We start from the raw sequence: 60,136 nt of genomic DNA, 5'->3' as shown, positions 1-60,136 counted from the left end.
TCAGGAAATACTCCTGAAGTGAGTGACAAATTACAAATATATGTGAAAGGCTCAATAATGACATCTATAATTTGTTTTACTAATAACATATTAATATCTGTATAATCATTTGATTTTTTGCTTGAGAATTTATGTACAATTGTCAAAATTTCATTAGTTTGAACATTCTCGAGAAAAATACTATTTATGTTAACAGGGATGAATCCATAATCATTGTTTTCATTAGGAATATTTTGTGATAAATTCAGACCAATATTCACAAAGTAATCATTAAATTCATCAGCAATTGCATCTTTTCCAAAAATATCCACATTATTCTTCGTAAAAAGTTTGGAAAATCAGGTGTAACCTTGCCTTTTTGCATGATTTTATTAATTATACTCCATGTATTTTTGTACTATTTTTTATTGTCATCTAATAATTTGGTATTATAATCCTTCTGTTGTCTTATGATTGATACAAGTTTATTTTTATATTTTTTTATATCTACTTTCAGCGTCTTTTGTTCTCAATTTAAGAAACATTCTGTAAAGATAATTTTTCTTCTTACAAGCACTCCTCAGTCATTTGTCATCCATGGGTTTTAAAAGCATTTTTCTCACACTGAGCATAAATTTGAACTATTTTGCAATTTTTGTCATACAAGCTAATGAATATTGACATAAATTTATTATAAGCATCATTTACATCATTCGTATATACCTGATCCCAGTTTTGTCTTTTCAAATCTTCTCTGAAGGCCTCCAAAGCTTTACTGGATTTATCCCTTATAAAAATCAAAGTTTCCTCTTTCACAATATTAAGACGCAATTTTTCATATATAATAAAAACTGGGAGATGATCACTCACATCTGTCATTAAGATATTACTGATTATTTCACCCTGTATATTTGTATATATATTGTCAATGATAGTAGTACTATAAGTAGTGATCCTGGTTGGTTTGGTTATCATAGGGCATAAACCTGCAGTTTCCATATTCTTCCTGAACTCGTTTGTAGCTGCAGTGTGCCCCAGGTCTATGTTAAAATCACCACATAAAATTAGTGATTTATTTGTATACTCAAACATTTCAATAATTTTATCAGTACACATGTCAACACCTGACCCAGGCGGTCTATATACACAGCTAATTAATATGTTTTTTCCTATATCGTTAATAACCTCTCTAGTAAGCATTTCCATCAAGTCAGGCAGAGTTACAGTTTTCTGTTCAACAACTTTACATTTTAGATTTTTATCTACATAGAGAGCTACGCCCTCTCCTTTTTTTTCTATCCTGTTTATATTAAACATATTGTAGCCTTCAATCTGTACTTTATTAATATCAGTGTTCTTTAGCCAAGTTTCTGTTAGAAATCAATTTAAAATGTTGTTTTAGATCAATGAATAGCTCTTTAATTTTTCCTAATTTGCATTTTATACTTTGACTATTAAAGTGTATATTGGATAGAGCTTTATCAGATACCTTGTCAGTTTTAGCGTTAAACTGTTGTACTGTAAAATAATTACATTCACCAGGTGTTAGTAAATTACATACAAAATCAGTTTCCATATCATAAATTTTATCATTCTCTATGTCAACACAAGTGTCCATAATTCAGTGTGAGTCTGTAAAGATGTGTATCCAACCTGTTGTCCTTTAATCTCTGTTGTCAGCCCTTCACAGCTGTAGACTTCCTCCATCAATGACCAGTCTTATACTTCTCAAGTTCTTTCAAGTCCTTAATCATCCTGGCTGCTCCATTTTGGTCTCTGATCCATACATTTCCATTCCTTGTCCATGTTCCAGTAATGATCCTCTGTTTTCTCAACAGTCTTGCTTCCCTTGCAATGTCCCCCTTCTTCTTTGTGAGATGTTCTTTTATAAACACATTTGTGCCCTTCAGATTCTTGGCATGCATTAGGACATTGCTCCTTGTGTTCCTGCTGATGAAATGCATTACAATAGCAGGTCTCATTTTCTCTGACTTTCTGGGTAAAGTGTGGCAAATGGATAAGTCCTCCTTATGAATGTTTATGTTTTTACTGTTCAAAAAGTCCACCACCTGTTGTTCCAGCGACAGTAGCTCCTCCCGTGGAGCATCCTCTGTTGTCTCCGCATTTGCTGTCACCCTGGCGTAGGTTCGGTGTTGAGTCTCGAGCCCAGTAATCACCAGGTCCTCCCTCCTAGTGTACTGCTCTAGTTCGTATTGTCTATTGTGTCTGTAGCGTGGCCCAAGCAGAGGGTCGCCCCTTTGAGACTGGTCTGCTTGAGGTGTCTTCCTCAAATCATCAGAGGGTGTTTTTCCTTACCACTGTTGCCTGTGTGCTTGCTCTCGGGGTTGGTAAGGTTCGACCTTACTTGTGTGAAGCGCCTTGAGGCAACTTTGTTGTGATTTAGTGCTATATAAATGAAAAAAAATTGAAAAATAAATTGAAACTGAAATATTTCTGGCAATGGGCAGCACGGTGGCTTAGTGGTTAGCACTGTTGCCTCACAACGAGAAGGTCATGGGTTCAGTTCCCTTGGCCTTTCTGTGTGGAGTTTGCATGTTCTCCCCGTGTTTGCGTGGGTTTCCTCCGGGTGCTCCGGTTTCCTCCCACGTCCAAAGACATGCGGGTTAGGTGGATTGGAATCTTTAAAATTGTCCGTAGGGGTGTGTGTGTGGGTGTGTCTGTGTTTGTTTGTCTATTTGTGGCCCTGCGACAGACTGGCATCCTGTCCTGGGTGTATCCCGCCTCGCGCTCTATAACTGCTGGGATAGGCTCCAGCCCCCCGCGACCCTTATTGGACTAAGCGGTAGAAGATGAATGAATGAATGAATATTTCTGGCAATGAGCCTTTGAACGTGTTAGCTTATATGTTCTATGTATGGGGTGAGACCATCATAACTGACCGTACTGACCACTTGTGGGAATTCAGTACAGTTATACCGCCAGTATAGCTGCCGCTCTTCCACACACATCACACAGTCTTCACAACTAAAATACAGCCAGACAGAATTCCATTTACTTTCACCCATCGTCAAAGTTCGTTTGCGAGACCGGGCATCACCAATGTAAAGATCATGGGTGTCACGTACAAAGGTTGCGTATGCACAAAAATGTGGTGTACGTTCTTCTCTATGCTAATGTTCAGATGTATCAAAAGTAAAATGGCCATGGAAATGTGCAGTGCCCCATGCCAAGTTCATGTCGGCTGTATGCATGTTTCTACAGTTATTGTTCCTCTGGCAACACTTAGAGGTGATGGTGGGAAACTGTTAATAGTGTGAAAACAAGAAGTCATTAGAGTGATGTGCACAGCAGAGGCACAATAAACCTTTACTATCAGGCATGGCACAAACCAGGTGGACACAAATGCAAGCTCACACGACTGATAAAGTTCAAAAGGTTTAATAAGAGAAACAGGCAGGTGGTCGGTACACGGGGAGTCCAGCAGCGAAGCAAAGGTATCAGAATGGCGAGAGGCTGAGACGTAGTTCAAAAACAGGCACAGGTCAAAAAACACAGTGTATAGGCTATCAGAGGCAAAGCTGCAACAAGGTCAACAAACAAGGCAGAGTCAGAATACAGATAGGCAAAAACTGAGCAAGGAACCGGCCTGGAGAGTGCACAGAGACAACAATCTGGCAGTGAGCTGTGAGACTGTGGAGGCTTAAATAACAGATGGTGTAAACGAAGTGCATGTGCAGACTGATTTGGTAACAAGGTGCATGTGTGGAGGGAAGATTCTAGAAAGGGGGTGTGGCTAGTGGACAAAGATTAAACTGTGCAAGATAGTGAAGGAAGGGAAACACAGAGTGGAGTGATGTAATAGACAAAGACACATGAGCTGGTGGCAAGAGTGTGAGTGAAAGATACGAGGCAGGTACAGTGATGTGAAGTGAACCAAAACAGATGGGCGTGAGGGCAAACAGAACAGAGATCAAACAGAAACAGAGGACTAAGAATAGAGCGTGAACAGCAACTAAGAACAGAATAAAATACCATAATGAACAAGACCAGAACTAAGCATGAACATGAGAACAAAAAGCGAACCAGTAGATAACATAGAATATAAATTACATAAGAACTGAATCGGACAATAAACAAACACTAAGACAAAACTGAACTGTAGCTGACTATGATTGAAGAATACAAGCAGATGACAAAACAAATAAAGACTAATAATTAACAGAAAACAAAACCTGACACTACTGCATAACTGATAACACAAATGAGATGATAAACAGAGAATAAACAAACCTAGAGACTACAGAATAAATGATAACCAAAGAATGAATCAGTGATGAAAGTGTAACACAAGGAAAAAGCAATAAATAACTGAATGACTAACTAAATGATAAGATAAAGAATGAAACCAGTAACTAATAGTAAACAAAGCAAAGCAATAAACACAACCAAACAGACTAACATGATAAAGTACAAACTAATGAAAGGAAAAACCAGAACACCCACGCAAAGAGTGAAGCCCTAACCCCTGAGCTGGGGCTACACATGACATTTACAAAATTACAATGCTCCACTTTTATGAAATAATGTGAGACACAATGGATGCCGAACACCCACATGTTAGCAGTTATATGGTTGGATATAAAACATTGATTTCTATTTACTCACTAGATGGAAGACCGGCCGATCTGCTCATTCGCTTCCTGTTACCAGAGTGCCGCCATCTTGGTTAGTGTATGACAACCAGACATAAATTAAATCAATGGACATGATCAATGTTTTCAGACTCAGACTCACTTTTATTGTCACTCGACCCTTACAGGCAGAATGAAATGCAGTTTCTCCAGGTCTTGGTGTAGTTAACTGGGACAAATTTTTTTAACCTAACCTATTGTATAAACTTTTGCAATATAAACTTTTGCAATGTGCAATATGCGCACCCTTCTGGCCATAGAATATATATACAAGGCACAGGGTCGGCAGCAGCAGCAGCGTTAGAGTATTAAGAAGGTGACTGTGCATGTGGTGCAATGTTCACAGTTTGATGGTGGATACTGAACTGTTCAACAGTCTGACAGCATTCGGGTAGAAGCTGTTTTTCAGTCTGGACGTTTTTGCCTGGATGCTGCACAGCCTCCTTCCAGAGGGAAGGGGTGTGAACAGACTGTGCGCAGGGTGGGTGGAGTCTCTGAGGATGCAGGTGGCTTTGTCTCTACATCTGGAGATGTAGCTGTCCCCAGTGGGTGGTAAGCTGCATCCGATGGTCCTCTGTGCAGACTTCACCACCTGCTGCAGCGCTTTCTTCTCCGTCACTGTGCAGCCACCATACCACACAGGGAGGCAGCAGGATAGGACACTCTCCACTGCACAAATGTAGAAGGCCCTGAGGACCTCGGTGTTCAGTCCGGCCCTTCCCAATTTCCTCACAAAATAGAGGCGTTGGTGGGCTTTCTTGATGACAGCCGTGGTGTTGGGGTGCCAGGTGAGAGTGTTGGAGAGGTGGACTCCAAGATACCTGATGGAGTAGACGATCTCCACCGCTACTCGGTTGATGTAGAGGGGGGAGGGGATGGTGGGGGCTGAACTGCGGAAGTCAACAACTATCTCCTTGGTCTTCTGGGTGTTGAGGATAAGGTTGTTGTCTCCGCACCACCGTGTCAGGTTCTCCACTTCTCGCCTGTATGCTGCCTCACCCCCTTGGCTAATGAGCCCAATTACTGCTGTATCGTCTGCAAACTTAACAAAGTTTCCAGACGATACAACAGTGAATAATCTTGTTGTTACAAGATTATTGCTGTGCTGGGCTCTGCAGTCGAAGGTCATCAATGTGTACAGCAGTGGACTGAGCACACAACCCTGGGGTGAGCCAGTGTTCAGGATGATGGTGGAGGATGAGGTGGTGTTGATCCTGACACTCTGTGGCCTCCCAGTCAGGAAGTCCAGGATCCAGTTGCACAGTGCTGAGGGGGCTCCTAGTTCAGCCAGCTTTGAAACCAGTTTCTGCAGGATGATGATGTTGAACGCAGAAGTGAAGTCCAGGAACAGCAACCTCACATAGGAGTCCTTGTTCTCTGTGTGGGAGGGGGGCCTGATGCACCACGGTGGAGATGGCATCAGCTGTGGACCGGTTTTGCCTGTACACGTACTGGTACTCATCTATAGTCACATCGATGGTCTGCTTCAGGCGCCTCATCACCAGCCTCTCAAAGCACTTTGTGGTGATGGGGGTGAGTGGAACTGGCCTGTAATCATTGAGGCAGGATGGTGCAGAGGTCTTTGGCACAGGGATTATCCTTGATGTCTTGAGGCACGGCGAAACTCTGGCTTGAATATATCCACCAGAACCTCAGACAGCTGGTGTGCACAGTCTTTAAGGACCCTCCCAGGTATTCCGTCAGGGCCCGGGGCCTTTTGGGGGGTTTTTCAAGAGAGTTTCAGGATAAATCTGCATTTTCCTTGCTGTTACATTTATTCAAACTCAGTCTCACATTTGTACAGCCACTATTTGTCAAAAGAAATACAGAAGAGGATCAGACTATTTATATAATGGACTTGAATGAATTTGTTTGTTACTCCCAGTCCAGATAAAAAATAATACCATCAGTTTGTCAAACACTATGTCTGCCGCAACACGAGATACTTGTCTGATCCTTAATTAATTTTGTTATGACGGTAAGTTAAAGATGGGACGTAATCAGGGGTGAAAATAAGAGTTTCACACTCTCGCATCATATTAAATATATTAATATCAAAGACTACTTTTAAGCCACCTGCAGCACCGCTTTTACGAGCGCTCTTCTGTGAAAATATCAAATAACATAAATAAAATGAAATAGCCACACTGGGTGCAGCACATGAACGCTCACAAAACAGCATTTTCAGATCACTTTAAGACAAGTTTAAGTCAGCATCATAGATTTCTATTTAATCTAATGCCTGGCAACACGGAATAACGCTAAGCAAGATGGCGGCTGCTGGCAACAGCTCACATGCTGCATCCGCCTTCTAGTGGATTAAATAGAAATCAATGATACAAAAGCATGCACAAAGTGATGAAGAAAATGGTATTAAGCATGGCTCCATCAGCACTGTTAGAAGACCTTGAAAATGGTGTAATTCAAGGAATGCGAGGATTTATTAGCAAATGATGTTATTTGGCTCATAAGCGTATTTCGTTTACCAAGGCCATTGTTACTGGAGTTGTGCACAGAACTGTGGCTGTCCCTAGAGTGCAATATGGCAAGGAGCCAGGGGTTGTCCATGCCCACACAGTTGCCAACAATGCTGGGGTTCCTGGCAACAGGGGCATTCCAGTGGCAGCTGGCCGATCAGTTAGGAGTGTGCCAGTCAGCCTTGAGCTCAGCCATGCCAGCTGTGTGAGGGAATCATCCAAATGTCATCCAGGTACAGCACATTCCTATACAATGCTGTTGAACAGGCCAATATTAAAGCGCAATTTGCAGCGAGAGCCGGTTAATGTAATCAGCGCTATTGACGGCACACATATTGCTAGGCAATAGCAAACATTTTCATTACATCAATGTTCAAATCATATGTGATGCGCAAATGCATCTAACTAACATCATGGCTAGGTGGCCAGGTTCAATGTATGACTCATTCATCATGACTAACAGAGCCTGGCACAATGCATGATGGGTGGCTGCTTGGTGAGTAAATAGTATGTCTAATTGTTACAAAGGAAAATTAACGTGGGCACATTTGAACATGTGTGTATTAAATCATTACTATTATTATTTTTTTTTTTTCTTGATGGTAAAACTAGAGCCACAGAGCCTCTTAACAAGCCCCCAATTGTCTTCCTGAATCCATACGAGGGCTGTCAATAAAGTATAGGTCCTTTTTATTTTTTTCAAAAACTATATGGATTTCATTCATATGTATGTACGTCAGACATGCTTGAACCCTCTTGCGCATGCGTGAGTTTTTCCACGCCTGTCGGTGACGTCATTCGCCTGTGAGCACGCCTTGTGGGAGGTGTGGTCCAGCCCTCTCGTTGGAATTGCTTTGTCTGAGAAGTTGCTGAGAGACTGGCGCTTTGTTTGATCAAAATTTTTTCAAAACCTGTGAGGCACATCCAAGTGGACACGGTTCGAAAAATTCAGCTGGTTTTCGGTGAAAATTTTAACAGCTGATGAGAGATTTTGATGTGATTCTGTCGCTCACGCAAACTCACGCATGCACACAAGGGTTCAAGCATGTCTGACGTACAGACATATGAATGAAATCCATATAGTTTTTGAAAAAAATAAAAAGGACCTATACTTTATGGACAGACCTCGTATTTGTCAATAAATGCGTGTCTAATATTGTGAATGTCACAAACTATCAGCCTCTTTTTTTCTTTTTTCACCCAGCACACAGCATTTGCTGCCTCACACAATGCTCGCATTCACATCTTTTCCATTTCATGTTTATTCTGGTTGACAGGGTACAAAATAAAATAACCCTGCATATTTCAACTTCATTTACTAGTATATCTGGCTCACATTCTGGAAAAATGTATTTTCTTTGTTCATGTTGATTGGACAGAGAGGAGAATCTCAGGTTCCAGGGTCTATTTAAATAAGTTTACGTATTTAAATGGGGGCATGGACAGGGAGGAGTTTGATACTTCTGCATGTGCACTCAATTCCACGTTGACTGGGATGTACAAACGGAATGTGCTTGGATCCATTCATTTTTCAGTTTCAATTTTTCATTTAAAAAGTACCAAATCACAAGAGAGTTCCCTCATACGCACACTTTGATACATCTGACTTTTTTGTGTGTACAACAGTCTCTGAGTTTTAGCATATGCCATATTTCAGTAGGAAATCCACATAGGTCCTTGTGTATATATATATATATATATATATATATATATATATATATATATCCTGGTCAATATTTACTGGTCAAGGATTGACCAGCAAATATTGTTTTTGTCATGCCGAGAACCTTCGTTGTCTGAATTTTGAGTAGAATTGTGCTCTTTGGTACCCATGATGGTGCTGGTCACGTGTAGACACTATGGGGTGTGGTTTAGTGCAGTACAGGTGATTTACTATTGTCTGGTGACTAGAAGTGTTTGCATCACAGACGAGCCAAAACCTGTTCAAAAGTTGAAGTTGTTGTTGCTGCCTTTCGTCTTTCCGCTGGCCCTGACTGTTCAGAGTCAACAGATCCTTTCCAGATCTGCACTGGGATTGGGCACACATCCCACTGTTTCTCCTAATTAAAATACACACTATTTACATTCGCCTTGCATTGCATGATGTGGTCCTTTATGCTGAGATGTGTTTATTCCAGTTAAAGGTCATAGGTGGTGGCTGGAGTCTATCCCATCAGTCATTGGGTGAGAGGCAGGGTACATCCTTGTCAAGCCATCAGTCCATTGCAGAGCTGACACATATACACAGACAAACACATTCATCCTCTCACTCACACCTACGGTCAATTTAGATTCAGCAGTTCACCAAATAAATCTAATGCACATGTGAATTTTACCTGAGGCCAAAATATGGCCATTGGGTATTGCGAAGACCTTGCGTCCACCCATCTGTCTGTGCTCAGTGTAAGTCCAGTCCTATTGCTGCTTGGGTCTTCAAATTCACAGGAAACATTCTTGGGCCAGAGACGTTGGACAAGTTCAAAGATGGCTAACCCTGACCTATTTTAACCCCTTCTAAGCCTGTATATCCCATCGATGGCAAATTTCACTTTTTATATATGTGAGATACTGACAAGCCAAAATGAGACAGGTGGTAGGGTGTTGAGAGGTCAAAAGGTCACATTCTGTTTCCTATTTTTATGCTCATATGGCCAAGGGTATTTTAGCATTGCATTATATTTGTCATTCTTGTTTGCAAAAGTTCAAGTCTTAAGACTTTTTTCTAATATTCAGCACATTGAAAACATGATGTGACCTGCACACAGATGATCCTGCAGTAGATGGGAATTTAAAGAATTAGCATTTGCACTGCTGTTTGAGCTACATTTAATATGTTTGACAGGACTGCACAGCAGCTGCAAGGCAGGGTAATAAAGAAAAGATGGAATTTCACGAGCCACTTGTCACCCTTTACAAAATTTGTGAGGGTGTGTGTGATCTCGTGGGAAATGTCTCGTCAGACTCACAGCAGACACCCGGCTCCACCAACATGTCTCCAATGAAGGTACAACGAGATCAGTGAGATGAGGGAAGATGGTAGTAAAGTGCTTATGCGTGCAGAGCGCTGCTGTACACACTGTTCAGTTGTGATGAAAAAATTATTGTTGCCACACGTTAATTCAATGCACAGCATGTCAGAATAAATTATTGAAAACCCACAGGTAATCCTGCCTGTACGACATCCTGCCTTTTTTTTAGCTTCTCTTAGATGTGTATTTGTCTGTTATTTTCTGTTTTGTTTGCATGTTTTATGGTATTTCGTAGTTGTCGTGACAATCCTTTGGAGGTGAGGAAGATGGTCTCTTAGTCGATTCTGGGATGGGGACAGTGGAACCAGAAATAACAATACAGGGCCAGTCTTGATGAGCAATGCACATGACTGGTGTGGAAATCTTTCTCCTCTGTGTTGTGCATTTACTTTTTCTGGAAGAATTCTACTGTCGATAAACGCTTTTCACTATACACTGAGACATAACATTGTACCTGCCTGCGTAGGTCCTCCCTTTGTCACTAAAACAGTATATTTTCCTGTATTGTCTTTTGTGTCTGTAGCATGGCCCAAGCAAAGGGTCACCCCATTTGAGTCTGATCTGCTTGAGGTTTCTTCCTCAAATCATCAGGAGTTTTTCCTTACCAGTGTCGCCTGTGTGCTTGCTTTAGGGGTTGGTAAGGTTAGACATTACTTGTGTGAAGCACCTTGAGGCAACTTTGTTGTGATTTGGTGCTATATAAATGAAAATAAATTGAAAATTATCACAGTCAGACAGGCAACTCACATAGGTGCTCTTGAGCAAGTCCTTAATCCCCAAGTTGCTCCTCGTGTACATCACAGCATCTTGGATGGAAGGATGCTAACTGTGTGTGTGTGTGTGTCACATCATTGTAAAGATTCCTTTGAGCATCTGCATGATATGTACATAAAACGTCTGCAGAAAAGTGGTCTGATTTCCAGGCAATGAAGAGCTCTGTGCTGAAGATAGATGACTTCATCACTCACCCTAATGCCATCCTGCTAGGTGAACTGCACCGGGTCCACTCATGATCCTCCAATGCAGTGCATCTCCACTGCCATCATCAGGTGAAATGTTGGTGCAGGATTTACATGATTTACATGATCAACATGTTTATTAGACCCCATTCCTACCAGGCTGCTTAAGGAAGCCCTACCATTATTTAATGCTTCGATCTTAAATATGATCAATCTATCTTTATTAGTTGGCTATGTACCACAGGCTTTTAAGGTGGCAGTAATTAAACCATTACTTAAAAAGCCATCACTTGACCCAGCTATCTTAGCTAATTATAGGCCAATCTCCAACCTTCCTTTTCTCTCAAAAATTCTTGAAAGGGTAGTTGTAAAACAGCTAACTGATCATCTGCAGAGGAATGGTCTATTTGAAGAGTTTCAGTCAGGTTTTAGAATTCATCATAGTACAGAAACAGCATTAGTGAAGGTTACAAATGATCTTCTTATGGCCTCGGACAGTGGACTCATCTCTGTGCTTGTTCTGTTAGACCTCAGTGCTGCTTTTGATACTGTTGACCATAAAATTTTATTACAGAGATTAGAGCATGCCATAGGTATTAAAGGCACTGCGCTGCGGTGGTTTGAATCATATTTGTCTAATAGATTACAATTTGTTCATGTAAATGGGGAATCTTCTTCACAGACTAAAGTTAATTATGGAGTTCCACAAGGTTCTGTGCTAGGACCAATTTTATTCACTTTATACATGCTTCCCTTAGGCAGTATTATTAGACGGTATTGCTTAAATTTTCATTGTTACGCAGATGATACCCAGCTTTATCTATCCATGAAGCCAGAGGACACACACCAATTAGCTAAACTGCAGGATTGTCTTACAGACATAAAGACATGGATGACCTCTAATTTCCTGCTTTTAAACTCAGATAAAACTGAAGTTATTGTACTTGGCCCCACAAATCTTAGAAACATGGTGTCTAACCAGATCTTTACTCTGGATGGCATTACCCTGACCTCTAGTAATACTGTGAGAAATCTTGGAGTCATTTTTGATCAGGATATGTCATTCAAAGCGCATATTAAACAAATATGTAGGACTGCTTTTTTGCATTTATGCAATATCTCTAAAATCAGAAAGGTCTTGTCTCAGAGTGATGCTGAAAAACTAATTCATGCATTTATTTCCTCTAGGCTGGACTATTGTAATTCATTATTAGCAGGTTGTCCTAAAAGTTCCCTAAAAAGCCTTCAGTTAATTCAAAATGCTGCAGCTAGAGTACTGACGGGGACTAGAAGGAGAGAGCATATCTCACCCATATTGGCCTCTCTTCATTGGCTTCCTGTTAATTCTAGAATAGAATTTAAAATTCTTCTTCTTACTTATAAGGTTTTGAATAATCAGGTCCCATCTTATCTTAGGGACCTCGTAGTACCATATCACCCCAATAGAGCGCTTCGCTCTCAGACTGCAGGCTTACTTGTAGTTCCTAGGGTTTGTAAGAGTAGAATGGGAGGCAGAGCCTTCAGCTTTCAGGCTCCTCTCCTGTGGAACCAGCTCCCAATTCAGATCAGGGAGACAGACACCCTCTCTACTTTTAAGATTAGGCTTAAAACTTTCCTTTTTGCTAAAGCTTATAGTTAGGGCTGGATCAGGTGACCCTGAACCATCCCTTAGTTATGCTGCTATAGACGTAGACTGCTGGGGGGTTCCCATGATGCACTGTTTCTTTCTCTTTTTGCTCTGTATGCACCACTCTGCATTTAATCATTAGTGATCGATCTCTGCTCCCCTCCACAGCATGTCTTTTTCCTGGTTCTCTCCCTCAGCCCCAACCAGTCCCAGCAGAAGACTGCCCCTCCCTGAGCCTGGTTCTGCTGGAGGTTTCTTCCTGTTAAAAGGGAGTTTTTCCTTCCCACTGTAGCCAAGTGCTTGCTCACAGGGGGTCATTTTGACCGTTGGGGTTTTACATAATTATTGTATGGCCTTGCCTTACAATATAAAGCGCCTTGGGGCAACTGTTATTGAATGTTCATTTCTCTACCATAAGCCGTCTCCAAAGGCGTTTCAGAGAATTTGGCAGTACATCCAACCAGCCTCACAACCGCAGACCACATGTAACCACACCAGCCCAGGACCTCCACATCCAGCATGTTTACCTCCAAGATTGTCTGAGACCAGCCACTTGGACAGCTGCTGAAACAATCGGTTTGCATAACCAAAGAATTTCTGCACAAACTGTCAGAAACCGTCTCAGGGAAGCTCATCTGCATGCTCGTCGTCCTCATCGGGGTCTCGACCTGACTCCAGTTCATCGTCGTAACCGACTTCAGTGGGCAAATGCTCACATTCGCTGGCGTTTGGCATGCTGGAGAGGTGTTCTCTTCACGGATGAATCCCGGTTCACACTGTCCAGGGCAGATGGCAGACAGCGTGTGTGGCATCATGTGGGTGAGCGGTTTTCTGATGTCAATGTTGTGGATCGAGTGGCCCATGGTGGCGGTGGGGTTATGGTATGGGCAGGCGTCTGTTATGGACAAAGAACACAGGTGCATTTTATTGATGGCATTTTGAATGCACAGAGATACCGTGATGAGATCCTGAGGCCCATTGTTGTGCCATACATCCAAGAACATCACCTCATGTTGCAGCAGGATAATGCACGGCCCCATGTTGCAAGGATCTGTACACAATTCTTGGAAGCTGAAAATGTCCCAGTTCTTGCATGGCCGGCATACTCACCAGACATGTCACCCATTGAGCATGTTTGGGATGCTCTGGACCGGCGTATACGACAGCGTGTACCAGTTCCTGCCAATATCCAGCAACTTCGCACAGCCATTGAAGAGGAGTGGACCAACATTCCACAGGCCACAATTGACAACCTGATCAACTCTATGCGAAGGAGATGTGTTGCACTGCATGAGGCAAATGGTGGTCACACCAGATACTGACTGGTATCCCCCCCCCCCCAATAAAACAAAACTGCACCTTTCAGAGTGGCCTTTTATTGTGGGCAGTCTAAGGCACACTTGTGCACTAATCATGGTGTCTAATCAGCATCTTGATATGGCACACCTGTGAGGTGGGATGGATTATCTCAGCAAAGGAGAAGTGCTCACTATCACAGATTTAGACTGGTTTGTGAACAATATTTGAGGGAAATGGTGATATTGTGTATGTGGAAAAAGTTTTAGATCTTTGAGTTCATCTCATACAAAATGGGAGCAAAACCAAAAGTGTTGCATTTATATTTTTGTTCAGTATAATTGAGAAACATAAAAAAAGACTAGAGCATCGCGCCCCTAGAGCGCAAACCTCTGCCAGCGCTAGTCTCCAATTCCACAAATTTTTAACTTGGAAAAAAAAATTCAAGGTCAAAGTCCTGTTGTAAGTGGCTTTTCAGAAACTAAATTAGATTTGATCAAATATCAGGAGTATGTTTTTAGTTCATGCACTTCAATCTGACTTTTTTGTGGCGTTGTCAGGTTTTTGTTTATTTTTCCACTTTTTTTTGTATTCTGAATTGTTTTTCAGAACATTAGTTATCTCTGCTATGCACAATTTCTCATTACTTTTTGGCACTTGGTTTCTGACTGATAACTGGAAGATAGACAAACAGGCATGTAATTAGAACCTCCATCCAATTTGGGTGGTGTAGATGTGATTTAACCAGGTTAGTCCCATTGACATCGAGATCTGTTTTACAAGGGAGACCTGGATAAAGTTTCCCATTCACCTAATTTGCATGTCTTTCGATGTGGGAGGAAGCTGGAGCACACGAAGGAAACCCACGCAAACACAGGGAGAACATGAGAGTGACTGAAGCACTTTTGATTGAGATATAATGCAAAATGTATACCAAATGGGCTTTTCAATATTAAATTCAAACTAGTGAGAGGTCCTTGGGGATCCACGGGCTCTAGGTTGGGTAGTGCTTATGAAATAGGTAGCTGACATTTTTCAAGGGTGGAAATAAATTAGGCAAAGTGTATAGTATAATAAATGATAAATGGACTGTACTTATATAGCACTTTTCCATCTGCATCAGATGCTCAAAGTGCTTTACAATTATGCCTCACATTCACCCTGATGCCAGGGTGCTTTCATATAAGGTGCTCACTACACACCAGGAGCAATAGGGAATTAAAGACCTTGCCCAAGGGCCCTTAGTGATTTTCCAAGTCAGGCAGAATGTTTTTAGAACCTTAGACTTAAGTAAACCGACTAAACCAATTCAGCTACAAAAACACAATAAATCAATAACAGTAACAATGTTAACTAACACGAACCACAATAACATTTAAAACCCCAAAGTCCCACAACATCCATTGTTTACTGGATAGCTAAAATTGCTCATTTCTCCAAAAAATATTTGTCCTATCAACTTTCAGTTTTCACAACGTTCATTCTTTACCCAAAATACAAACGCATACCAAACAGGAAATGTCAGTTCTCCCCGCTTTTTGCGTCATTGAAGCCTTACACACGCATGCATACACACACGCATGCACACAGAGGCCACTTGGCTATTATAATACTGATGTCCACAAAATCCACAATCCAGATCAGATCCCGATTAAACTTTGTCAGGTTACAGTGAGCAGCAGTCTGCACCGTACTTTCAAATAAGAGGGTGATTGGGGCACGTTTCATTAAGATATAATGAAAATATACAGTAAAGGGGGTTTTCAATGTTAAATTTACATGGCCACAAAATCTCTAATCTGGATCAAAGTTTGTCAGTGGATAAAGGAGACCATCCTACATACCACTCTCAAAGAGTAAATCCCTTTAGCTGCTCCCTTATTTTCACTTGGGGTCACCACAGTAAATCGGTGGATCTGAATGTTAAATTGGCACAGGTTTTATACTGGATGCCCTTTCTGAAACAACGCCACATTACATGGAGGAATGTGGCAGGGGTGGAACCTTCCGCGCTGAAACCAAGTGCACAAACCACTTGGCCACCACCCCTATGCATAACACTCTCAAATATGAAAGAAATTGGATCTTTTTTTTTTTTTTTTTACAGAGTTATGAATTTGTTCAGTGTTAAATGATAGAAATTTTTCCATCATTTTTCCTGACTTTGACCTTTGAGGTATGACCTTGAAAACTGAATAATTTCTTGCCTACCAGGATATGAATTCTGTGTAAAAAAAAAAAAAAAAAAAAAAAAAAAACCAAAATGTCATACCACTCTATGAAAAAGTGTGGGTTCACAAATAAGCAAACAAGCAAACTGGAGAAAATATAACTTTGTTGGCAGTGGTAATTACCAGTGGTGGGCACAGCTAACTAGAAAGTTAGCTTTGATAACCATTAATCCAATAACTGAAAAGTTATCTTTTATGACGCTAAAGCAATAAATTGCAAAAAATATCTTTATTTCAGAAAACCAACAACTGATAACTTTAGTATTGATTTGGTCACGGCCACATCAGATTACGTTTCACTTTCACTTTTCACTGCTGGGTAAATTCAAAGATCAGAAAGATATAAGAACGCATGAACAATGAATGAATAAAAAATGAAAAGCCCAAACACTGTCATCATCTTTCAAAAGTAGTAAAACACAGAATTAGAAGTACGAACTTAGAAGCTGCTGATTTTTTCACAAGCGTTGAACCCTGCAGCTTAAAATTTTGAAATACGAGGTCTGTCCATAAAGTATCGTACCTTTTTATTTTTTTCAAAAACTATATGGATTTCATTCATATGTTTTTACGTCAGACATGCTTGAACCCTCATGCGCATGTGTGAGTTTTTCCACGCCTGTCGGTTATGTCATTCGCCTGTGAGCACGCCTTGTGGAAGGAGTGGTCCCGCCCTCTCGTCGGATTTTCATTGTCTGGAAATGGCGGAATGAAAAGGACTTTTTTTCCATCAGAATTTTTTCAGAAGCTGTTAGAGACTGGCACCTGGAAACCATTCGAAAAATTTATCTGGCTTTCAGTGAAAATTTTACGGGCTTCACAGAGAATAAGGACTTTAACTACAGGTTTAAGGACCCCTTTAAAGGACGGTCGGTGCGCCGCGCTGCGAGCTGCGACGATGCGGCACAAACCACTGGGGATCATTTCTAAGCTGATGGCTCTGTGGATACGAGACCGTCGTGTGCTCTTTCTCTGGTTATCACAAGACCTGGACATCAGCCATTTTCTGGCAGATTTCACTTTTAACAAGAGATTTTGTCATGGAAAGCCGCGCGGAGGCTTCGCGCGTCACGACCGATTCGCTGATGAAGCGAGACAAAGGAACACCTCCGTTTCGGCGTGTTAGAGGACAAGTTGGGACATGTCCAGCTCTCCACACTGAAAGCCGAGATAGACATGTCCCAACTTGTCCTCTAACACGCCGAAACGGAGGTGTTCCTTTGTCTCGCTTCAGAGAAACCAGAGAAAAGAGCACACGACGGTCTCGTATCCACAGAGTCATCAGCTTAGAAATGATCCCCAGTGGTTTGTGCCGCATCGTCGCATCGTCGCAGCTCGCAGCGCGGCGCACCGACCGTCCTTTAAAGGGGTCCTTAAACCTTTTAAAAAGACAAATGGGGGCTCGTCCGAACAGGTTTTTCATGTTTTACTTTCCCTAGACTCATGTGGCGATGTGCGGTAAACGTTTGGGGTTAGTGGCGCATCTTATTGTTACAGCTGGTGCTTGTTTGGCGGTGATCTGCTGTGGAGCGGAACAGGTGCGTCGGTGTGCAACTCGCAGCAGGTGGCAGTGAGGACGCACGGGTGCTTGTTTGTTTAGTTTTGTTTTTTCACCTTTTCTTTGGACTCCATGGTGTGTTTGTTGGACATGACCGAGAAAATATGTGAGTGGAGTGTGTGACTTGTGCACGAGTATTGAGCTCTGTTTTGTAGCTGTGTCTCCTGGTGAGATAAGAGGCTTTGCTGCTTCATGCGTGGCCTGTTTATTTTTTTGATAGTGTCATGGGGGTGCGGTTGGTGTTCACTGTGTAACAGTGTTCTCGGGAGCAGTCCAGGAGAAATTTGTTGTGCGCTTAATCATCCTGCCACCAAACCACGTGAGGAGTTAGGTAATTTAATTAGGTGGAGCTTGTTAGAATAGAGGGGACACGATTGCATTGAGCACCGTGCAGTGCACGTGTGAGCACTTCAATTCGCAGTGTATTAACTCGGTCTGTGTGTGGTTATGTAGCGTGGTGTGTGCGCATAATTTTGGCCAGTTATGGACGCAGAGGTGGAGAGTTTTGTGGCTAATTCCACAAGGGAGAAGCTTGATAATCTGCTGGTAATTGCGACTCATTTTGACATTCTGGTTACAAGCCGGGATAAGAAAAAAGTGATTAAACAGCAAATTGATGATGAAAGGTGTGTTTCTCCTGCTGCATCAGAGGTGGTCCAGGTGGCAGCTGGCCAGTGGTGGGCACAGATAACCAAAAAATTAACTTCGATAACAGATAATCAGATAACTGAAAAGTTATCTTCGATAAAGATAAAACAATAAACCACCCAAAAATGTATCGGAAGTTACAGATAACCGATAAATTCCAATATTATCTCTGGCACATTTACAAGTACTAGTAAAACAAATTTAATAGCTTCTAATAACATTAAAAATAACAACAGACCCAAACAATAAGACCACACTTTTTTCTTTCAACAGTCTGCTCCTGCTGGAAGCTCTTGTTTACTACAGCACTCCAAGCACAGAGGCACCCAAAGACCCAAACAAGAAGACCACACTTTTTTCTTTCAACATTTGGCCCCTGCTGGAAGCTCTTGTTTATTACAGCCCTCCCAACACAGAGGCATCCTGAGAGCAGCCGTAAAGCCAGCTCTGTATCAATGACAAAGCTCCGGTCATGCGGAGGTCTTGAAAAATAAAGTCATATTGAGTTATGATGTTGATTTATAAATAACATTAATACCGATAGAATAACTCCATTAATGTCAATTCTGTCATTTGTACAAAGTTAAAATATAACATATATCTTTTAATGTTGAATAATGCACTAATTCTGACATTTTGTAACAAAGAGACAGATCACAAAGGATTCTGGGTAAATGTGCGTCTGCTAAACACTGATTGGTTCAGTCATTCATTATGTAAACCAACACGTTAATGTGACGTCTGTCGTGTGTTGGTGTTTAAATGTGCTTTTGTAAAATATTCCATTTTTTTATTTGTAAAAACAGGCATTTTTACGGAGCCCTGGAAGTGTCATCGTAAAGTTTTTGCATGTGGAGAGAATGTGCGCATGTTTGCGCACATTCTCTCCACATCCTTTCTTTACAACATTCATTTGATGTAAAACGTGCTTTACAGTGTGCGAGATGATTTTTCATGCAGGAATTGTTTGGACCAAGTTTCAGGTTTATCGTGCATCCTGCATCGTGTAGTGTTCATGGAGTATCAAGCTGCGGTCAACATCTGACGACCACCTCCTGATTGCCGATCGTATGGTCAAATGAGAATCAAACCTGTTTGATATATTATTGTGGTCGGCCGTCGTGAGGTTATCCTGCTGCTGAAAGCTACAAGCAGCATCCAACCGTTCGCACTGTGCCTGTGCAAACACTGCAGAGCTGTCTTGTACACTCAACAAAAATATAAACGCAACACTTTTGGTTTTGCTCCCATTTTGTATGAGATGAACTCAAAGATCTAAAACTTTTTCCACATAAACAATATCACTATTTCCCTCAAATATTGTTCACAAACCAGTCTAAATCTGTGATAGTGAGCACTTCTCCTTTGCTGAGATAATCCATCCCACCTCACAGGTGTGCCATATCAAGATGCTGATTAGACACCATGATTAGTGCACAGGTGTGCCTTAGACTGTCCACAATAAAAGGCCACTCTGAAAGGTGCAGTTTTATCACACAGCTCAATGCCACAGATGTCGCAAGATTTGAGGGAGCGTGCAATTGGCATGCTGACAGCAGGAATGTCAACCAGAGCTGTTGCTCGTGTATTGAATGTTCATTTCTCTACCATAAGCCGTCACCAAAGGCGTTTCAGAGAATTTGGCAGTACATCCAACCAGCCTCACAACCGCAGACCACGTGTAACCACACCAGCCCAGGACCTCCACATCCAGCATGTTCACCTCCAAGATCGTTTGAGACCAGCCACTCGGACAGCTGCTGAAACAATCGGTTTGCATAACCAAAGAATTTCTGCACAAACTGTCAGAAACCGTCTCAGGGAAGCTCATCTGCATGCTCGTCGTCCTCATCAGGGTCTCGACCTGACTCCAGTTCGTCGTCGTAACCGACTTGAGTGGGCAAACGCTCACATTCGCTGGCGTTTGGCACATTGGAGAGGTGTTCTCTTCATGGATGAATCCCGGTTCACACTGTTCAGGGCAGATGGCAGACAGTGTGTGTGGCGTCGTGTGGGTGAGCGGTTTTCTGATGTCAATGTTGTGGATCTAGTGGCCCATGGTGGCGGTGGGGTTATGGTATGGGCAGGCGTCTGTTATGGATGAAGAACACAGGTGCATTTTATTGATGGCATTTTGAATGCACAGAGATACCGTGACGAGATCCTGAGGCCCATTGTTGTGCCATACATCCAAGAACATCACCTCATGTTGAAGCAGGATAATGCACGGCCCCATGTTGCAAGGATCTGTACAAAATTCTTGGAAGCTGAAAATGTCCCACTTCTTGCATGGCCGGCATACTCACGGACATGTCACCCATTGAGCATGTTTGGGATGCTCTGGACCGCCGTATACGACAGCGTGTACCAGTTCCTGCCAATATCCAGCAACTTCGCACAGCCATTGAAGAGGAGTGGACCAACATTCCACAGGCCACAATTGACAACCTGATCAACTCTATGCGAAGGAGATGTGTTGCACTGCATGAGGCAAATGGTGGTCACACCAGATACTGACTGGTATCCCCCCCAATAAAACAAAACTGCACCTTTCAGAGTGGCCTTTTATTGTGGACAGTCTAAGGCACACCTGTGCACTAATCATGGTGTCTAATCAGCATCTTGATATGGCACACCTGTGAGGTGGGATGGATTATCTCAGCAAAGGAGAAGTGCTCACTATCACAGATTTAGACTGGTTTGTGAACAATATTTGAGGGAAATGGTGATATTGTGTATGTGGAGAAAGTTTTAGATCTTTGAGTTCATCTCATACAAAATGGGAGCAAAACCAAAAGTGTTGCGTTTATATTTTTGTTGAGTATGTACTTAGTCAAATGTTTTGTTAGCCCTAACCACATAACCTGGTTGTTTAACAAAATATACAGCTAATTTAACAAAATATACAATTAATTGTATTTTACAGTATATTCTCTTTAATATTTAAACTGAGGTATGTTGGGCTGGTTTACCAAACTAGATTAAGTGAATATAGCAGTGTGAATGTGCCAAATCAAATAATTTGATGTGAGATTTGGGCTCCTTCCGGTCTATGAGCCGTCTGAACATCTCAAATTTAATTTATGTGTTTTTCTTGTTACCTTCCTTATGTATGTGCTCAGAGATCAGATTCAGTTCTGATTTCATTCTGCTTTCTATTTCATCACTGGTGATATGACTGCTGAGAGATCAGATAATGGTCACTTACAAACAGGGAAAAAACAAAACAAAAAAGATTCAGGAACAAATATCACAAGGACTCAGAAATGGGCGGAAACTCATCACAAACTGTAACGATGAAACCAGAGCCAGAAGGAAAGTCAGCACTGCAGAATCACTGGCATCTACAACAGGCATCTCTCTGCATATGTCAGAAATGTCTTAGAGGATGTACAGTAGTGTTCAGAATAATAGTAGTGCTATGTGACTAAAAAGATTAATCCAGGTTTTGAGTATATTTCTTATTGTTACATGGGAAACAAGGTACCAGTAGATTGAGTAGATTCTCACAAATCCAACAAGACCAAGCATTCATGATATGCACACTCTTAAGGCTATGAAATTGAGCTATTAGTAAAAAAGTAGAAAAGGGGGTGTTCACAATAATAGTAGTGTGGCATTCAGTCAGTGAGTTTGTCAATTTTGTGGAACAAACAGGTGTGAATCAGGTGTCCCCTATTTAAGGATGAAGCCAGCACCTGTTGAACATGCTTTTCTCTTTGAAAGCCTGAGGAAAATGGGACGTTCAAGACATTGTTCAGAAGACTTGCACTTAAGAAGAAAATTTCAGACCCCTCCATGATTTGTAAGTGGGAGAACTTGCAAAATCGCAGGGTGTTCAAATACTTATTTTCCTCACTGTATATGAAAGGCTAATCATTTATATCAGGGGTGGGCAACGAGGGCCGAGACACTGCAGGTTTTCCTTGCAACCAATCACCTCAGCAGGTGGGTTGCTGATGAGCTTCTCCCTTGAACATAAACACCTGGTTGTCAATGAAATCACCTGCTGAAACACCTGAACATTAATGAAATCACCTGCTGAGGTGATTGGTAGCAAGGAAAACCTGCAGTGCTTCGGCCTTTCATGGCACATGATTGCCCACCCCTAATTTATATGAATGCATGTTTATCCACACCATGCTGGCAAACACCTGCTATCATTGCCACCACCACCAATCTCCTCGGACTGTTGTTCCACCTCCATCGCAGCGGGAGCCTCACTGTCACTTTCACTGTCCAAGTCCGACATCACCTGCTGCTGCTGAGAGGGACCCGCAGGCGCCTCTGCCAGGCTGGCCCCCACAGCAAACATCTCTGAAATTGTTGTGCTCTTCGCAGCATCAGTAGTGAGTTTTTCTGCACCTCCTTTCTGTTTTTTCTCCATTTTGTGACTTGCTTTGTTTTTCATGTTCTGCTATGTTGTTTCTTTGTCTCTCTTATCACGATTGCTTATCATTAAAGGTGAACGGACGAGGGGGCTGTGGGGTCTAGAACATGCATGGGTGGGACTCCTGGGACTCAAGCCACAGGGTCTATGCTGTGACTGGAGGCTGAAGCTGACCTCTGGGGGCTGGCGCATATCTCTGTCCCTGGGCTGGGAGAGTTACCATGACAAGGTGCATCAAAAAAGAAAACAAAAAAAAAAATGAGCAGCCATCTCTCCTTTTTCCCAGCAGGCCGGGAAAAGTCCCTGCACTGCCAATGGCCAGTCCACCCCTGTCCAGAAGAGTGCAGTCCTAGCAACAGGTATGTAAGATACTGCACTGAACCCTCAAACTCCCAGGCCTCTGGTAGATGACCAGAGATGGTTGTTTGGTCTTCTTACAAAATGACAGAGAACTCATCTAATGGACCATTTTTGTGCCTCTCACACATTACCACAACAATGTAAACCCACAAAACATAATCAGATGTTTTGAAGCCTCAGAGGTGATGATCATATCTGTCTGGATTGTTGTTATAGTAATATTATGTGGGAATTCAGCTGCCTTCCCATGTCAGCCTGCGGCTGCATGTAGAGGGCGTGTTGTGTTTGACTTCCAACAGTTTATTCTGTTAACTGTCACACTTTCTTTTGTGTGTTCTCTATGGGTCACAAAGAGTGCAAACAGATAGTTTTGAACAGAAAAAAATGGCTGCGAGCAACTTTAAGGGCCCCTTCACACATAGTGTGAATTTGGTCGATTTGTTTCTTTCTTTCTTTCTTTATTTGACAGGGAAAGTGCAATCAAACATAGTTACAAAACAAGGCTTGCAGCTGATGTGATGCACACAGAGTATAGTTCCTGCGAATTTTCAACTCCCATCCCTGGTTGAGCTTTTCTTCAGTAACAAGACATCATCTAAATTACAAATTCATTTACATGAGAACATTTCATCTATAAATAACAGTGCAATTGAAAAGCTCATCACTCACCCATGTTTGCGCACATTCTCTCCACATCCTTTCTTTACAACATTCATTTGATGTAAAACGTGCTTTACAGTGTGCGAGATGATTTTTCATGCAGGAATTTTTTGGACCAAGTTTCAGGTTAATCGTGCATCGTGCATCCTGCATCGTGTAGTGTTCATGGAGTATCAAGCTGCGGTCAACATCTGACGACCACCTCCTGATTGCCGATCGTATGGTCAAATGAGAATCAAACCTGTTTGATATATTATTGTGGTCGGCCGTCGTGAGGTTATCCTGCTGCTGAAAGCTACAAGCAGCATCCAACCGTTCGCACTGTGCCTGTGCAAACACTGCAGAGCTGTCTTGTACACTCAACAAAAATATAAACGCGACACTTTTGGTTTTGCTCCCATTTTGTATGAGATGAACTCAAAGATCTAAAACTTTTTCCACATAAACAATATCACTATTTCCCTCAAATATTGTTCACAAACCAGTCTAAATCTGTGATAGTGAGCACTTCTCCTTTGCTGAGATAATCCATCCCACCTCACAGGTGTGCCATATCAAGATGCTGATTAGACACCATGATTAGTGCACAGGTGTGCCTTAGACTGTCCACAATAAAAGGCCACTCTGAAAGGTGCAGTTTTATCACACAGCTCAATGCCACAGATGTCGCAAGATTTGAGGGAGCGTGCAATTGGCATGCTGACAGCAGGAATGTCAACCAGAGCTGTTGCTCGTGTATTGAATGTTCATTTCTCTACCATAAGCCATCACCAAAGGCGTTTCAGAGAATTTGGCAGTACATCCAACCAGCCTCACAACCGCAGACCACGTGTAACCACACCAGCCCAGGACCTCCACATCCAGCGTGTTCACCTCCAAGATCGTTTGAGACCAGCCACTCGGACAGCTGCTGAAACAATCGGTTTGCATAACCAAAGAATTTCTGCACAAACTGTCAGAAACCGTCTCAGGGAAGCTCATCTGCATGCTCGTCGTCCTCATCGGGGTCTCGACCTGACTCCAGTTCGTCGTCGTAACCGACTTGAGTGGGCAAACGCTCACATTCGCTGGCGTTTGGCACATTGGAGAGGTGTTCTCTTCATGGATGAATCCCGGTTCACACTGTCCAGGGCAGATGGCAGACAGTGTGTGTGGCATCGTGTGGGTGAGCGGTTTTCTGATGTCAATGTTGTGGATCTAGTGGCCCATGGTGGCTGTGGGGTTATGGTATGGGCAGGCGTCTGTTATGGATGAAGAACACAGGTGCATTTTATTGATGGCATTTTGAATGCACAGAGATACCGTGACGAGATCCTGAGGCCCATTGTTGTGCCATACATCCAAGAACATCACCTCATGTTGCAGCAGGATAATGCACGGCCCCATGTTGCAAGGATCTGTAAAAAATTCTTGGAAGCTGAAAATGTCCCACTTCTTGCATGGCCGGCATACTCACGGACATGTCACCCATTGAGCATGTTTGGGATGCTCTGGACCGCCGTATACGACAGCGTGTACCAGTTCCTGCCAATATCCAGCAACTTCGCACAGCCATTGAAGAGGAGTGGACCAACATTCCACAGGCCACAATTGACAACCTGATCAACTCTATGCGAAGGAGATGTGTTGCACTGCATGAGGCAAATGGTGGTCACACCAGATACTGACTGGTATCCCCCCCAATAAAACAAAACTGCACCTTTCAGAGTGGCCTTTTATTGTGGACAGTCTAAGGCACACCTGTGCACTAATCATGGTGTCTAATCAGCATCTTGATATGGCACACCTGTGAGGTGGGATGGATTATCTCAGCAAAGGAGAAGTGCTCACTATCACAGATTTAGACTGGTTTGTGAACAATATTTGAGGGAAATGGTGATATTGTGTATGTGGAGAAAGTTTTAGATCTTTGAGTTCATCTCATACAAAATGGGAGCAAAACCAAAAGTGTTGCGTTTATATTTTTGTTGAGTATGTACTTAGTCAAATGTTTTGTTAGCCCTAACCACATAACCTGGTTGTTTAACAAAATATACAGCTAATTTAACAAAATATACAATTAATTGTATTTTACAGTATATTCTCTTTAATATTTAAACTGAGGTATGTTGGGCTGGTTTACCAAACTAGATTAAGTGAATATAGCAGTGTGAATGTGCCAAATCAAATAATTTGATGTGAGATTTGGGCTCCTTCCGGTCTATGAGCCGTCTGAACATCTCAAATTTAATTTATGTGTTTTTCTTGTTACCTTCCTTATGTATGTGCTCAGAGATCAGATTCAGTTCTGATTTCATTCTGCTTTCTATTTCATCACTGGTGATATGACTGCTGAGAGATCAGATAATGGTCACTTACAAACAGGGAAAAAACAAAACAAAAAAGATTCAGGAACAAATATCACAAGGACTCAGAAATGGGCGGAAACTCATCACAAACTGTAACGATGAAACCAGAGCCAGAAGGAAAGTCAGCACTGCAGAATCACTGGCATCTACAACAGGCATCTCTCTGCATATGTCAGAAATGTCTTAGAGGATGTACAGTAGTGTTCAGAATAATAGTAGTGCTATGTGACTAAAAAGATTAATCCAGGTTTTGAGTATATTTCTTATTGTTACATGGGAAACAAGGTACCAGTAGATTGAGTAGATTCTCACAAATCCAACAAGACCAAGCATTCATGATATGCACACTCTTAAGGCTATGAAATTGAGCTATTAGTAAAAAAGTAGAAAAGGGGGTGTTCACAATAATAGTAGTGTGGCATTCAGTCAGTGAGTTTGTCAATTTTGTGGAACAAACAGGTGTGAATCAGGTGTCCCCTATTTAAGGATGAAGCCAGCACCTGTTGAACATGCTTTTCTCTTTGAAAGCCTGAGGAAAATGGGACGTTCAAGACATTGTTCAGAAGACTTGCACTTAAGAAGAAAATTTCAGACCCCTCCATGATTTGTAAGTGGGAGAACTTGCAAAATCGCAGGGTGTTCAAATACTTATTTTCCTCACTGTATATGAAAGGCTAATCATTTATATCAGGGGTGGGCAACGAGGGCCGAGACACTGCAGGTTTTCCTTGCAACCAATCACCTCAGCAGGTGGGTTGCTGATGAGCTTCTCCCTTGAACATAAACACCTGGTTGTCAATGAAATCACCTGCTGAAACACCTGAACATTAATGAAATCACCTGCTGAGGTGATTGGTAGCAAGGAAAACCTGCAGTGCTTCGGCCTTTCATGGCACATGATTGCCCACCCCTAATTTATATGAATGCATGTTTATCCACACCATGCTGGCAAACACCTGCTATCATTGCCACCACCACCAATCTCCTCGGACTGTTGTTCCACCTCCATCGCAGCGGGAGCCTCACTGTCACTTTCACTGTCCAAGTCCGACATCACCTGCTGCTGCTGAGAGGGACCCGCAGGCGCCTCTGCCAGGCTGGCCCCCACAGCAAACATCTCTGAAATTGTTGTGCTCTTCGCAGCATCAGTAGTGAGTTTTTCTGCACCTCCTTTCTGTTTTTTCTCCATTTTGTGACTTGCTTTGTTTTTCATGTTCTGCTATGTTGTTTCTTTGTCTCTCTTATCACGATTGCTTATCATTAAAGGTGAACGGACGAGGGGGCTGTGGGGTCTAGAACATGCATGGGTGGGACTCCTGGGACTCAAGCCACAGGGTCTATGCTGTGACTGGAGGCTGAAGCTGACCTCTGGGGGCTGGCGCATATCTCTGTCCCTGGGCTGGGAGAGTTACCATGACAAGGTGCATCAAAAAAGAAAACAAAAAAAAATGAGCAGCCATCTCTCCTTTTTCCCAGCAGGCCGGGAAAAGTCCCTGCACTGCCAATGGCCAGTCCACCCCTGTCCAGAAGAGTGCAGTCCTAGCAACAGGTATGTAAGATACTGCACTGAACCCTCAAACTCCCAGGCCTCTGGTAGATGACCAGAGATGGTTGTTTGGTCTTCTTACAAAATGACAGAGAACTCATCTAATGGACCATTTTTGTGCCTCTCACACATTACCACAACAATGTAAACCCACAAAACATAATCAGATGTTTTGAAGCCTCAGAGGTGATGATCATATCTGTCTGGATTGTTGTTATAGTAATATTATGTGGGAATTCAGCTGCCTTCCCATGTCAGCCTGCGGCTGCATGTAGAGGGCGTGTTGTGTTTGACTTCCAACAGTTTATTCTGTTAACTGTCACACTTTCTTTTGTGTGTTCTCTATGGGTCACAAAGAGTGCAAACAGATAGTTTTGAACAGAAAAAAATGGCTGCGAGCAACTTTAAGGGCCCCTTCACACATAGTGTGAATTTGGTCGATTTGTTTCTTTCTTTCTTTCTTTATTTGACAGGGAAAGTGCAATCAAACATAGTTACAAAACAAGGCTTGCAGCTGATGTGATGCACACAGAGTATAGTTCCTGCGAATTTTCAACTCGCATCCCTGGTTGAGCTTTTCTTCAGTAACAAGACATCATCTAAATTACAAATTCATTTACATGAGAACATTTCATCTATAAATAACAGTGCAATTGAAAAGCTCATCACTCACCCATCTCATTCATTCACACTCTCAAACATGGGTGCAGTTTTTGGTTTATTTTAAGCCAAGATTTAAGTTTGGATGAGAATAATTTAAACTCACTGATGGACTTAATTTCTGTGGGCAATGAGTTCCAGAGTTTACAGGCTTTATAAGAAAAGGCCGACTGTCCAAATGATGTTCTACACTTGGGAATTGTACAGTTGTGGTTTAAGCTGCCTCGTGTTGTCCTGCTGTTTCTTGGTCTCTGCACAACTTTACTGAGTGATTTCGGAACCAGATTATGGTAACTTTTGAAAATTAATTTGAGAAAGCACAAATTACTGAAACTATCAAAACTTAATAAATTATACTTGTTGAGAATTTGACAGTGGTGAAAATGGATAGGTTTTCTGTTCATAATTTTCATAGCTTGATTATAAAGTGAGCCAATGTACTTCGAAGCTGATGGAACTGCCTGGGCCCATGCTGTCATGCAGTAGGATATATGTGAAAATACCATCTCATGCATGTACAGCAGGGCCGCCTGGTTTGGAATGTAATGTCTGATAAGTCTATAAAACAGTTTAGGTTGCTTTGTATTGTTTTTGATACCTTCTTTATGTGTCCATCAAATTTTAGTTGTGAATCAAGAACTAAACCTAAATATTTAAATTAATTTACCCATTGTATTTTATCATTTTGCAAAAGTATTTGAAAATTCTGTTCTAAATTTTGTGTTCTGATGGAAAAACACATAGCAGCTGTTTAAGTGAGATTAAGAACCAATTTATTTTTGAAAAGCCACAGACTAACCTTAGTCATGCATGCAGATAAAACTTCTGCAGCTTGCTCCGGTGTGTTTGCAGGAGCATACAAAAACAGTATTGTCTGCATAAAGTTGACAGCGGACATGACAACAAATCAAAGGCAGATCATTTATGAAGAGACCAAACAGCAGTGGTCCCAATATGGAGCCCTGGGGTATGCCCATTGAGATGTTTATGATCAGAAGACTTTTCCTGGGCCACTTTCACACACTGCTCCCAATCCTGAAAAAAACACCGCACTGCCTCAGGGGAGATGTTAAATAAAGTCCATTTGCGCATAAAGTGCGCATGAAGCAGGAATCGTGTGCAAAACGTGCAAAATTGCATCTGCCTCCTACACCTGTTGCTACAACTATTTGTGCACACCATTGGCTGAAAGACAAAGTATGCACTGTGCGATCCCATTGAACTGTCTCACGGCAGGTGTTGGCCAAATTCCAGTTGACACACACAAACATTTAACACCACTCACTTGGCACTTACAAAATGTGTGGCCATTCGTACTATCATCATGAAAACAGTCTGTAGGCAATCACTGGCGAGGTGGATGTGAAATTTGTCTAAGTTCCCCACGAGTGTGGCTTTGCAAACACACACACTGACACATAGGTGTGTGCACTGAACCGGCCGCCGAGAGAAGCATCTGTGGAGATCTGTGGATCTGGACATCCCACCTGGACAACACGTACTGTGTTTGGACAGATATGAACTAACAACTACCCACTGTGATGTGCTTGCTGTCCTTACGTGGGCATAAATAAAAACATATATCATTGTGGCCACAGGCTGCAGCGAGTGAGCTCGAACATGGCACGCACATTGACAGGCTGCTCCCATGGTTGAAAAGGACCATCAGAACACGCAGTAGGCAATCTGACTGTCACACCACCCACGTGAGCATGATGCAGGGTCAGTCCTGCGGCACGGCGTCCACAAGACGTGTGTCGGGCAGTACACGCGCACATGGCCAGCTGAATGCACCGGACCAGTAGATGTGGACATGAGAACAGCAAACTGCTTCATCATTCATGTCATTTCATGACTGTACGTCTGTGACCATGGGTCATCTACAGAGGCACAGACGGATCATATTTACATTGCCCGCTTGATAAATGCAAGTGTTTTTATATGGTGTGTGGTTTTATTGCTTTTTTTTTAATATGTCCATGTCCTTCCTGATATGAGGCAGTTTCCTGTAGCTTTCACAGGACAGTGATTGTAGCTCAGTCTAAAGTTTCTGACGCAATCATAGCCTTTGGTGTGGGTTCAGTTCCCGTGGGTGGTATGTAATTTATTTTTTTTTTTTTCATTTTCACAGCACCTGCATGGTGTGTAACCACATTGCGCAGCTGCTGTGAAAAGCTGCTTTGTTCCCACATACACAAAACCGTTGCAGCATGTATTTTTATTTTTTCTTCACAGCAGCTGCATGATGTGTAACCACATCGTTGGTTCACTAATATGAGCTGCTCCAACGGGTGTCACCCTGAGTTGTACATATTTGCACTATGTGTGAAAGGGCCCTAAATGATGGTCTCGGCACTCATACATTGGTGTTGTTTATCCGGCTGGACTGTAGATGATGTAACTCTTGTGTCTATAGTGCAGGAAGGATATCACGGCCGCACAGAATTTGTTCTCAGCCTGGTTCTCATTAATTTTTCTGCTCGTGTAAAGGTTAGCAGTGCACAAGCATTAGTGCTGTTTAATACAAATGCAAAAGGGCGCACATCATCAGCTCAGAAGAGCCTTCCTTTTTTGTCTCCTCCTTCTTAACAGTGTTTTTAAATAACATCATGCCATATTTTTAACACATTTTTAACCAATATGTGATCGTATAGTGGAAATAGTTCAGTACAACGCATTCAAGCATTTTTAGAATTTCCATACATAAAACATAACAGCTAGACAGAACTTAAAATACATTTCTGGCTGTTATACGGCATTTTAACTTCATTTTAATACAAACCAAAATATTAATTCACACAGATAATTTTCAAACATTATAAGAAAACTCATTAAACAGTGTCTACCTGGTGTGAAGATTAACTGTGTCCAAGCAATAGTGCTGTTTAATGCAACTGCAAAAGGGCTCACATCTGACCTTACCCCGTCACACGAGAGCACAAACTGTACAAATGCCGTACAAATTGACATTCAGATAATTCAGATGAATCCTCTGACACGAGATGGACTGTCAATGGATGTGTGATTGCATGCACAATCTGGACGTTCAAACGTGATCACAGATGCTCTGCATCAGTGTGTCTCCTTGACATTTTGACACACACTGCGGCCATGTGGACAGGGTCTAACAGCCATGATGACATCATAATTCAGACAAAACCTCTGACGCATGAGGTGGACTGTCAATGGATGTGTGATTATATGCACAATCTGGACGTTCTAACAAGTTCACAGGCGCTGTGCGTCAGTGCATCTCCCTGACATTTTGTTCACAAAGTATGATCACTGACAAAAAGTTTGTGTCCTGGGTGAGAGGGATCGGCCACTATCTTTCTTGCTCACCTCAGGGCCCTGGAGGTGCACAGGTCCTGTAGGGATGGCACATTGCAGTCAATCACCTTCTCTGATGCATGGATGAGACGCTGCAGTCTGCTCCTGTCCTTAGCAGTGGCAGCAGTGTACCAGACGGTGATGGTACAGCTAACTGATCATCTGCAGAGGAATGGTCTATTTGAAGAGTTTCAGTCAGGTTTTAGAATTCATCATAGTACAGAAACAGCATTAGTGAAGGTTACAAATGATCTTCTTATGGCCTCGGACAGTGGACTCATCTCTGTGCTTGTTCTGTTAGACCTCAGTGCTGCTTTTGATACTGTTGACCATAAAATTTTATTACAGAGATTAGAGCATGCCATAGGTATTAAAGGCACTGCGCTGCGGTGGTTTGAATCATATTTGTCTAATAGATTACAATTTGTTCATGTAAATGGGGAATCTTCTTCACAGACTAAAGTTAATTATGGAGTTCCACAAGGTTCTGTGCTAGGACCAATTTTATTCACTTTATACATGCTTCCCTTAGGCAGTATTATTAGACGGTATTGCTTAAATTTTCATTGTTACGCAGATGATACCCAGCTTTATCTATCCATGAAGCCAGAGGACACACACCAATTAGCTAAACTGCAGGATTGTCTTACAGACATAAAGACATGGATGACCTCTAATTTCCTGCTTTTAAACTCAGATAAAACTGAAGTTATTGTACTTGGCCCCACAAATCTTAGAAACATGGTGTCTAACTAGATCCTTACTGTGGATGGCATTACCCTGACCTCTAGTAATACTGTGAGAAATCTTGGAGTCATTTTTGATCAGGATTTGTCATTCAAAGCGCATATTAAACAAATATGTAGGACTGCTTTTTTGCATTTACGCAATATCTCTAAAATCAGTAAGGTCTTGTCTCAGAGTGATGCTGAAAAACTAATTCATGCATTTATTTCCTCTAGGCTGGACTATTGTAATTCATTATTATCAGGTTGTCCTAAAAGTTCCCTAAAAAGCCTTCAGTTAATTCAAAATGCTGCAGCTAGAGTACTGACGGGCAGTGTTGCCACAGTTACTTTGAAAAAGTAATCCAATTACTGATTACTGATTACTCCTTGAAAAAGTAACTTATTTACTTTACTGATTACTCAATTGTAAAAGTAACTAAGTTAGATTACTAGTTACTTTATTAGTTACTTTCCCCAGCTGCCGACAACAACCCACGTCAACATGACAATGATACCTGTTTTGCCAAAACTCACTTTATAGTCACCCTTTCTTGACTTCAATGAAAATAAATACTTGTTTTATAAAAAGTAAAATAAAGACCTCTTTCTTGACCTCATATTTAACTGTTGACAGCACTGTAACAGTAAAACTTTCAATTTCAAACCTACATTTTTTATAAATGTAACTATTCTAACATTTTTCTAACATTTAAATTCTCTCTAAACATTTTACTTGTCGAAATTATTATTATTTTAAGCAATATTAGTAGTTGTAGTAAAAAACGGCTTCAAAACTGGACCTTTAATCTAGGGGTGTTGTGGGGGGGCACATCCCTGCCCCACGCCCCCATTCCATCTGGATTCGCCCCTGCTTTGGCGTTTGAGCACAAAGAATGGATAACATTTATTTATGCAGAAAACAGGACCAGATTTACAGGTAAGAAAGTTTTATTGCGTTTTCACATCATGTGGTCCTCAGAAAGAGAGTTTAGGTGCATTTGAGTGGAAAATAGTGTTAGTTGTTGACGCGTCGCGGAGGATCAGCTGTTTTTAACGAGACGATACGGAACGGCTCAGCTCAGAATTCTAAATAAAGGAGGGGAAAAAGTATAAAAATGTCTCACCTGCTCAGTGCAGGTGTGCTGATCACCGTGCTTTAAGATGTGAGGACGAGTCGAGCAGCTGCAAAAAACCGTGGATGAAAAGCTCACAACTCGCTTAAAGTGGGCAGTTCAGTCGAACCCCGACCTCCTGCCCACAGACCAAGTTTAATGCTGCTATCAACCCACAATGCAAAATAATAGTAACGCACAGTGACATGGAGAAGTAACTTTAATCTGATTACTGTTTTGGAAAGATTAACGCGTTAGATTACTCGTTACTAAAAAAAAGTGGTCAGATTAGAGTAACGCGTTACAGGCATTACTGCTGACGGGGACTAGAAGGAGAGAGCATATCTCACCCATATTGGCCTCTCTTCATTGGCTTCCTGTTAATTCTAGAATAGAATTTAAAATTCTTCTTCTTACTTATAAGGTTTTGAATAATCAGTTCCCATCTTATCTTAGGGACCTCATAGTACCATATCACCCCAATAGAGCGCTTCGCTCTCAGACTGCAGGCTTACTTGTAGTTCCTAGGGTTTGTAAGAGTAGAATGGGAGGCAGAGCCTTCAGCTTTCAGGCTCCTCTCCTGTGGAACCAGCTCCCAATTCAGATCAGGGAGACAGACACCCTCTCTACTTTTAAGATTAGGCTTAAAACATTCCTTTTTGCTAAAGCTTATAGTTAGGGCTGGATCAGGTGACCCTGAACCATCCCTTAGTTATGCTGCTATAGACGTAGACTGCTGGGGGGTTCCCATGATGCACTGAGTGTTTCTTTCTCTTTTTGCTCTGTATGCACCACTCTGCATTTAATCATTAGTGATCAATCTCTGCTCCCCTCCACAGCATGTCTTTTTCCTGGTTCTCTCCCTCAGCCCCAACCAGTCCCAGCAGAAGACTGCCCCTCCCTGAGCCTGGTTCTGCTGGAGGTTTCTTCCTGTTAAAAGGGAGTTTTTCCTTCCCACTGTAGCCAAGTGCTTGCTCACAGGGGGTCGTTTTGACCGTTGGGGTTTTACATAATTATTGTATGGCCTTGCCTTACAATATAAAGCACCTTGGGGTAACTGTTTGTTGTGATTTGGCGCTATATAAAAAAATTGATTGATTGATTGATGGAGGAGGACTTGATGGACTCAGTGATGACATCATTGTTTTTGACAGGTTGAGCTTCCTTAGCTGCCACAGAAAGTACATCCTCTCTTGTGCCCTCTTGGGGAGCGAGCTAACGTTTAGCTCCCACTTGAGGTCCTGAGTGATGGTGATCCCCAGGTAGCAGAAGGACTCTACAATGGCAACTGTGGAGTCACACAGGATGATGGGGTTGGCTGGGACTGGGTTCTTCCTGAACAACATTAAGCTCCAGTCAAATTCATGGTCAACATGGATGTAACAGAAACTTTCTAGAATAACTTTAAAGTACTTAAAAATTAAACATTGATTTCAGAATTACACAAAAACACACCTACCATCAGCTCAGCTGAGGTAATACAGCACTCAACAAAAATATAAACGCAACACTTTTGGTTTTGCTCCCATTTTGTATGAGATGAACTCAAAGATCTAAAACTTTTTCCACATACACAATATCACCATTTCCCTCAAATATTGTTCACAAACCAGTCTAAATCTGTGATAGTGAGCACTTCTCCTTTGCTGAGATAATCCATCCCACCTCACAGGTGTGCCATATCAAGATGCTGATTAGACACCATGATTAGTGCACAGGTGTGCCTTAGACTGTCCACAATAAAAGGCCACTCTGAAAGGTGCAGTTTTGTTTTATTGGGGGGGATACCAGTCAGTATCTGGTGTGACCACCATTTGCCTCATGCAGTGCAACACATCTCCTTTGCATAGAGTTGATCAGGTTGTCAGTTGTGGCCTGTGGAATGTTGGTCCACTCCTCTTCAATGGCTGTGCGAAGTTGCTGGATATTGGCAGGAACTGGTACACGCTGTCGTATACGCCGGTCCAGAGCATCCCAAACATGCTCAATGGGTGACATGTCCGGTGTATATGCCGGCCATGCAAGAACTGGGACATTTTCAGCTTCCAAGAATTGTGTACAGATCCTTGCAACATGGGGCCGTGCATTATCCCGCTTCAACATGAGGTGATGTTCTTGGATGTATGGCACAACAATGGGCCTCAGGATCTCATCACGGTATCTCTGTGCATTCAAAATGCCATCAATAAAATGCACCTGTGTTCTTCGTCCATAACAGACACCTGCCCATACCATAACCCCACCGCCACCATGGGCCACTCGATCCACAACATTGACATCAGAAAACCGCTCACCCACACGACGCCACACACGCTGTCTGCCATCTGCCCTGAACAGTGTGAACCGGGATTCATCTGTGAAGAGAACACCTCTCCAACGTGCCAAACGCCAGCGAATGTGAGCATTTGCCCACTCAAGTCGGTTACGACGACGAACTGGAGTCAGGTCGAGACCCCGATGAGGATGACGAGCATGCAGATGAGCTTCCCTGAGACGGTTTCTGACAGTTTGTTCAGAAATTCTTTGGTTATGCAAACTGATTGTTTCAGCAGCTGTCCGAGTGGCTGGTCTCAGACGACCTTGGAGGTGAACATGCTGGATGTGGAGGTCCTGGGCTGGTGTGGTTACACGTGGTCTGCAGTTGTGAGGCTGGTTGGATGTACTTCCGAATCCTCTGAAACGCCTTTGGAGATGGCTTATGGTAGAGAAATGAACATTCAATACACGAGCAACAGCTCTGGTTGACATTCCTGCTGTCAGCATGCCAATTGCACGCTCCCTCAAATCTTGCAACACCTGTGGCATTGTGCTGTGTGATAAAACTGCACCTTTCAGAATGGCCTTTTATTGTGGGCAGTTTAAGGCACACCTGTGCACTAATCATGGTGTCTAATCAGCATCTTGATATGGCACACCTGTGAGGTTGGATGGATTATCTCAGCAAAGGAGAAATGCTCACTATCACAGATTTAGACTGGTTTGTGAACAATATTTGAGGGAAATGGTGATATTCTGTATGTGGAAAAAGTTTTAGATCTTTGAGTTCATCTCATACAAAATGGGAGCAAAACCAAAAGTGTTGCGTTTATATTTTTGTTGAGTGTAAATAAAGCTGGATTGGACTTGAAAATCTCTCCTAACCAAATTTGAGCAGCGAAAAACACGTGGGCACATTTTAAACATCAAATTGCTGGAAGGACATGATTTTTTTCATGCCACAAGTACAGACGGTAAGACTGCACACCTTGTCCAAATGATGGGGATAATCCACTCGTGCACCACTAATATCTGGCACAGCTGACGCTGATTTGCGCAAGTTAGAGCTGCAGCTGGAAAATCAGTTTATGCTCAGACAACAGGAACTTCAGTTTAATCTTAGGGAGCAAGAAATTCAGTCTAATCTCAGGGAGCAAGAAATTCAGTTAGAACAACGTAAACTGGATTTGGAAGAAATGCAGAGATGCGATGTGGCGCGTGTGTCTGGCGTGCGGACTGTTAATCTTGATGAAGCAGACTTTGACGTGAACAAGTGCATTCGATTTGTCCCACCCTTCAGTGAAAAGGATGTGGATAAATATTTAGTTTTATCTGAGCACGTGGCGTTGATGTTAAAGTGGCCGAGGGAGGTTTGGGCATTGCTTCTGCAATGCTTGCTCAGGAGGTGTATGCTTTGTTGTCACTGGAAGATAGTTTGGTTTAGGATAAAGTGATAAGCGCTGTGGAGAGAGCGTATGAACTTGTGCCAGAGGCTTATAGACAAAGATTTTAGCATTATGAAAAATTTGACCATCAAAATTATGTGGAGTTTGGACGTGACAAAACTGCATTGTTTGATCATTGGTGCGCTGCGCAAGATGCGAGAGCTAATTTTGACAGAGGAGTTCAAGAACTGTGTACCAGAGAGGATTGCAACTTACATCAGTGAGCAAAAGGCTGTGAATGTCTCAGATGCTGCTGTGTTGGCGGATGAGTACGTATTGAATAATAAGTCTGTTTCACAAAATGTGACTTCAAACTTGAGTCTCAGTTCCAGTGGGCTAAGAGAGGGGCGCTCTGAGGGCTTTGGTCAGTCCAATTGGGTGAAACTGGGGGATGTAAAGAACTCTGTTTGGCGTGATAGTGAACGGGTGTGTCATTATTGTCACAAGCATGGGCACATTAAAGCAGATTGTGCTCTGCTAAAGTCAAGGATGTCTCTTAAACCCAAAGGAGTAGGTTTAAACCATAGTTAATCCAAATCAAATTATGATTTGGATTAACTATGGAATTGATCACCTGGTCTCTCAACGCCATTGACACCATTTGTTTTCAACAAGGAGATCAGGGTTTGGGGACCCTGCGTGCCCTGATGGAACCTACGCAGCGGGCTTTGCTCTTGACACCTGAGAGAATGGAGTGTGACATGTGGCTCCACTCTCTGTGGAAGACGTTGAGGATTAATTCGTATTCGCTTTTATGGTGGGAGGTTTGGTGCTGATTGGTTCGTGCGCTGCCCTGACCCACGGGAATATTAGCAAGACGGCTGCTTCCAGAATTTTGTACCCTCATCAGTCTGTCATAATTAATGAGTTGGGCAATGCTGTGTAATCTCAGACTGTGTGAACTCTTGAACTCAAATTCAAAATTCAAATTTATTAATTTATATAGCGCCAATTCACGACAATATCATCTCAAGGCGCTTCACAACATAAAAACAGTTAAAAATTTAAAACACAATAAAAACAACCATAAGAAAAAAAACAGCAGTAAAAAAGTACAAGATTAAAAACACATCATAACACTAATGATAAAACAGGGAAAACAGGACGCAAAATGGATTTAATCCCAGAGCAAATCACTGTATTGCATAAGACTGTACTGCTGAGGACCACAGAATATTCTTCATAAATTTGGACTCTGGACTCTGGATTAATTGCTGTATCTTGTCTGAGGTAATTGGAGTGTAAATGTAATTGCCCTTTTTTGGGAACAATAAAGTTGTCTGAAGTCTGAAGTCTGAAGTTTAGCTGCACCGGTGCGTAATGGTGTGGAACTCAAGGTGGAGAACATGAGCTCTGAACCGTGTGACTCGTACTTCCCTTTCATCCGTGATGGATTTGTCTCATTGGTGGGAGATGATAAAAAGGTGCATGTCAATATTTTGCGTGACACAGGGGCATTCGACTCGTTTATCTGAGCTGACGTGTTGCCGCTGTCTGAGGAGTCGGAGACAGGCACGCAGGTTCCAGTTCTTAATGTGCTCTTTGTGCCTTTGCATAGAGTGTCACTTGATTGTGAACTGTTTAGTGTGGATGCAGTCTTGGCTGTTTGTCCTGCATTGCCAGTGGAAGGTGTTTCTGTCATCTTGGGCAATGGTTTGGTTGGTGCGCGGTTGTGGAAGGACATTGCTAGGTCAGTTGTACAGAAGGAGGCGGAGTCAATTCTTGATTTGCTTCCTCAGATTGATGAGAGCAGTAAACAGTTCTGTCAGATGTTCACTGCGTGTGCGGTTGCTCGGGCTATGGCACGGAATGAGATGACAAAGGGGAAATGTGGAAAAAATGTTCATGTACCTCTGTCTGTTTTTCCATGTCTTTTTCTCGCAGTGAGCTGGTGGCGGAGCAACATGTTGATGTGTCTTTAAAAGGCCTTTTTGATCAGGTGCGCCCATGGAGTGACATTCTGGATTGCGCTTGTGGGTACTTTCTTCAGGATTTACTGTTGGTGAGAAAATGGTTGCCTCATGTGGGTATGGTCGGTGATCCTGTGTTTCAAATCGTGGTGCCCAGTAAATTTCGCGCTGCAGTGTTAAAAATTACACATGATGAGTCTGGACATTCCAGGGTGACTAAAACGTATGACCGGGTCCTGAGACAATTTTTTTTGGCCGCGTCTAAAAAAGGACGTTTCTGCATATACAAGTATTAAGACTTGTCATGTGTGCCAGCTTACTGCTAACCCTAATCAAGTGTTGAAGCCAGTTCCATTGAGTCCAATTGCAGTTGCATTTGAACCATTTGAGCATTTGATAACTGACTGTGTTGGGCCTTGCCTGGGTCAAGGTCTGGGTCATCATACTTCCTCACAGTGATGTGTCAGGCTACATGATATCCAGCAGCTTGTCCATTGCGAACTATAACTGCTAGGGCAGTAGTGCGAGCGCTTACTCAATTTATTTCTGTGTTTGGTATTCCGAAGGTTATACAGTCGGATCAGCGCAGTAACTTTACATCTCATCTGTTTGGCCAGGTTTTGAAGCAGCTCAGAGTGCGGCATAATAAAGCGACGGCTTTCCATCTTGAGTCGCAAGGCGCTTTGGAACGTTTCCACCAGTTCTTGAAGTCACTGTTGCGTACTTATTGTACCGAGTTGGGGGGCGACTGGGAAGAAGGTTTGCCTTGGCTGATGCTGGCTGCTTGTGAGGTTACTCAAGAAAGTACTGGGTTTAGCCCAAATGAGTTGGTCTTTGCACATACAGTGAAAGGTCCTTTGGCTGTAGTGACAGACAGTTTAAAGGAGCCAAATCCACCTAAAAATCTGATAGATTATGTCAATGGGTTCAGACATTGCTTGTATGTTGCAAGAGATTTGGTCAAGTTGAAAATGACTGCGGCACAGAATAAAATGAAGTTCCTGTTTGACAGGCGCTCAGACGTGCGTTCGTTTTTTTCTCGGTGACCAAGTGTTGGAACTTTGTCCGGTTATTGCATCACCTTTTCAAGTGAAATTTAGTGGTCCTTACACTGTGCTTGAACAGCTTTCTGATCCAAATTATTTAATCTCAATGCCTGAACGCAGGAAAAAGCAACAAACGTGTTATGTCAATTTGTTGAAACCTTACTATTCCAGAGAGGAGTTACAGCCAACTGAGTATGCTGAGGCTTCGGCGGTATGTATGACAAGTAGATCTGTTGGGACACTTGACAGGTCTGGTGCCTTGGACAGCTCACTGCCGCGGACCGAGGGGGGGCGATAGTGAAGTTGGTACTTTGGACAGTGCTCTTGTACAGGGGCATCTTAAGAACTCAGATGTTTTGTCAAATTTGGGTGTGTTGCTTAGTCATTTGCCTAGGTGTCATGCTGAACAGGTATGTGATTTGATAAATCATTTTCCATGCTTGTTTTCAGATATACTGGGGCACACACATCTTATTGAGCATGATATCGATGTCGGAGATGCTAGGCCGATTAAGCAATGCTTTTACAGAATCAGTTTGGATAAACGCAAGCATCTGGATGCGGAGGTAAATTACATGTTGGAGAATGGCATTGAGGAGCCAAGTGCGTCGAGTTGGGCATCTCCATGTATTTTGGCTCCTAAGTCAGATAATACCTCGCATTTTTGTTCTGATTTTCGTAAGTTTAATGTGTTACAAAACCAGATTGTTTTCCTTTTCTGAGAATGGATGATTGTGTGGACCAGGTGGGTTCTGCCAAGTTTGTGAGTAAATTTGATCTCTTGAAGGGCTACTGGCAAGTGCTGTTGTCTAAGCGTGCACTTGAGGTGTCTGCGTTTATTACTTCGTCAGGCTTGTTTTCTTACACAATAATGCTGTTTGGACTTAGAAATGCGCCGGCTACGTTCCAACGGTTGACGATGTGGTGGTTTATTCTGACACCTGGGAAGAGCATTTGGAGCGCATGGAGGAGCTTTTCACTCATCTGGCGGGGGTGAGGCTGACTGTCAATCTTGCAAAATGTGAGTTTCCAAGGGCAACTGTTACCTACTTGGGTCGTGTAGTTGGTCAGGGGGAAGTTCGTCCTGTTGCAGCTAAAGTTCAACCAGTGGAGGAATTTTCGGTTCCCAGTACTAAAAGAGAACTTATGCGTTTTCTTGGACTGGTCGGTTATTATCGTTGTTTCTGTAAGAACGTTTCCTCAGTGGTTGCGCCGTTAACCAACTTGTTGCATAAAGATGCTAAAATTGTCTGGTCTTCTCCTTGTCAGCAGGCATTTGAGAGTGTGAAGAAGCTCCCCTGTGCAGATCCGGTGTTGGCTGCCCCACGTTTAAATGAACCATTTCACTTGTACGTGGGCGCAAGTCATGTGGGGGCTGGCGCGGTCCTGATGCAGTTGTGGCATTTGCATATTTTCTGTGTGTGTGTGTAGGTACCCTCTTGGTGCTCCCGCTTACTCCCACATCCAAAGACAGGCAAAGAGGTAACTTTAAATTGTCCATGGGTGTGAATGTGTTTGTCTATCTATATGTGGCCCTGCAACACACTGGTGTCCTGTTCATGGTGTACTCTGCCCACGCAGGCTGACCCTTAATTGGAGTAAGCAGGTATAGAAAATTGATGGATGATGTACATAATTAAGTCATGTCTCCTTTTTTCAGTGTTGCTATGCTACAGTAAATGAGTTTAACCATTCAAGGTCATCCTGGGTCAAAGGTCATGTGACACATGGATGGCTGACATTTAACTTTGAATTAAAATCGAACAAAACTCCCCCAAAAAATCAACTAAAAGTGTGAACTGTGCCTATCCTATAACCCTGGATACTCCACTGTCACCAGCATGGCCTCGCTTCACTGTAATTAAATAAGTACATTAATGTTTCTTCAACCAGAACTGAGGTTTGAAGTGAAAGATTTTTCTTTCACTGCTGTTGTTTCACTCCTGACTGGGGAAATTCCTGGTTCCATCTGGAGATAGCTCAAACACTCCCTGGGCCCTAAACCCAGCTCACATCACAACAGAACTGCAATTCTGAGTTTTTCAAAGGGGTCTTTGAAACCTGTATCGGTGAAACTCCGGTCAGTGGAAATTATGTGACTTCATAATTGCCTCACATCAAGACCAGTGCCTCTTCCAAGATAAGGTGACCATAAAACTCAGTCTTGACAGTTTGTTTTCTCCACAGGTCTAAGTGAAGAAAAAGACCTTTGTTTAAATAAAAAAAGAGAACATCATTCTGTATACATATAAAATTCTAATGCTGTCTTGTTGTTTAATCAAACAAAATGTTTAACATATATTCCATTTAATGGCACATGTTCCTTGTAATATTTTGATGGTGGAATATTCTGTTTTAACCAAATGGTGTGTTTAGGATGTGTAACTTTGATAACGTTACATTCATTTAAAAGTATCTGAGAACAAAGTGTGTGACAACATAGTTAATGTTTTTTACAACTATATAGTTGACTCAGTTTTAGTGTGCCCTCTCTAAACATAAAGTTTTTCTGTGAAATTACACACCCACAGAGGTGGAGTAAGCCCCCCTTCCAAAACAGAGCTTCTCCTGCCCTTCGGCAAGCTCTTCTCTGCTACTCTTCTTTCTTTTCACAAATGCTTAATTTTTCTTTTGTTGCCAAGCCATGTATCTAAGATACCACATGGCTCTTTGTTCTATGCTTCATTCTTTGATTCTAACTTTGATTCTTTTGTAACTTCTAACAAGTTACCAGCCTGACAACTCTTTTTAAGGTTCCTCAAGTCTTCAATTTTTTTTTATAATAAAACTTCCTAGCGGAACATTTCAGAGTGAATTTACATAAAAGTGACTTTTTCTTTTTGTAATGTTACAATGCCGCACTTAAAACCAACTTTTTTCTAAATTCCGAAAGACTTTCAATTTGGTTCCAACAACTTTTTTAAAGCTACCAGAAGCCATTTTCAACAAACACTTTCACCTCTTGGGTCAAGCAAGTTGACGACAGTATTGACTGCCAAAGCAATGGCCCGTCCTGCTGGCAAACTCAGCCGACACTGAAGCCTTGGGATCGCTCGGGGAGAACCGTTGGTTTAATCCCTAACCGAACTGAGCTCAAGCTGCAAAGGCCAACCACATCAACGGCCGACGCCGATCAGATTGTTTCACCTCTTCGAGGATTAGCTAAGTGACCACGTTAAAGGTTTTAACAAAGGTTTTGTTGTTAATGGGTGAAAAGTGGCATTGAAATTCATCACTAAATTCAAATCAGATTTATTTGCTTAATTCCTTAAGCTTTATTTCACTGCTTTCTTTCAACATTTCATGAAACATCAATGTGTTATTATTATAAGTTCCTATAGCTTAAATTATAGTTGGTGCCCAGAGGTTAATTAAATATCATTCTAATTAAATATTGCTTTACTAATGTGGCGTGACTTCACCTGGGTCCCTCCAAAGAGGACCGTTCAATATTAAAAATTAATAAATCTTAATATTCAAATTCCTTACATTTCTTTTGCACCCATTTGAATCAAATAATTTTTAAATCTTAAAATTGTTAATTATTTTGATGACCCGTTGAATGAGTTGCAGTCCAATTTAATTCAATTTCGAATTTTAATGATTCCATTCGCTACATATTATTGGTGCTTCTGTGGGAGGTGCCATTAATCCCAAATTATTAAATTATTTAATTTCACTACACTCCCACCCACCCTTAAATAAATAATAATAAAATCCCTTTAGAGCTTTTTGTGATTCTGACCAAAAAAAATTCTTCATACCAACAGAAGGACAAGCAGAATTTCTCAGGATCATTCTATACTTCCATCATTTCAGTCAGGGATGTAACAAGGTGATTATTTAGGGGAGGTGATGGTCTAGTGGTTAACTCTCTGGGGTCTGAGGGCATTTTTTGGACAGTTCACTCGCCTGGCATAAATGTTTTATTATTGCTGTTAACAGCTCTCCCTGCATCCCACAATCAAGTTTTATGTCTCTTTTTTTCAGGACCACCTGTGCTTTCAGAATATATATGTTTTTGTTGTGTTTTATAAGTGTAATAAAGGTTTACAATCAAAAATAGGCAAGCAAAAAATAAAGCGAAAAATAATTTTCCTCACACATTTATTCAAAATACACAGAAAGCTATAATAAACAACTGTCTTGACACTTTATAAAGGTAATTTGAGGTCTTGTGTGAAAGGCTGTACAACAAAAAAGTTCAAACAATAAACACAAATGCACATTTTTAACAATATATACAAAATGGTCTATGCATTTTGTTGTCCATTGATATGGTAAACAGTGCTTTACACAGAGAAAGCAACAGAGTTATCCAGTAACATTCACATGCAAACTAGTGGAGCAATCCTGATAGTTACACACTCTTTGTCTGAGCATGTGAGATTGTTATCAGAGGCTCTCCGTCTGCTTCACTGATCGCTGTGCGTAATGGCGCAGGGTGCGTTGGCCCCAGAGGGTTAAAGCATTGGGCTTGAGACCAGAGGATCCTTGGTTCAAATCCCAGCCTGACTGGAAAACCACTATGGTCCTTCATCCCCTAGTTGCTCCCGGTGTGTAGTGAGCACCTTGTATGGCAGCACCCTCATATCGGGTGAATGTGAGGCATTATTTGTAAAGCGCTTTGAGTGTCTGATGCAGATGGAAAAGCATTTATTATATGTTCTGACTCATATTCCGCTCTGGCATCACTGGACCTGCTTTCTCTTCAAATCCAGGACACAGTGTATGGAGTGTAAAGTGTTACTGTGAGCTGCATTATACAGACTGAAATTGTCAACATACAACAACAAACCCAGCACAGATACAGGAGATGATTATGAGCTTTCCATTCATCAAAGCGCAGGAAATAAATGATGCAGTGGAACATAATGAGGGTGTGGCAAAAAACCTGAAATGAGGGTAAGACAAGACAACATTTATATAAGTGGGAGAGACGAGGCTGGAAAGGAGGAAGGCACCACTATAACAAGACTGGAACGAAGACGTGAGTCTGAATAAAACACTGTTTTTACTCAAGCTACATCCATCAGGGCTGCGTGAGTGTGGGCAGGCGGAAGACTCAGTGGAGCATGTCAGTGCCAGAATTATGCATGTGAGACGGAAATGTTGAAGAAGGTTCACACAAAACATGGTGTGAGAGAGCTGTAATCGCAAAAGGACATGTGAACCCAAGCACACACACACACACATGGAGGTACGCAAAGGTACGGTGTGAGCTGCTGAGATGAAGGGCCCTATCACCCACCTGATATAAAGCGGCGCCCAGCTCACGTGTCATTGATCATTTCCAGCTGCTTGAATAAATATCCACAGCGATAAATTGGAAAAGGAATATACACTGATTGGAACAAGAATACGTACCCTGATGGGATCTCTTAGTCTCTGCCCTTCTCTGGTGATGGTGATGCCTTGTCTACAGTAAAAATTCTCATTCTTCTCTTCTCTGATATTTGCATAAAACTCTCCTCCGTTTGCATGGACCTGGGTTCTCTGGCCATGTTGGGTATTGGCTCCCTCTCTGAGCTGGTCTGGAAGTTCATCTGAAACAGTTTCCTCTCACCATGACTCTGGTCCCTTTTTGGCATGGAGGTTCTGGACTTGAATGTTGATAACTGGCTTTTGTGTAGAATCTACCCCCATGCTCCCTTCAGGAAGGACATTTTTTTTTCCTTTGAGCAGCTCCACTATTGGGATTTCCACCAGTGTTCATTCTTTCTCAACATTGAGGTTCATCAACATCAGGAAGCAAAAGTTCTCCCAAAAATGTGTCATACTAGCAGCATTGTTGAAGCCCCTCACATCCAAGATGAGGTGAAGCAAACAGTAAGAGGGAAAAGTATTTCCAAAACCAAGGCAGACTGGACTGTCATCCTCAAATAGTACTGACACTGTACAAACAAAAATGATGAGAAGCCAAAGTGAAAAACTGATGGCCTTTGTTGTCGATTTTTCTAAGTTGGAATATGTTCTGCTATAGAGTGATGTTAAGCAGCATACTTGAAAACCTGAAACAAGATACTTATTTTCATATTTTTGGCCCGTTTATTCTGGTTTGACAGTGTAATTTTGCGTTTTCACTAAAGAACTTTCCACAACACATGGTGGCTTGACACTTGCACTCATTTTGGTTCCACATCCCATGTACTTCGTTGTGACAATGGCACCTGCTGTGTTCCCAGCTGGATGCCACGCTTTGTGCCACTGGATGCTGCATATATAATAAAATAATTATTTCTTAGTGGATTAATCATTTTCTGTCAGTAGACTTGCAGACCAATTACTAAGTGTTTTCACACTACAATCAAACTTGGCTATGGCTCATTTTCAGCCTGACCGTGGGCCAAGGCAGCTTTCACACATGCTGTTTTGGTTTGCACCAAACTGAAAGTCTGAAGGTCTGGATCAAACAAGATGGGTGTAAAAGCACCCTAAACTGAAAGTGCAAAGTATGTATGCGTCATATGGTGGCAAAACTGAGAAGACAATTCTGCATCTTTCCAAAGACCAAAATAAATAAATAAATAACTAAATAAATAAAATGAAAGTTTAATAAAGCAGCCGAGTAACCTCCTCTACCAATACCTTTTGAATATCATGACATTTCAGCTTAAGCCTAGAAAACTATCTCCTGTGGATTATAAGCATCAATGTTTGCGAGTTGTGAGAGTTTCTAAATGCTCAGCTTCATCATGATGACTGTTGCTGTGGGTTTACAAAAAATCTGGAGAGACGTTATCCCAGACGTTATCACAGAGTCAAACCCACTAAACATAAGTACAGGAAGGGGATGGGCTGGTGGTTAAGCATTGTGTTTGAGACCAGAGGATCCTCAATTCAAACCCCAGCAAGACCAGCCAATCACTAAGGGTCCATCGGCAAGGTCCTTCATCCCAGAGTTGCTCCTGGTGTGTAGTGAGCACCTTGCAGTCATATGTAAATGGTAAATGGACTGCATTTATATAGCGCTTTTCCATCTGCATCAGATGCTCAAAGTGCTTTACAAATAATGCCTCACATTCACCCCGATGTGAGGGTGCTGCCATACAAGGCAGCCACTACACCGGGAGCAATACGGGATTAAAGACCTTGCCCAAGGGCCCTTAGTGATTTTCCAGTCAGGCTGGGATTTGAACCGAGGATCTTCTGGTCTCAAGCCTAATGCCTTAACCTCTAGACCATCAGCCATGCTTCACAGAGGACGTTATCACCACAGCTCTCCACACCACGCTAAGCCACCTGGAGCACCCGGGGAGCTGTGTGAGGATGCTCTTTCCTGGACTTCAGCTCAGCCTTCAACCACATCATCCCGGAGATCCTGGTCCAGAAACTGACACATCTGGGCATCTCCACCTCCATATGCCAGTGGATCAAGGACTTCCTCACAAACCACCCACAGTCCATGAAAATTGGCCCCCACCTCTCCTCCACCATCACACTCAGCACCAATTCCCCTCAAGGCTGTGTACTGAGCCTCCTCCTGTTCACCCTTTATACGCACGACTGCTCTATGACCCATCCCACGAACACTATCATAAAGATTGTGGATGATACCACCGTGATTGGGCTCATCTCAGGGGGTGATGAGTCTGATTACAGAGACGAGGTCAATCAACTGACAGCATGGTGTTCGGCTAACAACGTGCCGCTGAACACCACAAAAACGAAATAATCCTGGACTTCAGGAAGGACAGGGCTGATCCAGCCCTACTCTATATCCAAGGGAACTGTGTGGAAAGGGTCAGCTCCATTAGGTTCCTGGGAGTACAGCTCTCTGACAGCCTCTCCTGGACTGCCAACACCACAGTGGTGGTGAATAAAGCCCAGCAGTGACTCCACTTCCTGACGGTGCTCAGGAGAACATTCTAGAGGTGAAGCTGCTGGTGTTCTACAGAGCCACCATCGAGCGCATCCTGATGTACTGCATTACAGCGTGGTACGGGGAGTGCCCAGCAGCAGACAGGAGAGCGCTGCAGAGGGTGATCAATACGGCCCAAGGGATCACTGGTAGCTCTCTGCCAAGTCTGGAAGACAATGCCAGCTCTCGCTACCTCAGCAGAGCTGCCAGCATCAGCAAAGACACATCCCACCCCAGCAACCACCTGTTTGACCTACTACCCTCTGGCCGACGGTATAAGTCAATCAAAACTATGACAAACAGACTCAGGGACAGCTTTCTCCCCAGAGCGATCACTGCACTGAACAATAACAAATCACTCTAATCTGCAACTTTCAAGTTTCTTGTGCAATATCTGTAAACCATGTGCAATATTCCCATGCAATATGATTCCACAGTTGTATATAATTCTCATTTTACATTTTACTTGGTCCACATTTTATTTTACCTTATGTTATGTTTATTTAGCGGCACATATACTCTGAACATTTTATTGTTAAATTTCACTATCTTTTATTTGGCTAAAAATTACTTGCACCACGGAAAGAAGCTTTTTGGAGTTGCACTCAAATCTCGTTGCAATGCAAATTACAATGAAAAATTAAAGGCGATTCTGATTGTGATTCTGACCCCCCCCCCCCACCCCATCATCTTTGCAGATAACCTAATGGAAGCTCATTTTCTGCATGACTTCATGGCGTCCTGTGTTTGCACATTGAAGCAGGTACTTTTGCATTCTCATAATTAGGCCCGAAACTGTTTCTGGAATAACTTCCCTGCTGGTCTGAAACAGAAGCATGTGGAAAAAGCTGCTCTGGCCTGTAATTTTGGCGAGTGTGAGTTGCACAAATGAATGTGTTTTTCCTGTAGCACAACTCAAAACAGCCAGTGTCAGACGGCATGCTTTTCATAAGCTAATAAAAATATTCTGCAAAGGGCTAACTCAAATACAACTGAAGATGTCGGGTCAGATTTTTGGAACATGAATTGTGTGTATCCACTGCCTCATGGAACTGCTTCAGGCCCCAAAAACAACCACTGTTCATGTGAATAAAACAAAATCATATGAGGGCTGTCAATAAAGTAACGGTCCTTTTTATTTTTTTCAAAAACTTGAAGTTGCTGAGAGACTGGCGCGTTGTTTGATCAAAATTTTTTCTAAACCTGTGAGACACATCGAAGTGGACACGGTTCGAAAAATTAAGGTGGTTTTCAGTGAAAATTTTAACGGCTGATGAGAGATTTTGAGGTGATTCTGTCGCTTTAAGGACTTCCCACGGCGGCACAGGAAAAACACCTCCGTGTTGATAACCATTTGTAAAATCCAGGCGGCTTTTGATGGCTTTCAACAAGTGAGTAACTGACAAATTGTTTAACAGCTTGGGCATGTTCCAACTTGCCCGTTAAGGTTTCCAACGGAGGTGTTTTTCCTGTGGCGGAGCGTCGCGGCGGCTGCGTCCCGACGCGCGGACCCGTCCGCACGTCTTTCATTAAAAAAATCTCCTTTAACAGTGGAATATCCGGATAAAATGCTGAAACCGACTTCTTCTGAAACTTCTCTGTTCTCTCACGACGTCCTGGATCAATAGAACCTGAAATGTGGAGGTTTTCAGCTTGAACAGGCTGACGACGGCGGCTGAGAGCGCTGAGCGACGTCTCGCACCGTGGGAAGTCCTTAAAGCGACAGAATCACCTCAAAATCTCTCATCAGCCGTTAAAATTTTCACTGAAAACCAGCTTAATTTTTCGAACCGTGTCCACTTCGATGTGTCTCACAGGTTTAGAAAAAATTTTGATCAAACAAAGCGCCAGTCTCTCAGCAACTTCTCAGACAAAGGAATTCCGACGAGGGGCTGGAGGACTCCTCCCACAAGGAGTGCTCACAGGCGAATGACGTCACCGACAGGCGTGGAAAAACTCACGCATGCGCACGAGGGTTCAAGCATGTCTGACGTTAAAACATATGAATGAAATCCATATAGTTTTTGAAAAAAATAAAAAGGACCGTTACTTTATTGACTGCCCTTGTACTGAAGGGAAATGTAACTGCTGGAGCTGTATTTTCTAAAGATGATGCATGTGGTTACTGTACAGGTCTCTGCACTACAGAGAGCTAGAAGCCATTCCTGGAGTTAATATGCTAAATCCTTAATGATCTGTAAGCAATAGAAAAATCAGTTTGTACAATAATTCACTGAATCAGATCTGGGAAACATTCCTAATTTATAGCCTGTAAGTCTTTTGTTTACCTTGAGCAAACACTTGAAGAACGCCAACTGATCTGAGTTGTAGTGAACCGTCAGCATCGCTCCGTATTTCTGAATCAGAGATGTACAGTAAGATAGTTACTGTCAAGTCCTTAGTCATCTTAACATATATTTCAATTATGCTAAATTGGGACTTGCAGTGCACGTCAATCTAAGACTTAAGCACCAAGTCATACATGCTACCTATGGTTACGTGAGATTTTTTAGAGCATTTGTTAGAGTGTCCACCCCAGCACATCCGAGGATTAGTTTAGGCATAATGCAGGATACAGCTGTATATATTGTACTACTCCATTTGTATTTTCACATGTTCCATCTATTTACCGGCTGAAAACACATGACGCAGCTAATCAGATGCAGTTAGATCAAGGAACAGCGCTGAAGATTTGGACTTGGCCATGATGAGCAATTTTGAGAACTAGTGCCAGGTGAAAACACAATAAGTCAGTCGTTTGCATATTCCATTTGGAAAGTGGGGTGGAACTGGGGAAATGACTTGAACTTACTGGACTGCTGGCTCTCAGTATACATTAGAACAGACGTATGGAACAAAGTGGGCATGTTGTCAGTTCATTACAAGAGCAATGAATATGTACATGCAGAATAATATTCCCTCTCATAGTTACATCTACAGACAAATTACGGAGCACCAGTTGGCCCAGTCAGCTAGTTGGTATGACCACTGCAGAACCTGCACATTTCTTAGTTCATCCTCTGATCATTGCCAAAAAATGAACACACTTTAAATTTATATTTCCCTACAGTTTCCTCTCCTGCCAGTATTTATGCATATTTAGTATGCACGGACACTCACTGGTGATCACGATTGCATTCTTGTGACAAAACATTAACAGTGACCTTTTGGAGGCTGCAATTAACTAAGATGTCATTGCTCCTTTAAATCAAATGCTGCATATTTGAAAGCTGTTAAATGGAATTAATGAGTAGGTAATTGGGGTAATGAGTTAGGAGATATGTAGATGTGAATATTTAAGAATCACTGAATTGTAGCGTGAATGTTAAAAGTTTTTAAAAATATATATTTAAAATAACACGTGTACATTGTATCGTGGTGAATTGTAATGAAATGTTTTTGTAGTTTCAGCTGCCCCAGAAAGATTTCCACAGCAGATTCAGTAAAGACAGGAAAAGGCACAAGAATTATGTCAGATTCCCTTCTTGATGCAACTCCAGAAACACACAGCCCCTTGATCTTCCATCAAAGTACTGAACAGGACCTACCTTGCTTAGTTTCTGAGATCTGATGAGATTAAACATACACAGAGCAGAGTGGCTACACTAAAGTCCTAAAATTCTTCAAATCTTTATTGACAATACACTTTCATTCATGTGGACGAACTCTTTTGTGGTAGAAATGTATTTACAAAAGTATTTGGGTCACAAAAATAGCATAATATATGAAGACAATTATATAGCATATATAAATGCCCAAACTGAAAACGTTACAGGAATTAAAAATGAGACTGAATGAAGTTTGTATCTTACATATTAAGCTTCACGGCATATACAGTAGTGTTCAGAATAGTAGTACTGCTATGTGACTAAAACGATGAATCCAGGTTTTGAGTATATTTCATATTGTTACATGGGAAACAAGGTACCAGTAGATTCGGTAGATTCTCACAAATCCAACAAGACCAAGCATTCACCCTTGAGGCTGTGAAATTGGGCTATTAGTAAAAAAAAGTAGAAAAGCGGGTGTTCACAATAATAGTAGTGTGGCATTCAACCAGTGAGTTTGTCAGTTTTGTGGAACAAACAGGTGTGAATCAGGTGTCCCCTATTTAAGGACGAAGCCAGCACCTGTTGAACATGCTTTTCTCTTTGAAAGCCTGAGGAAAATGGGACCTTGAAGACATTGTTCAGAAGAACAGCGTAGTTTGATTAAAAAGTTGATTGGAGAGGGGAAAACTTATACGCAGGTGCAAAAAATTATAGGCTGTTCATCTACAATGATCTCCAGTGCTTTAAAATGGACAAAAAACCAGAGATGCGTGGATGAAAATGGAAAACAACCATCAAAATGGATAGAAGAATAACCAGAATGGCAAAGGCTCACCCACTGATCAGCTACAGGATGATCAAAGACAGTCTGGAGTTACCTGTGTGAAGCTAACTTATTTGCAAGAATCCCCCGCAAAGTCCCTCTGTTAAATAAAAGACATGTGCAGAAGAGGTTACAATTTGCCAAAGAACACATCAACAGGCCTAAAGAGAAATGGAGGAATATTTTGTGGACTGATGAGAGTAAAATTGTTCTTTTTGGGTCCAAGGGCCGCAGACAGCTTGTGAGAAGACCCCCAAACTCTGAATTCAAGCCACAGTTCACAGTGAAGACAGTGAAGCATGGTGGTGCAAGCATCCTGATATGGGCATGTTTCTCCTTCTATGGTGTTGGGTCTATATATCACATACCAGGTATCATGGATCAGTTTGGATATGTCAAAATACTTGAAGAGGTCTTGTTGCTTTATGCTGAAGAGGACATGCCCTTGAAATGGGTGTTTCAACAAGACAATGACCCCAAGCACACGAGTAAACGAACAAAATCTTGGTTCCAAACCAACAACATTAATGCCTCGCAGATGTGAAGAAATCATGAAAAACTGTGGTTATACAACTAAATACTAGTTTAGTGATTCACAGGATTGCTAAAAAAGCAGTTTGAACATAATAGTTTTGAGTTTGTAGCGTCAACAGCAGATGCTACTATTATTGTGAGCACCCCCCTTTTCTACTTTTCTTTTTTTGCTAATAGTCCAATTTCATAGTCTTAAGATTGTGCATATCATGAATGCTTGGTCTTGTTGGATTTGTGAGAATCTACTGAATCTACTGGTACCTTGTTTCCCATGTAACAATAAGAAATGTACTCAAAACCTGGATTAATCTTTTTAGTCACATAGCGCTACTATTATTCTGAACACTACTGTATGAGGTCACAAGTTCATTGTATGCATGAAAAATGTATGTGTCACAGAACATTAGGATCAGTCATTCAATATCAAACCACTCAAAAGACAGAGAAGTTGATGGTGATTGATGTCCAGGCAACCCAAGCAGTGATAATCCTTCTCTGTGCAAAGTAAAATAAAAAAAAGGACATTCACTAAAACATTGTCACCTCTTCCTCAGCTTTTATCCCCCAATGGTCGAAGCCAGAAAGGGGGATTATGTCTTCCCTCCATCCGTCTGTCTGTTCATCTGTTCCCAAAAGGGGTATAAGCATTCTGAGATCAACTCCTCTCACACTTTTAGGAGGAATTTAGTGAAACTTTTTACAAGTCCTTGTTATAGGTCTGAAAAACACCTTCTTTTGTACAGCTCAACAACCAAAAACCCTAGATGGAGCGGCCTTGGTGGGAATATTACTTCTAGAGGTGATTCAGTTTTGAAGTAGTTTTGTCAGACATCAATGGTCAAAGAACAATTGGACTGACAAACACATTTTTTTATGTACATCTCAACAACCAAAAGCTTAGCTGGATGATCTAAAGCATATATTATTCACCAAATATATATAATGACTTCAAAATGAAATCACGCAGAAGTCATATGATGGACAGTCATAGTCAAAAACATCACTACAGACATGATGTATATTTACTTGTACATTTATGTTGTGGTGTGTAGAGTGCAAGCACTGCAAATCATTTGGTTCTTACTAAGAAAGGAAACAAACAAACTTAGATTTAGAAGTGTTAGAGAATTTATCTTTTTGTAAGAGTTAATTTATTTTAAGTGTTCAACATGCTTATTTCTAGATTTAATAATCTTAATTAAAGAATCTTGTCAAGTGAAATTATCTTACTGCATGGACGGATAATTTCACTTGTTTTGAGTAACTTTTCCCTTAGATTTAGGGTTTTTATCTTGTTTTTAGGCATCCCTTTTTTGCAGTGAGGGTATGCTTTAGTCCTCTGTGCCTTTGATTATTTGTATAATGTTACGCTTTCATTAATATAGTTAAGCTCCTGCCCACACTCCAATTCTTTTCCCATTTATGGTTTGGCTGGGATTTAAGCAGAGTCGGGCACTTCTGAGATGATGACATCCAAAGCTGACTGTTGGGTTTGCACCCTGTTTTTAAAGAAATGAGAGGCACAAACACTGAAAAGAAACCTGTCAGAGAGAGACAAATATATATATATTTTTTGCTCTGCGCAGAGGAGGAGAACAATGAAGCAGCTTGTAAGTGCTCAGCTACAAAGCTCTCCTAAAATCTCCTCCTCTGGCCCAGCCTTTTATTTAGTTCATCAACATGAGAAAAAACAAACAAGGACAGTCGGGAGAGGTTACACATGAGTCATGTCTGCAAGAGGGTGATAGCAAAGCAAGGTAACGGCTGAAACCTTCCATTCCTGCAACATGAGCCTTGTGGCTCGTCAAAGCAGGATAAGGCACTTATGCAAAATGAAAAATAGTTTGCTCAGTCATGAAGAATGCAGACAACAAGTCTTTCTTTCTAAAACCTCCTCTTCTCACAAAGAGGAAAAATAATAAGCATAAACTATAAGAAAATAAATGATAATAAGAGCATGAACTATATAAAATCCTTGACATAATCCTCCCTGTTTATTGTTTATTTACATAAGTTTGTCATGTCCAAAACACACTTCAGTAGAAAATTTGTCCACTTTAACCACTTGTCTTATTACATTTTCAGCTAAAGCTTCATAGGCTAAGAGTGTGTTAACTCATCAAGTCAACAGTTCAAGCTTGAACTGGAATTGTGAGCTTTTCAATATCATCATAATTCTCAACACAGTCATTATAGTTTTCTCCACTAAGGTCTGACTGTTTCAATGCTTGATATTTTGGCATAGTTTGTTGGAAAGCCAGATTACACTGTACAAATGTATTTGACACCATTTTGCCAACCATTGTTTTGATACAAGGGATCACACAACACATGCAAAGTCCAATCAGAATTAGGACTATAATAACTGGTGTCACCATTTTCAATAGTAACTGCCACCATGGTCCTGAAGTCAACCAGGACCAGGGATTCCACCGGCTCACGGCTAGGGTGTCTTAATGCATTGCCTCACGAAGTTTATTCAGCTCTTCCAATGCGTCCTGCACATCCACTGAATGAATGGAGTCTGGGATGAAAGTACAGCATGTTGTGTTCAGCAGAACACAAACTCCTCCCTGTGAACCAGTAAGCAAGTCTAAAACCATGCGATTTTGCATCACCATGGTACGTAAAGCATCTATTTCAGTATTTTGAGCTGCTACTATTTTCTCAGTTACATTCATGAACAGACCCAATCGATAATTCAGAGTTTCAATCATTAATTAATTTTTTTACCACTCCTATCCAGGGGAACAATGAATGTGCTATTTTATCTCCTACAGACCACAATTTTTGGTCCTTTGGTACATCCGAGCCCCACATGTGATCATGTGGTAACACATCTGGGTATATCGATCTCCTCCGTCTGGTGCTGTCATTCTTCTCTGTGGAGGTCCTTGGCACTACCACATATGTATGGTCAGTCACCTGGGTAGGTGCACACACACCACCCCAATTTGGTGGGAGACTCATGTACAGTCTGGAACCACAAAGCCAATAGATGTCATCATACACCGGAGTACCATTTACAGGTGGTAGCAAAAACTTACTAACATAAGCACATGATTCATCCGTTGCCCATGCGATGAAAATAAGTATCATTCTCATAATATGTTTTGGTTAGGCTTAAATTATTTGATAAAACATACGTTTGGGTACACAGACGTTTCTTAATTTTACCTACAGTTTTATTCCCTGTCCTGTAAAAGCAGATCGGGAATGGCCGTTGTGATGACAATTTAACATGTGATGATATTTTTGCGTTTCCCTTCAGTCTAGTCAATGGAGCAGCACTTGGGCACGCTTGTACGTCTTCTGTTGAAATCCCTATCATATAAGTGGTTGCACTGAGGCAAGTGGTATTACGTCTTGTCAGATTTGCTAAGAACTGTTGCCCCCGAAATACAGTTTGATTATGCATCCGTATGATAAGACATTCTGTCACCCTAGCAGGGTACGGTTTAGCCGTCAGAGCTGGGTGTGTTGAGGATATAGGCATTTGCGAACAAACATAACAATTAGTAACATGTAATTCCATAGCCAATAAATGAACATATCTGTACCACATATTAGTATGGTATATATGAGGGTGTCCATCTGTCTCATTCACATTATGAATAAACCTCTTCTGACATTGCTTCCGTTGTTCTCTGGCTCGGTCCACAGTGAGCTGCAATTCTTGGGTCAACCACCAGGCCAGGAATCCGAGGAGCACGAAACACACTAACATCACAACGCAACCGGCTGCCCTACCAACAGTCCGGCAGCGGCGGCGCTGAGCACGCCGCTCCGGGGTCTGCTGTAGTTCAGTCATGATTGCTAGGATACAGTGTTGTTAACCAACCTCACCTAATAGTCAAGGATCTCCCTGCTTCACTGGCGTTGAGACAGTCTATTGCTAATTAAATAGACTCCCTTTGTAGCCAGACTTCCCCTTACACTGTGGAGGCAGCCAACACCCGCTGTATCTTACAGTGACTTAGATGTATCCACGTTGATCTCTCCGCTATCTTTACTGCAGTTGGTGTTGTTAACAGCACTTGGTATGGACCTTCCCAACGAGGACTGGACCAGTTCTTCCTCTTAATCACTCTGATGAACACCCAGTCTCCTGGCTGGACTACTGGAAGGCCGTCCTGTGGGAGATCAAAATTATTCGGCAGTAAATGTGTTTGAGTTATCTCTTTCTGTGTTAATGTCGTTTTCATAAAATCTGCTAATGTTTGTTCCTCATCTGCTGTTTTAGTATCCATGTCAAAAATTGGTAGACGATATGGTCATCCATAAAGTATCTCAAATGGTGTTAAACCTGATGGTGTTGGTGTTATTCGCATATACAATTTTACTAGGTCCAAACATTCAATCCAGGTTCATTTTGTCTCTTCCATACATTTCCTTAGTCTTATTTTTATTGTGCCACTTGTCCTTTCCACTAATCCTGCACTTTGTGGGTGGTAAGCACAATGATGTTTTAACTTAATTTTCATGTGTTCTGCTACTCTTTGTACAACTTACTTTACAAAATGTGTTCCATTATCACTGTACAATGTCTCTGGTATTCCATAATATGGAATAATTGTCTTACACAATGCTTTTGCTACTGTTAAAGCATCTGCATTTTGTGATGGAACAATTTCTACCCATTTTGAAAAGGCATCAATTAATACTAGACAGTATTGATAAGGTCCACATCAATTTAGTTCAATAAAGTCCATATGAACAATTTGAAAAGGATACTGTGGTTTTGGGAATTGCCCTCTCCGGGGTCTTATATTTCCCTGTGGGTTGTGTTTCAATCAGGTAACACAGGCTTTACAAAAATTTTTTGAGTATAAATTAAATCCATAGGTAGTAAAGTATTGGTCTACCATATATACCATCCCCCCTGTCGACACATGCGTTAACCCATGTGTCGCAATTGCGGCTGCTTTGAATAAGCTTTTGGGTAGGATGGGTTTGTTATGTACACAATAAAGTCCTTTGGGGTTTGGGGTTGCCCCATTTTTCAACCACAAATGTCGTTCCTGCGCTGGTGCCTGTTTTTGCATATCCAATAAAAGGTCAGAATCTATTAATGGTTCATTGTCTGTCTGAGCTGTGTAAATAGAAGAGGTACCATATCGACCAGCTGCTGCTTCTTTCGCTATTTTGTCTGCCAGGCAGTTTCCTCTGGAGACAAAATCTGTACCTCTGGTGTGGGCTGCGCATTTACATAATGCCAGGTGTGATGGTAATGTCACTGCTTCTAGCAAATTTGTGAGTAAGCCTGCATATGTCACTGGTTTCCCTGTAGAGGTTATCATACCTCTTTGTTGCCATTGTTTTGCAAAGAACCAAATTGTTGAAAATGCATATTGACTATCTGTATAGACTGTCAGTTTCTGTCCTTTAGCCAAGATACAAGCTCTGGTTAATGCAATGAGTTCTGCAGCTTGGGCTGATTTAAAATGATCAATCTGTTTTGCTTCAATAACAGTATTTGGTAATTGAACAACAGCATAGCCTGTTAATGTCTGTCCTTTCTGATCTTTGAAACATGAGCCATCCACAAAGTAATGTAGTCCATCTGTAAATGGTTCGTCTGTTAAGTCTGGTCGAGGTAATTGTTGTTTCTGTGTGTCTGCCAAACAATCATGCGGTTCACCGTCTGTCTCAGTAGGTAGGTAGGAGCGTGGCGGGATTCAAGGTGTTGCATCTTTCAATGGTAATATGTGGCTGAGACAATAGCATTGCTGTATATGCTATCTGTCTAGCAGGCGATAAGAATGTCATCTTTGTTTGCAGGAGTAACACACTGACTGTGTGTGGTACTTTAACAGTCAATGGGTGGAAAACAACATCTGCTGTACTTTCCACTACCATTGCCACTCCGCATACTGCTTGGACACAGGGAGGTAGGCCCTGTGTCACTGGATCCAAACGTTTGGAATAATAGCCGATTGGTTTATTTTTATTACCATGTTGTTGTAGCAAGACTGCACACATGAATCCCTGTTTTGTGTCCACCATGAGAGTGAATGGCTTGGCATAATTGGGCAGAGATAATACTGTGGAACTCACAAGTTCTTGTTTAAGAGCTGTAAACTGTTCTTCAGCTTCTTTATTCCACTGTATTTTGTCAGTCATAGCCATTGGTATAGAGTGTATTAAATCCTGCAATTTCTGCATCTTCTCTGCATAACATGGAATCCAGGCTCTGCAATAATTACAGATACCTAAAAAAGTCATCATTTCCTTTTTTGTTGACGGTTTAGGCGCTTTGAGAATAGCGTGCTTTCGATCGTCTTGTATTCATTTCCCCTCAGCTGATAGGACGTGGCCTAAATAAGTCACTTGTGGTTGCACGAACTGCAACTTTTGCTTTTTAATTTTACTTCCTGTTTCTGCCAGATGTTGCAAAAGCATCATAGTACATTTTGTACAGCTGTCTTTTGTCTTTCCTGCCACCAAAATGTCATCTACATACACCAAGATTTGTGAATCTTCTGGTGGAGTAAATGAAGATAAGCAACAATTTATTGCTTGTGTAAAAATGGTCGGACTGTCAGCAAAACCTTGAGGGAATCTTGTATATGTATATCTTTTCCCTTTAAATGTAAAAGCAAACCAAAATTGAGAGTCTGGATGAACAGGTACTGAGAAAAATGCATTACTGATGTCTATGACAGAGAAGTACATGTTTCCAGGACTTAATCTATTTAGCAGCGTATGTGGGTCTGGGACCAGAGGGGCACTAGTTTCTACTGCAGCATTTACTGCACGTAGGTCTTGTACCATTCGCCAATTCTGATTGTCTGCTTTTTTCACAGGATATATTGGAGTGTTACTGGATGCATCTAAACATTCCCTGATGACTCCTGCTTCCAATAATTCTGCAATAACCGGTTCAATTCCTTTTTCTGCTTCAGGTTTTAACGGATATTGTTTGATCCGTGGTCTCCAATCAGATCGTGGCTTAATTTTGACTGGCGGAATATTTTTCAACAGTCCTACATCTGTGGGCGCATTCACCCAGAGATGAGGAGGCAGTTTGGCCAATAAAGTCTCATCTTCCTGTGTCAACAACACAGATGTTGTTAAATTTCAATCGTCCAGATCTACTTCATGCATCACTGGTGTCGTC

At 41.9% G+C, this 60,136-nt stretch overlaps 1 long non-coding RNA gene across 1 annotated transcript; it reads right to left on the bottom strand.

Moving 5' to 3' along the window:
* Positions 1–28,439: 28,439 nt before the first annotated feature.
* Positions 28,440–47,439, bottom strand: LOC117532278. Its single transcript, XR_004566831.1, has 3 exons — positions 47,313–47,439; positions 43,199–43,206; positions 28,440–28,453 (listed from the first exon to the last, which is right to left on the bottom strand). It is a non-coding gene; the product is annotated as an uncharacterized LOC117532278 (long non-coding RNA).
* Positions 47,440–60,136: the final 12,697 nt, after the last annotated feature.

This window comes from Thalassophryne amazonica, chromosome 2 (genome assembly GCF_902500255.1).
Source record: "Thalassophryne amazonica chromosome 2, fThaAma1.1, whole genome shotgun sequence".
In the NCBI taxonomy this organism is placed as follows: Eukaryota; Metazoa; Chordata; class Actinopteri; order Batrachoidiformes; family Batrachoididae; genus Thalassophryne; species Thalassophryne amazonica.
Note: the sequence above shows the minus strand (reverse complement) of the source record. Positions and strands in the feature narration are given on the sequence as shown.